Source organism: Pogoniulus pusillus, chromosome 31 (genome assembly GCF_015220805.1).
Source record: "Pogoniulus pusillus isolate bPogPus1 chromosome 31, bPogPus1.pri, whole genome shotgun sequence".
Taxonomy (NCBI): domain Eukaryota; kingdom Metazoa; phylum Chordata; class Aves; order Piciformes; family Lybiidae; genus Pogoniulus; species Pogoniulus pusillus.
This window is the reverse complement of record NC_087294.1, coordinates 14,024,166-14,095,210: the sequence shown is the minus strand read 5'-3', so window position 1 is coordinate 14,095,210 and position 71,045 is coordinate 14,024,166. Positions and strand designations below refer to the sequence as shown.

The following is a 71,045-nucleotide window of genomic DNA, read 5'->3' as shown; positions in this document are numbered from 1 at the left end:
TGCCAGAGAGAGCACTGAAGGACAGATGGGGAATTTCCAGGAACAGCAGGGACACAAACTTCCACAGGGGACACAGATCCTTACCATTCCTGCAGAGAGAGCAGGAACTCAGCATGTCAGGTGGGGAGCCAGTGGGCAGCTGGTGGGATTTTGTGTGGCATCTCAGCACTGTTAGCTGCTGGCAATGCTTTGCCCTTCCTTCCTTGGACTTCACCTTCCTGTTGTTAGACTTGGTTCCTTTCCTGGAGCCTGCCTGCTGCCCAAAACCTCTCTCTCTGCCCCTTCTCCTTTCCCTGTGTTTCTAACAGCAGGGCACAGCAGCTGTGGGCAGGATCTGAGTGGTCTGTGCTGTGAAGTGCCCGTGTGGAGCTGCAGTGAGCTCCTAGGTGGGCAGAGGTGTTGCAGCCACTTGAGCTGCTCTCACAGCTGGCTGTAGCACAGGCTGCCCAGAGACAAGCCTGGCAAGCCAACAGCTTGGAAAGAGCTTGCAGCTGCTTGCTCTTGTGCCCAGGCTCAGGGCAGCCCCAGAGTGCTTGTGCAGTGGGGGGCTCTATTTGGAAGCCTTCTCCTTTGCTCTCCTGCCTGGGCACCATCTCCCCCACGGTTCTTCTGCTCAGCCAGCCAGAGGGAGAGCAGCCTGCCTGGACTCACAGCCAGTCCCACTGCGCTGCCAGGGCTGGCACTGGTGGACAGAGCCACAGCACTCCTTGACAGTGCCTGTCCATGAAGGCTGAGGGACAGAGCTAGGAGCAGCAGAGAGGCAGAGCTTCCTCAGGGTTACAAACACACAGCTCTCAACTCTGCCTTCAGGCTCCGTGGGATGTGGCCTTTCAATTCAGCCACAAAGTGCAGAATGACTTCTTTGTGACTTGGTGAGTCCAGCTGCTAATGACCAGAGCCAGCAGCAGCATCAGCACAGCTCCTCAGGTGTGTGCTTTAGCCCAAACTCAATGTCTGTGGGAACAGGGCCAGAGGAGGAGTTGTGCTGTGTCCTGAGCTAACAACTGTGCTGTGCAAGGCTGAAGAGTGTGCAGCTGAGTGGCACAGACAGCACTTGGGGTGAGCCAGAGCAGCCCTGGCTCTGATTCAGCCACTGAGGCAGAGGTTGCTCACGGGGCGAGGGAGTTGTGATGCTCTTGGAAAGGAGCAGCTCCTGGCAGAGCATTTTCTGCGGCAGGACTCTGCTGCTCGGCAGAATGTCTTTGTTCTCCGTGCTTGGGCCAGGGAACGCTTGTGCAGGGCACAGCTCGGCGCAGGCTCAGCGGCAGCAGCTCTGCCAGAGGCTCAGCACAGCCGCAGCGGGCAAGGGCAGCGCTGGTGCAGGAGAGAGCCTCTGCTTCTGCTGCCCTGCACAGAGTGGCCTCCTGCTCCCCGTGGGCAAGAACTGTTGCCATAGCAATGTCTGCAGCACTGCTTGGGAGCAAGAGCACAGCAGAGGGGCTGCAGGTTCCTCTGCTCTTCGCAGAGCTCTTCCAGCCCTCTGGCTCTGTGCAAAGAAAGCAACGAGAGATGAGCACAAACAGCTTGGGCAGAGTCAGGGCTCTGGTGGGCAAGTGCAGCTCTGCCAGGAGAGCAGGCTGGCATTTGCCTGTTCTGAGTGCTGAACTGGGCCCTTGTAGCCCCAGCCAACACCTCACCAGATGCTGGAACCTCCTGAAGCTGCAGGACAGAAGTGGCTGCACTTGTTGCTGCAGCTCCAGATGCAGTTCCCTTCCCACGTTGGGGATTTCTCTGTTGCTCTAAGGTCCGTGGATGCTGTGTAGCTCCCTGACATTGGCACAGTGGAGGATCAGGCTGGTTAGGAGCTACTAACTCTGGGCTGAGAAGGAACTGGCAGCCTCTCCTATCTCTTGTCTGCAGAGTGTACCTGGCCACGGTGTCCATGTGGCTGAGCTGCTCATCCCCCAGAGCACAGTGCCAAGTGGAATCCTTTCGTTTCCATGGCTGGGAAGTGGTGTCCTTTAGCAGAGTGAGTGTGCCTGCCCCTCCCTCAGTGTGTGCCACTCCTGCTGGGTGCAGCGTGGCTGTGAGCACAGTTGTTGTGTGAGGAGAGGCTCGGGTTGAAGAGGAAGCATTGCCATGCCCTAGTGCTTGGGGAATTTAACAGGAGAAGCCGAGGTGGGAAGTGTTCTGCTTCCCACACTGCCACGGCAGCAGGCAAGGAGGGGATGATTTGCTGTCAGTGTCTTCTGCCTCTTTGTAGCAGCACCAAAGTCTGCTCAGACTTCTGCATGGGACAGCGACTCCTGCACTCCAGGGCTCCACAGCTAAACCTGCCATTCCCGAGCTGCTGTGCCTGCTCCATTGCAGCTCCCACCGCAAAGCGCAGTCTTTAGCTGCAGACACTGCCCAAGGCTCCTCCAGCTACTGCAGTGCCTCACCTCTGATGGCAACAGGAACATGCTACCTCCTGCAATTAGCTGGGGCAGGTTTTAAATAGCAGCTACTATTTCCTTGCCTGCTGGAAACATCTCCAAATCACAAGTGGCTTCTGCGGGCACAGCAGCAATCAGCAGCAGAGACACAACTTGCTGAGCTTCATTAGAGGGCCCCCCCAATTCCTGGGCTGCTGTCTGCATGCAGATAGCACTTCCCAGCAGAGAGAGCTCAGCACTTCTTTGCTCTGCTCTGACAGCTCTCAGGAGACCTACTGGTTCATGCCTATCTATTCATTCCCTGCCTTGCTTCCACCTCAGGGGTGACCTCATTGCTGTCTGCAACTACCTGAAGGGAAACTGTAGCCAACTGAGGTTGGTCTCTTCTGCCAGGCATCCAGCAACAGAACAAGGGGACAGAGTCTCAAGTTGTGCCAGGGCAGGCTCAGGCTGGATGTTAGGAGGAAGTTGTTGTCAGAGAGAGTGATTGGCATTGGAATGGGCTGCCCAGAGAGGTGGTGGAGTCGCTGTCACTGGAGGTGTTGAAGCCAAGCCTGGCTGGGGCACTTAGTGCCATGGTCTGGTTGATTGGACAGGGCTGGGTAATAAGTTGAACTAGAAGAGCTTGAGGCTTCCCCTCAATACGAGGAAACACTTCTCTACTTTGAGGGTGGCAGAGCACTGGAACAGGCTGCCCAGACAGGTTGTGAAGTCTCCTCTGGAGCCCTCCAAACCCATCTGGATGCACTCCTGTGAGGTCTGTCCTAGATGATCCTGCTTTGGTAGGGGGAGGCTTGGACTTGATGGTCTCTGGAGGTCCCTTCCAACCCCTAACATTCTATGATTCTAAGTCACCAACAGAGCTAAAAATGAACAGTGCAGCTGGTAAGGGGCAAACAAGTTTGCTTTTGTCTCATTCTTCCTCTTCTTCCTAGCACTCTGATGCTTTACACATGAACAGCAGTGGTGAGATTCAGCAACACCGTCTGCACGCCTGTCCCCCAAAGCTACTACTTGAAAATATGTAGTGTGAGACTTTTCTGCTTCAGATTGTGAGGTGTAGGAGGTGGAAGGAAGGGAAGACGTCTTGCAAAAGGGCAGGTGAAACCTCACAGGAGTTTTGTCTGTGAGTATTGGCCATGTGGCACAACTTAGTGTGAGCTGATTTTGAATTGATGCCTGTAGGAGTTCCATGTGTGCTTGAAGGAGTCCAAGGGAGGGCTACAAAGATGACGAAGGGGCTGCAGTGCTGCCCTGTGAGGAGAGGCTGAGGGGCCTGAGGCTGTTTGCTTTGCTGAAAAGAAGACTTAGAGGGGGTCTAAGCAATGTTTATAAATATCTGAGAGATGAGGGTCAAGAGGGAGGGGACAAACTCTGCTCAGTTGCACACAGTGGATGGAAACTACAACATAGGGAGTTCCACCTCAACATGAGGAAGAGCAGCACCAACCTTTCCACAACCTCTTTTCAGGTAGCTATAGGGAAGGTCTGTGCTGAAACAGCTCTTTGAGTGGGCCAGAGGCAGCTGCAACACGGGGCTGAGGGATGGGGTGTATTTACACCCATTTGCTCCCTTCAGTTGTCCCCCAGCCCTCTGGACAAATCCAGAAGGGGCTACCAGCAGCCTCCCTTCCCCATCCTTCCCTTCTCGGTGCCTTAAGGACACAATACACCAGCAAAGAGGTAAAGGGGCAATCACAGAGTGTCAGGGGCTTGAATGGACCTTGAAAGCTCATCCAGTCCAACCCCCCCTGCCAAAGCAGCATCACCTAGAGCAGATCACACAGGGACACATCCAGGCAGCTCACCAAGGTGCAGACCTCTTTGTATCTGCCTCTCCCTTTTGCTTTCAGGACCATTCTGACCTGTGGGTTCTCTTTGTCCTTTACAGAAAGAGAAATAACACAAGGGAAGGGGGGGGGAAATGAAGTTTTCTCTCTTCATCACAAATTCCTGGGATCTCTGCAAGGAAAATTCAGTCTTTTAATAGCTGTCACTTACTAAGCCACTCTCCTGCGACACTGAAGGCTGTGGTTCTACACTCCTGCCTGTGGCACCGGTTGGTGTCTTGTGAAGGCTTGGGAGCTGCAAGGTGGTAGTTTATTCATCTTTGCTAATAATAGTCCTGTGAGAAGAAGAGGACTCTGCAAAGGAGGAATGCAAGAGCAGGGAATGATGCTCATTAGGATGCTGCGTGAAAGGTGTTAGCCTACTGAGATCTCAGCTGCGCTATGAGCTCCATGCTCCTCATGAGCAGGAGGGGGAGTGGAGGTGCAGGTCTAGTGGCCTATCTGTGGAGAACGTGGAGGCAAAGAGTGTTTCTCTGTCTCTGGGGCCTTGCTAGACTACATCTCTCTTCTGTTCCCTTCCTGATGACTTCAGTGCCACAGCTGCCTTGGGAGGGAAAAGACACAATTGTGTAGTCAGCTCACATATCTGTGCAGAAGCACAGAGTGTCAGGGGCTGCAGGGGACTGCAAAAGCTCAGCCAGTCCAACCCTCCTGCCACAGCAGCAGCACCCAAAGCAGATCACACAGGAACACAGCCAGGCAGCTCTTGAAGATCTCCAGAGAGGGAGGCTCCACAAGCCACCTGGGCAGCCTCTTCCAGGCTTCTGTCACCCTCACAGGGAAAAAATTCCTCCTCATGTTTCCAAGGAACTTCCTCTGCCTCAACCTCCACCCAGTGCCCCTTGTCCTGGCATTGGCATCACCCAGCAGAGCCTGGCTCCAGCCTCCTGCCACTCACCTTTATATATTGATAACCATCCATGAGGTCCCCCCTCAGGCTCCTCCTGTCCAAGCAGCACAGCCCCAGCTCCTCCAGGCTCTCCTCCTGAGGAAGATCTTCCACTGCCTTCAGCATCTTTGTGGCTCTGTATTAAAAAGAGGGAAAAGAAACTACTTGGTACCTGTTAAGAAGGGCCAATACAACATCTCTTCATAACAGAGCTGTTCCATTCCCTTCATCATCTTTGTGGCTCTGTGCTGGACTCTCCAAGCAGTTCTATGTCCCTCTTGAACTGGGGGGCCCAGATGTCAACACAGCATAGAATCATAGAATCATGGAGGTTGGAAGAGACCTCCAAGCTCATCCAGTCCAACCTAGCACCCAGCCCTGTCCAATCAACCAGACCATGGCACTAAGTGCCTCATGCAAGCTTTGCTTGAACACCTCCAGGAACAGCTACTCCACCACCTCCCTGGGCAGCCCATGCCAATTCCACTCCCTCCAACAGTTCCATGCCCTTCTAAATGCCTTTCAGGACACATTCTGACTGTGCCAACATTCTCACTGCCTAACTGGAGCTGTTGCCTGGACTTCAGCAGCTCGGACAGGGGCTTAAGGTTGAATCAGTCTTTGCTATTGTGAAGCACCTCTGTGGGAATCTGCTTCTCTTTCTGCTTGCTGCTTGCATTTTAAGCACGTGTGTTTATTTGGAAGGCATCCCCTCTGTATTATCAGGTTGTCTCTTGGGCAATTCTGGTTCTTGACTGTTGGAAGGATTCATTGCCTGGGAGGAAAACTCCAGTAGATAAGCTGTGAATAACATGAAACTTGCTTTTCTCTTCAGCAGGCTCCTGTTACTGCTTGTAAACAGATGTATCCTTAGAGCTCCAAATTCACATCTTTGCCACGAGGAGAACAAGACATCAACAAAGTTTCATAACAAAGAGAATTTTCATTAACCTCTGAGCCCTACAACTGTGTGGAATTCTAAACAGACACAACCCAGCCTCAAGTGAAGTGCCTCAAGCTCAAAGTAGATAGCTCTACACTGTATGGCCCTCCCCCTTGTACTCAGATTGACTGCTCTCAGCCAGCTCACCTTTAACAGCATCACAGAACTAAGCAGGTTGGAAAAGACCTCTAGGATCATCCAGCCCAACCTAGCACCTAACACCATCTAAACCATGGCACTAAGTGCCCCAGCCAGGCTTGGCTTCAACACCTCCTGGGGTGGTGACTCCAGCACCTCCCTGGGCAGCCCATTCCAATGCCAATCACTCTCTCTGCCAACAACTTCCTCCTAACATCCAGCCTAGACCTCCCCTGGCACAGCTTGAGGCTGTGTCCCCTTCTTCTGTCCCTGGCTGCCTGGCAGCAGAGCCCAACCCCACCTGGCTACAGCCTCCCTTCAGGCAGCAATGAGCTCTGCCCTGAGCCTCCTCTGCTGCAGGCTGCACACCCCCAGCTCCCTCAGCCTCTCCTCACAGGGCTCTGCTCCAGGCCCCTCCCCAGCCTTGCTGCCCTTCTCTCAACACCTTCCAGCACCTCAACATCTCTCTTGACTTGAGGAGTCCAGAACTGGACACAGCACTCCAGGTGTGGCCTAAGCAGTGCTGAGCACAGGGGCAGAAGGACTTCCCTTGTCCTGCTGCCCACACTGCTTCTGAGCCAGCCCAGGATGCCATTGGCTCTCCTGGCCACCTGGGCACACTGCTGGCTCATGTTCTGTACCAGCCCTGTGTCTTGCAGCAAGGCCAAGAGAATCCTGTAGATGGACTGGTTTAAGACTATCAGATTGAAAATTCTTCAATGCAGGAGAGCAAAACTCAAGTTAATGATGGAAGAGTTGCTTAGATACTGCAGTGATGGTATTGGCACAGGACCTTATATAGAAGTAGAAGTGCAATAGAAATAGAAATGGTTTTCCTGCAGTCACTCTGCTACACAGAATTCCTACCAGTGTGAATATAAATTTTGCATGGCAGTTAGCAACAAAATGCTTTTAGAAACTGGGTGAAACTGAAAGAGAAATTAGAGTTGTCTGGAGTGAAATTGGCAAAGCCAAAGGGATCTCAGGAGGTGATTTGGTAGGTCACAGGTTTGCTTGGCTGTGGCTGAGCAGAAAAGGTCAATTCCATTTCAGAATAAGGTGGCTGGGGTTAGTTTTCAGCCCTTTCTTTCATTCACTGTCAAAAATCAGGTGGATGATGTTCAGGGAATCACAGAATCAAGCAGGTTGGAAGAGAGCTCCAAGCTCATCCAGCCCAACCTAGCACCCAGCCCTGTCCAACCAACCAGACCATGGCACTAAGTGCCTCATCCAGCCCAACCTGTCACCCAGCCCTATCCAATCAATTAGAGCATGGCACTAAGTGCCTTATCCAGGCTTTGCTTGAACACCTCCATGGCCCTTGTTGAATTTCATTCAATGTCTCCCTGCCCAGTTCTCAGCCAGTCTCAGTCTGGCTGAATGGCAGCACGACCCTCTGCTGTGTGTCAGCCACTCCACCCAGCTCTGTGCCATCAGCAATCCTGCTGACAGTGCACTCTGTGCCCTCATTCAGGTCATTGATACAAGGTCCTGCATCAGGGTCAGAGCAATCCCAAGCACAAATCCAGGCTGGGCAGGAAATGGCTTGAGAGCAGCCCTGAGGAGAGGGATTTGGGGCTGCTGGTGGATGAGAAGCTCAGCATGAGCCAGCAGTGTGCACTTGCAGCCCAGAGAGCAACCAGAGCCTGGGCTGCAGCAGGAGCAGTGTGGGCAGCAGGGTGAGGGAGGTGATCCTGTCCCTTTACTCCAAACTTGTGAGACCCCACCTGGAGTAATGCATCCAGTTCTGCAGCCTCTATTATAAGAGGGATGTGGAGATACTTAAAGGCATCCAGAGAAGGGCCAGGAGGATGCTCAGAGGGCTGGAGCTGCTCTGCTGCGAGGAGAGACTGAGGGAGTTGGGGCTGTGCAGTCTGGAGAAGAGGAGGTTCCCAGGTGATCTTATTGTGGCCTTCCAGTATCTGCAGTGGGCTATATATAAGAAAGCTGGAGAAGGACTTTTTAGGCTGTCAGATAGTGACAGAACTGGGGGGAATGGAGCAAAGTCTGGGTAGATTCAGACTAGATGTTAGGAAGAAGTTTTTCAGCATGAGATAGAGTCTGGCACAGGTTGCTCAGGAAGGTGTTGGAAGCCTCATCCCTGGAGGTGTTTAAGGCCAGGCTGGATGAGGCTGTGGACAGCCTGATCTAGTGTGAGGTGTCCCTGGGCATGGCAGAGTGGTTGGAACTGGCTGATCCTTGTGGTCCCTTCCAATGCTGACTGATTCTATGATTCCATATGGAATATACATTCCCTGCTTCTTTTCCTTCTGGGTGAAGAGTGCAAGATTTCTCAGTGATTCTTCATTCTGGAATCATAGCATAGCTCTCTGCATCCTTGCTGTCCACCTTTAACCTTCCCCCATTCTGTGACTACCTTGTTGATGAAGGTACTTTATCTCTGTGTAAATAAACATTGTCTGATGCAAAGAAAGAAACACCCCAAAAAACCCAGAGCTGCTGGCAGGTGGAAAAGTGGCCTGCAGACTGATTAAAATGCTGGATAGATTTTATGACTAAGATTTTTCTCAGGAGTGCAGCAAAAGCTGTGAAAAGAAGGCAGATATTGAGCACTCCATGGCAGGGAATGCTTCTCAGCAAAGAATATTGCAAAGCAGTTGCAGAATAAATAGGCTGGAGGCAGTAACTCATCCTTGTCAAAGAGTTCCCCTTCTCCTCAGATCCTCTGCTGGTGCAGATGTTCTAACTGCACCATCTGCACACCCCTAAATAAGCATCATCATGCTTTGCAGAGACACAGCCTTTTGTTTGCTGCTTGGTGAAGTGGTCATTTACTCCTACTTTTTTTTTTGCAAGCAAAACATCATAGTCAAAGATTCTCTGCACTAAATTCCACCACAGGGGCTTTTCTGCCCCCTTTTGTTGTGAAGAAAAGGAAAGGTAGGGAGTAGCTGAACATGAGCCAGCAGTGTGCCCAGGTGGGCAAGAGGGCCAATGGCTTCCTGGACTGCATCAGGAACAGTGTGGCCAGTAGGGCAAGGGAAGGAGAGGAGAGGAGATTCAAGGAGAGGAGATTCAAGGAGAGGAAAGGAGAGGAAAGGAGAGGAAAGGAGAGGAAAGGAGAGGAAAGGAGAGGAAAGGAGAGGAAAGGAGAGGAAAGGAGAGGAAAGGAAAGGAAAGGAAAGGAAAGGAAAGGAAAGGAAAGGAAAGGAAAGGAAAGGAAAGGAAAGGAAAGGAAAGGAAAGGAAAGGAAAGGAAAGGAAAGGAGAGGAGATTCGAGGAGAAGAGATTCAAAGAGATTCAAAGAGATTCAAAGAGAAGAGAAGAGATTCAAAGAGATTCAAAGAGATTCAAAGAGATTCAAAGAGATTCAAAGAGATTCAAAGAGATTCAAAGAGAAGAGAAGAGAAGAGAAGAGAAGAAGAGAAGAGAAGAGAAGAGAAGAGAAGAGAAGAGAAGAGAAGAGAAGAGAAGAGAAGAGAAGAGAAGAGAAGAGAAGAGAAGAGAAGAGAAGAGAAGAGAAGCGAAAGAGGAAAAGAGGGGAGGAGATTCAAGGAGAGGAGATTTGAGGAAAGGAAGGGAAAGGAAAAGAAAGGAAAGGAAGGGAGAGGGGAGGAGAGGAAAGGTGCTGGTAAAGAATGGATCTACTGCTCTGTGACTGGTGAGATTGTGCAGCTGTCACAGGGAGAAAGCAAGTAAATAATCTAATGGATGATTTTGTGCAAGCTACAACTAAAGGTAAATCAAATGTGCAGCATTTAATGTGGGGTTTAGAAACAGAGCTCTGTGGTCTCCAATTGTTTGTCTGTGAAGTGTAGAGATGGATTTTTCCGTGGCTGAGCACGAGCAGAAGCTGAGCATCTACTTCATTATGACAATCTGATTTTATTAGGCTGATGTTGTTCACTTTTTTTACTTAGCTGCATAGGAAAACTTCTGACTTAGAACTGGGTGGGAGTGCTCAGCCTGGACCAAAAAGCAAATCATTCCAGTGAATTTCAGCAGGAAATGGTGTCTGGGGGCTGGGAGAAGATAACTGGAGGAAAAATTTGCATGACTGAAGCAATTAAACCTCAAATCCAGCAGGGCTGCCTACAGATAATTGATTATCCAAAATGATTTAACCTACATGTGGTTTGCTATCTCTCTTCAGGTTCTTGTCACCAGAAAGCAAACTGGGCAAAAGGGAGAAGAGTTGTGACAATTACATCTTCATTTTGGACTCTAAGCCTTTTCCCAAAGAGAGCATAGAGTCACAGAAACATCCAGGCTGGAAAAGCCCCTCAGGATCACCTGGAGGTGCTCAAGAAAGGTCTGGATGAGGCACTTAGTGCCATGGTCTGGTTGATTGGATAGGGCTGGGTGCTAGGTTGGGCTGGGTGAGCTTGGAGCTCTCTTCCAACCTGCTTGATTCTATGATTAATAAAATAATAATGTTTTATTATAGAAGGCTTCCATAGAATCTGATTCTATGGATCATAGAATTGTCAGACCTGGAAGGGAGTTCAAAGATCATTCATTTCCAAGCCCCTGCCATGGGCAGGGACACCTCACACTAGAGCAGGTTGCTCAGAGCCACATCCAACCTGGTCTTAAAAACCTCCAGGGATGAGGCTTCCACCACCTCCCTGGGCAAACCTGTGTCAGTCTCTCCCCACCCTCATGCTGAAGAACTTCCTTCTAACATCCAATCTCAATCTACCCACTTCTAGTTTTGCTCCATTCCTCCCATCCTATCACTACCTGACAGCCTGAAAAGTCCTTCTCCAGCTTTCTTGCAACTCCCTTCAGATACTGGAAGGCCACAATGAGGTCTCCTGGGAACCTTCTCTTCTCCAGAATGAACAACCCCAACTCTCTCAGCCTGTCCTCATGGGAGAGCAGCTCCAGCCCAGCAGTCTATGTGCCTCCAAAGCTATATAACACAAGGTCCTGATCCTTACTGAGGGTATCAGATGCTAGCACTAGCTAGGAAGTATACAGCAGCATGAAGTTGTGCAGATGAAGCAGTTACTATTTTGGGGACAAGGCTATGTGTTATGTATGCATGACTTACTAGGCCTGGAATAATGGCAAATTGCTAATTAAGATCCCTGGATATTTGTAATGAGCCAATTTTCTACTCTTTCTTTCTTTCTTTCTTTCTTTCTTTCTTTCTTTCTTTCTTTCTTTCTTTCTTTCTTTCTTTCTTTCTTTCTTTCTTTCTTTCTTTTCATCTTCCTTCCTTTGTCTCTTTCCCCTTCCCTCTCCTACTCCCTTCTTTTCCCTTCTTTCCCCTGTTCTGCCACTCCTGCACTCTCCTGTCCCTCCCTCCTTTCAAAAAGCATTGACTTTGGGTAAAAAGAGGCAGCATTTGAAACCCAAATTGGCATCCCAGCACAATGTCCTGCCACATCATCCTCTGTTCTGAGGATCCCAGGTTTTTGAAAGCACACAATCGTCTCAGAAGTTTGGGTCAGCTCCCATTGATAGCAGTGAAAAGTGAGGTCATGATGACTAAAACTGCTCAGTTACAATCATCTCAAAGTAATAATCAAAGTCTAACTCTTTCCTTTGAAAACCTGAGCTCCTGGGCTGTGTTTTGAGACCCTGCATGCCTCTGGCTGCTGGCAGAGCGTGGGCGTTGATGGAAGGAGCAGAGCACAGCCGGCAGGAACCAGGCAGCAGCTAACACTCCTGTGGGGGTCTGCAACACCACCTGGCTGCTGCCTTTGGGCCCAGTGATGGACTTCACTCAATCCCAAACGATGGGACTCGAAGAAAGCAAGCCCTAGAGCTTTCCCCTGAGATTCCAGAACTCGTGGAGGTGAAAACTTCTTCTTAATAAATCTTGAGTCCAAGCTATTTCCCACTACTGAAGAAGCTATTGGAAGGTTGTGCTGAGCCTCTGTGGCTGAGAAAACTCCAGCTGCAGAAGAGAAGAGGAGAGCAGGGCTACTGCTAGCTTGTGTCTGAACACATTTTGGTGCCTGTTCCAAGACCACTTTGATCAGAGTCATAGAATCATAGAATCAACCAGGTTGGAAGAGACCTCCAAGATCTTCAGGTCCAACATAGCACCCAGCCCTGGCCAGTCAACCAGACCATGGCACTAAGTGCCTCATCCAGGCTTTGCTTGGACACCTCCAGGGACAGTGACTCAGGGTCTGGCCAGCTGAGGGGCTGCATTCCCTACAAGTGGCTTTAGAATCCCCTTTGCCTGGATTACCACTAACTCACACCCTCTTTCCTTCCATGTGCTGCTTTGAGAGCTGAGCTTTGCTGCAGCAGGCCATTGGTGCCCTCCCTCCTTGGGCTCTTCACCCCACTCCAGAGTCACAGAATTAATCAGGTTGGAAAGACCTCTAGGATCATCAAGTCCAACCTATCACCTAACCCTTCTCATTAACTGAACCATTCTCATTAACTAAACCACAGGTCCCTTCCAACCTAAACCATTCTATGACTCCATGACCAGCAGTGGGGATTCTTACACCTCCTGTGAACTCCAGCTCTGAAATTCTTGGCTCACTTCTGTCTCTCTCTGTGTCAGGGCAGTTCACAGTGGCATTTCTTAACTTCCTAGCAGGTCAGTCTACATAGCCACAGCAAGAAGAATGATGCCAATAGAGTCACATGGCAGGAAATATCATGTTGACCTGCTCCTGGCTGTGCTTTTTATGTTTAACAAGAGAAAATCAGGAAATAAGAAGAGTGTTGGATTTAATTTGGAATTTCCTGGCTCTTTGCTGGTTGTTGTCTTGCAGCTAACACCACCAAAACATACAGGGGCTTCAAAATTTAATTTCCTTTCTCTATTTCCTAGTTCCTACTGCTCAAGCTTGCAGGCTTCTGTTCTGACTCCTCTAAAGCAGAGACTTTTTATCATTCTGAGTGTGTTTTCTGATTCACACTGCATTTGCATTCCTCTTGTTCCTTTCCACTTCTCTCCTGAGCAAAAACTCTCCAGTCCTGCTCAAGGAGTTTCCAGCCTGTGGCAGCAGAGGCAAAGGCAAACGAAGGAGGATTTGTTGATACTGCCAGGCCAGGTGTATTTTCCTTTTCATCCATCATTCAGATCACTGTTGTCCAACAGGGCATCTCAGAAGACCTTAGGGCATGTTTGATCTCAGACTCCAATATGCTTTGCAACAGCAAGAAATCTGCCTTCTAGAAGTCAAAACTAAACCTTGCCTTCCCACTACACCTTAAAATCAACAGGCACAAGCATAGATGCTTCCCTGTGGTGTGACAGAGCTCACAATGTAATTTAGAATCACAGAACCTTAGAGGTTGGAAGGGACCCCCAGAGATCATCCAGGCCAACCTCTAGTTCAGGAACAGGGAATGAAGCTTGCATCCACCAGAAAGAGAGAGAGTTGTAAAGGTGGGACTCTGCAAAGGATTTGAGGATGTAAGGATAGCAAGCAGCTGGACACAGGCATCAGGGTCATGGGGCAGAAATGGTTGCAAAGACAAGGATGAAAAATTAGAAGCTGTAAAGCAGAGTTAGAAAAAGTACCCCAAAATAAGAGAGAAAAGCTTTTGAGAGGGCTTTCAAGAAGCTTAGTCATGAAAGAAGGCTGGAAAGTGATTGATTAGTGTGTGGTGGTGAACAAAACCTTTTCCATGATGCAGTAAGACACTGCTGGTCCTTGCAGAACCAAAACCCAGTGGCTGAAAGATGAATCACAGCATCATAGAACCTTAGGGAATGGAAGGGACCTCCAGGGATCATCCAGTCCAACCTCCCTGCCAAAAGCAGCATCACTCAGGGTAGTCTGCTCAGGAATGCATCCAAGTGGGATTTGAAAGTCTGCAGAGGACAGTTTGCCCATAACCTCTCTGGGCAGCCTGCTCCAGGGCTCTGCCACCCTCACTCCAAACAAGTTTCTCCTCCTCCTGAGCTGAAACCTTCTCTGATCCACTTTGCATCCATTGCTCCTTGGCTTCTTGCTGTGCAGCACCCAACAGAGCTTGGCCCCCTCCCCTTGACCCCCACCCCTCAGCTGTTTGCACACATTGCTCAGATCCCCTCTCAGCCTTCTCTGCTCCAGACTCATCAGCCCCAGGGCTCTCAGGCTCTCTTTGCAGGGGAGATGCTCAAGTTCTCCAATCATCCTGGTGCTCTAGAAAAACAACCAAGCTGATGAAGGACCTCAAACAGAAGTCTTACAAGGAATGGATGAGAAAATTTGATGTGCTTAGCCTTCAGAAGAGGAGGTTGAGGGGAGACCTCATCATCCTTTACTACTACCTGGAATGAAGTTGGGACAAGGTGTGGGTTGGTCTTTCTTGCATGCAAGTGACAGGGCAAGAGGAAACAACCTTAAGTTGTGCCAGGGGAGATTCAGATTGGATATTAAGACAAATTTCTTTGCAGAGTGGCCAGGAGGACAAGAGAGGTTATTCTGCCCCTGTGCTCAGCACTGCTCAGGCCACACCTGCAGTGCTGTGTCCAGTTCTGGGCTCCTGAATTGCAGAGAGATGTTGAGGTGCTGGAAGGTGTTTGGAGAAGGGCAGCAAGGCTGGGGAGGGGCCTGGAGCACAGCCCTGTGAGGAGAGGCTGAGGGAGCTGGGGGTGTGCAGCCTGCAGCAGAGGAGGCTCAGGGCAGAGCTCATTGCTGTCTGCAGCTGCCTGAAGGAAGGCTGTAGCCAGTTGGGGTTGGGCTCTTCTGCCAGGCAACCAGCAACAGAACAAGGGGACACAGTCTCAAGTTGTGCCAGGGGAGGTCTAGGCTGAATGTTGTTAGGAAGTTGTTGGCAGAGAGAGTGATTGGCATTGGAATGGGCTGCCCAGGGAGGTGGTGGAGTCGCTGTGCCTGGAGGTGTTGAAGCCAAACCTGTCTGGGGCACTTAGTGCCATGGTCTGGTTGACTGGCTAGGGCTGGGTGCTAGGTTAGACTGGCTGAGCTTGGAGCTCTCTTCCAGCCTGGTTGATTTTCTGTGATTCTATGATTTAAACCTGCACAGTGACTCCCACTGTGAGATTATTTTTTTCCACATGAGCCATTCTTTTTATCAGTGCTAAAAGGGCTTCACCTCTTCTTTCAGCATGACCTGACAAGCAGCACTCTGCAGAGAAGGAAATAAAGCAACATTTTCTTTAACAGAGGACTTTTTTGCTAGTCTTAGCCAGGCACACTACTTCCCAGTTCAAACCTAAAATGAAAGCAAACGGCTTGGTATCTGTGGAAATAATTTTCTAATAGTGGGGAGGTAGTCTTGTTTATTATTTATGTGCATATAGATCCAGTAGCAATTAGCATCTTAATGAAATCTTTGTAGAGAATAATTCTTTCCTAAATGAAAACGCCCTCCTGGATGTGTTTTGCAGCTCCCAGCAAATCAAGCATCATTAGATCCGGTTTAATAACGTGCAAAATCATTAACACATGAAGAATGTACTCTGAAAACATTCCTGTGATGACACAGGACCAGCAGAAGAAGCTGAACTTGCTTTTCCCAAGGTCCTGCAGCACAGATGAGGCCACATCGCTGTCTCAGTTGCCTTACAGCGATGCCATTGGTGCGACACTCGGGCGTTTGTTTTCAGACAGCCTCTGCCCTGTGAACCTTTATTTACCTTTCCTCACCAGAGGATTTTACCCCTTGAGCACGAGATGAAACCTCTTTCAAGAGCATATTTCAGGAAATTCAAAACTCAATGTGAAATTAAGGTCTTGTTTGGCTTGGGGATTTTGCCATATTAGATGCGCCGGCGAGAGCTGCTGATGGGACTTTGTCAGCATTGTCCCCAAGTGCAGGCAGGCAAAGCTGCTATTTGCACTAGTGGAGATTAGCTGGCCCCCCAAACAGCAGAAAATTGCACAAATGTGTCCCTGCCCATGGCCAGATGATCTTTAAGGTCGCTTCCAACCCAAAGCATTCGGTGATTCCGTGACTTGCATAAAGAGTTTTTCTGGTCTCAAATCATCGGCTCTGCAGGGGCAGCGTTTTGCTAAGGCACACGTTTGGGTGTAGAATTGCACAGAGCAGAGCAACACAGCACACCTAAAGCAGAGCAGTGTAACACAGCACACCTAGAGCAGAACAGCATAAAGTAGCACACCTAAAGCAGAGCAGTGTAACACAGCACACCTAAAGCAGAGCAGTGTAACGCAGCACACCTAAAGCAGAGCAGTGTAACGCAGCACACCTAAAGCAGAGCAGTGTAACGCAGCACACCTAAAGCAGAGCAGGGTAACGCAGCACACCTAAAGCAGAGCAGTGTAACGCAGCACACCTAAAGCAGAGCAGGGTAACACAGCACACCTAAAGCAGAGCAGTGTAACGCAGCACACCTAAAGCAGAGCAGTGTAACGCAGCACACCTAAAGCAGAGCAGTGTAACGCAGCACACCTAAAGCAGAGCAGGGTAACACAGCACACCTAAAGCAGAGCAGGGTAACACAGCACACCTAAAGCAGAGCAGGGTAACACAGCACACCTAAAGCAGAGCAGTGTAACGCAGCACACCTAAAGCAGAGCAGTGTAATGCAGCACACCTAAAGCAGAGCAGTGTAACGCAGCACACCTAAAGCAGAGCAGGGTAACACAGCACACCTAAAGCAGAGCAGGGTAACACAGCACACCTAAAGCAGAGCAGTGTAATGCAGCACACCTAAAGCAGAGCAGTGAAACACAGCACACCTAAAGCAGAGCAGTGTAACGCAGCACACCTAAAGCAGAGCAGTGTAACGCAGCACACCTAAAGCAGAGCAGTGTAATGCAGCACACCTAAAGCAGAGCAGGGTAACACAGCACACCTAAAGCAGAGCAGTGTAACGTAGCATTTTTGTGGCCCTGTGCTGGAATCTCTCAAGCAATTTCCTCAGGTCCTTCTTGAACTGAGGGGCCCAGAACTGGACACAATACTCCAGATATGGTCTCATCCGGGCAGAGTAGAGGGGCATGAGAACCTCTCCCTACCTACTAACCACAGCCTTTCTAGCCCACACCAGAATGGCCTTGGCCTTCTTGGCCACCAGAGCACACTGCTGGCTCATGCTCAACCTCCCATCCACTAAAGAGCCCCAGCTCCCTCAGGATCTCCTCTCAATATCATCTTGTTCCACTCAAACTCACACCAGGCAGACCAGGAGAGGACTGAAGATTGAATCCTTTCTCAATCCCATAGGAGCTTACAGGCCATTAGCGGCACATTAGCAGACCTTGGCCAAGCTTACATCCAGATGGATTTTCCTCTTGTTGAGATATGTTTTGCCATGGCCTCACAATTATTTACACATCAGGACTCACGTTTTCCAGTGTGCCTGACTACAGCCATTTTTCCACACCTAATTAAGCCCAGAAATGCATCTTCAGTGCATCCCAAGTGATTACAGAACCACCTAATAATCTTCAGCTCTTGTGTACGCATGAAATGGTGCAGAGAACATCAAAGCTGTGTACACACAGGAAATCATTCATCCTTGCAAACCACTGCTTGAGGCCAGGGTGGGGAGAGCCACTAGCTAAAGAGCTCAGCCTGGCAGCAAGTCAGTGGCACAATGAGGGTTAAGGGCTGCAAGGGTTTGGTGCTGAGCTTTGTGCTTCCATCCATTAGCTTTCACTTCGCTTTGGTGGAGGTATGCAGCAGCTCATATGTTATTTGGAACATTTCTTACTCTGAGACATTCTCCTGTGGGAAGCAGCTATGAGTCTACATGAACAAAATATTGCACAAAAAATGAGCTAGTGATCCCCCCAGGCTGGAGGAACTGCTGCTGAGGGCAGGCAGTGCTGCACAGATCAGTGATGTTACAGAATCCTAGCATCGTAGAATGGGCTGGGTTGGAGGGGACCTCCAAAGGTCATCCAACAACCCCCGCTGCAGTCAGCAGGGACATGCTCAACTAGAGCAGGTTGTCTACAGCCCTGTCCAGCCTCACCTTGAGTATCTCCAGGGATGGGCCCACAATCACCACAAACAACCTCTTCTGGTGTTCCACTACCTTCATGGTGCGGAACCTGCTCCTAACATCCAATCTCAATCTGCTCTGCTCTAGTTTGAAGCCATTGCCCTCGTCCTGTCCCTGCAGCCCTTTGCAAACAGTCTCTCTGCAGCCCTCTTGTAGCCCCCTTCAGGCACTGGCAGGCTGCCAGGAGATCTGCCCAGAGCCTCCTCTTCTCCAGGCTGCACATCCCCAGCTCCCTCAGCCTGGCTTTGTAGCAGAGCTGCTCCAAGCCCCTGAGCATTTTCATGGCCTTCCTCTGGCCCTGCTCCATCAGCTCCATGTCCTTCTTATACTGAGGGCTTCAGAGCTGGACACAGTACTGCAGGTGAGGTCTAGAGCAGAGCAGAGCAAAGTGGCAGAATCCCCTCTTGAGTTGCTCACGATTCTGACACCCACAAATACATTATGATGATGATGAGCAGAGGCACTTAGGTGCAGGAGCACTGAGGAGTACGGTGCAGAGCAGGGCTGCAGTGGGCAGCAGTGCAAAACCCATGCAAGGTAAGCATGGCAGCCATGGCCCCAGCTTCTGCTCTGCAGTGCTTACCACCGAAGAGCACAGCCCTATCCTGGTTGCCTGCCTACTCACTGCCATGATCAAATTACACAGAACCACACAGCAACACAGAATGTCAGGGGCTGGAAGGGACCTCAAAAGCTCACCCAGTCCAAACCCCCTGCCACAGCATCACCTAGAGCAGATCACACAGGAATGCTTCTGGGCAGGTCTTGAATATCTCCAGAGAGGGAGACTCCTCAACACCCCATGGCAGCCTCTTCCAGGATTCTGTCACCCTCACGGGGTAAAAAATCCCTCCTCATGTTTCCATGCAGCTTTCTCTGCCTCAAGTTCCACCCATTGGCCCTTGTCCCGTCATTGGGCATCACCCAGCAGAGCCTGGCTCCAGCCTCTTGCCGCTCACCCTGCACATCATTATAACTGTTGATGAGGTCACCTCTCAGGCTCCTCTTCTCCAAGCTAAAGGTAAATCCTATCAGCTGTCTCCAAAACCTGTGTAAAAAGTGGCCCTAAAATCCCTTTCAAACCACGAGGGGTTTGAGGGCAGTGTGGGGGCTCCCTTCCCTCTCCCCCAGCCTTCAGCCCAAGAGAGGCAGTGCTGGCAAAGCGAATCTCTCTGCAGCCATCCTGTCGCTTTCTGATCGTGATGCATCCTCCTCGCCTGAGCTTATTTGCACGGTTCAGCTCTGTGTCACACACACACACTGGCTTTTGTCTGTCTCTTCCCCCGAGTGGTGAGGTGCACCACACCTCGGAACAGAAACCCAGCAGCAGAAGGCAGCTCTCCCAGGCGGGCTCAGGCAGTCTCCAATGCTCTGGGAAGCAGCCAGCTCGGATGCAGTAATAAATGGGTGTTTCGCTGCCTGAGGATGGTAACTTTTGCTCTGCTGCTGGCAATTTGCAGGGATCAGCCTCTCCACGTCGTGCAATCCTGACAGGCATGGCTGTTTGGTGGTGGGTTTTTTGCTTTCCAAGGAGCCTTTGGACTCCAGGCACTATAAATGTGTTGCTGGTTTATTTTCATCCAAGCTGCCATGTGGTGCGGTTCTCTTTCTGCTCGATGCAAGCTGGCTGGTGAAGTTTATATTGCCCCTTTGGGCTGTTAGCATTGAGCCCCCATATTCTTTCCAAAAGCCATTTTCTCCTCAAAGAAAATCACCCTAAAACTCCTGTTAGATTTGCACAATGTACATGAGGCTATGGAGAGGCCACATCTGGAGTACTGTGTTCAGTTCTAGGCCACCCCAGTTCAAGAAGGACATAGAACTGCTTGACTGGGTCCAGTGCAGGGGCACAAAGATGATGAAGGGAATAGAACATCTCTGTTACAAGGAGAGCCTGAGGGAGCTGGGGCTCATTGGTGGATGGGAGGTTGACCATGAGCCAGCAATGTGCTCTGGTGGCCAAGAAGGCCAAGGCCATTCTGACGTGAGCTAGAAAGGCTGTGGTTAGTAGGTAGGGAGAGGTTTTCATTCCCCTTTACTCTGTCCTGGTGAGGCCACATCTGGAGTACTATGTCCAGTTCTGAGCCCCTCAGTTCAAGAGGGACCTGAGGAAATTGCAGAGGGCCACAAAAATGCTGAAGGGACTGGAAGATCTTCCTTAGGAGGAGAGCCTGAGGGAGCTGGGGCTGTGCTGCTGGGAGAGGAGGAGCCTCATGCATGGTTATAAAGCTGTGCAGGGTGAGTGCCAGGAGGCTGGAGCCAGGCTCTGCTGGGTGATGCCCAGTGCCAGGAGAAGGGACACTAGGTGAGAGATGAGGCATAGGAAGTTCCATGGAAACATGAGGAAACTATTTTCCCTGAGAGGGTGACAGAAGCCTGGAAGAGGCTGCCCAGGGGGGTTGTGGAATCTCCCTCTCTGGAGATATTCCAAACCTCCCTGGACATATCCCTGTGTGATCTGTTCTGGGCAATGCTGCTCTGGCAGAGGGGTTGGACTGGATGAGCTTTGGAGGTCCCTTCCAGCCCCTGACATTCTGTGATTCTGTGACAGCCTTAGGTAACAGGGACCATTTTCTCCCTAGATGTGTTTGGACATTCCTTCATAGAGCATGTGGAAATATATTCCATTTTCAAATAGATACACCCTCCTCCTGTAACATGAGTCAAGAGGAGAAAGCCCACACAGTTGTTTTGGTTACTTAGGAACTTCCATGCCTGATTAATCAGTTTCTCTCCTCTGCTTCGAGGAACCTAATTGAACTTGTCATTTTATTCCACTGAAATGTACTCATAGAATTAAAATCATCATAATAATAAATTCTGGCATTTCTAATATTTCTTTTCCACACTGCACTTGCCAGATGTGCCTCCCTGAGGGATAATATGGATTGGCTTCCATATTCCCTCAAATCACCCTCTACATCTTGTGGCCCTTGTTACAACGTGTGGAGCATCTCCTCTCCTTTGGGGCAGTTTGGCTTCCATATTAGCTCACAGCATCCTCTGCATCTTGTGGTCCTTGCTTACAGGGCATGGAGCAGCTCCTCTCCTTTGGTGCAGTTTGGCTACCATATCAGCTTAGATCATCCTTTACATCTTGTGATTCTTGTTACAAGTGATGGAGCATCTCCTCTCCTTTGGTGCAATTTGGCTTCCATAATTAGCTCAGATCATCCTAGAATCATAGAATCAAGCAGGTTGGAAGAGACCTCCAAGCTCAGCCAGTCCAACCTAGCACCCAGCCCTGGCCAATCAACCAGACCATGGCACTAAGTGCCTCATTCAGTCTCTGCTTCAACACCTCCAGGCACGGCCATGCCACCACCTCCCTGGGCAGCCCATTCCAATGCCAATCACTCTCTCTGCCAACAACTTCCTCCTAACATCCAGCCTAGACCTCCCCTGGCACAACTTCAGACTCTATCCCCTTGTTCTGTTGCTCCTTGCCTCTACATCTCGTGGTCCTTGCTTACAAGGTGGGGATCATCTCCTCTCCTTTGGTGCAGTTTGTCAGGAATTGAGCCCATTCCTATACCCTGAGGGTCTTCCATATTAGCAGGGCACCTCTTTCTTTTGCTCCCACCATATCTTCTCCCTCCAGCATCTTCCAATTACAGTATTCCTTCCATTACCATTAAATTTAATATAATCCATCAAGTGGTCCCAGAGGGGATATCTTTCACTTTGGATTTATCTGCTAATAGACACATGGTAGCAGATGATGTCTCTCTCTCTCTCTTTTCTGGGAGATTATTAATTACTGATGCAATTTTATCTCCAAAACCTGACAGTCTCCAAATGCAGCCTCATATCTTCCTGTTTCATTTGAATTTCTCCAGTGCAAAGGGCTCTTTTCTGCAGTCCTAATTCCTGTTGGTGCCCAATGCATTCCAGCACAATCCATTAAGGCAAAAAAAACCCAACCCAATCAAACCCACACCATAAATAAATGACTGTCTGGGTGTGCTTCCTCATCCTTAGCTCCCCATCCATCGTTGGGTTCTCTTCTCTTCAGTGCATTTATACACTCATTTTTCACAGGTTTCTAAATGGGAGAGTGGGAGCCTTGGATCAGATTCTCAGCTATAGGCAGAGGGCTCCCATCTAGATGAATAGCTTCTTAGGTTTAAGGCCAGAGAGAAACCTTAGATCATCTGTTCTGGCTTCCCATGTAGCACAGGCCATTACATTTCAAACAATTATCCATGGATTAAACCTAATAGTTTCTTTGGCTAAGAGTACATCTTCTAGGAAAGCATCCAGCAGCCATGATTTGAAGCTCTCCAGAGAGATGAATTCACAGCCTCCCTTGGGGATCTGTTCCAGTGGTTAATTATCCCAGCTCTTAAAAAAAAAAACATGCCTGATTTCCCATTTTAATTTGTCTGGATTCAGCTACCAGCCACTGGCTCTTGTTCTGCATTTTTCTGCTGGTTAAAGAACCTTTTAGTTCCCCTGGAAACACTTCACATGCTACAGGAAAAGGCACAGGATCATAGGATGTCAGGAGTTGGAAGGGACCTCTGAAGATCTTTGAGTCCAATCCCCCTGCCAGAGCAGGATCAGCGAATGTAGCTCAGGTCACACAGGACCACATCCAGACAGGGCTGGAAAGGCTCCACAGAAGGAGACTCCACAGCCTCTCTGGGCAGCCTGTGGGACCCTTAGAGTAAAGAAGTTCTTCCTTGTGTTATCACTTGCATGCCATGTAAACCTAAGCACTCTCTCATATTGAGGTGGAACTTCCTGTGCTGTAGTTTCCATCACTTTCCCCTTGTCCTATCCCAGGGTGCAACTGAGAAGAGTTTGTCCCCTCCCTCTTGACCCCCAGCCCTCAGATACCTGTAAGCATTGACAAGCAGGGACTGGAAGCACTTTGCATCAGGCTCAGGCTGGCTCAGTTCCACCTGTGTTCAGTTAAATCCTGGCCAGCTTGTGATGCCCAGCACCATGCCTGATGCTGAAGCCCTGTGAGGAGAGGCTGAGGGAGCTGGGGGTGTGCAGCCTGGAAAAGAAGAGGCTCAGGGCAGACCTCATTGTTGTCTGCAGATACCTGAAGGGAGGTCGTGGCCAGGTGGGGTTGGTCCCTTCTCCCAGGCATTCAGTGACAGAACAAGAGGACCCAGCCTCAAGGTGCACCAGGGCAGCATCAGGTTGGAAGAGAGCTTCAAGCTCAGCCAGTCCAACCTAGCACCCAGCCCTGGCCAATCAACCAGACCATGGCACTAAGTGCCTCATCCAGGCTTGGCTTCAACACCTCCAGGGATGGTGACTCCACCACCTCCCTGGGCAGCCCATTCCAATGCCAATCACTCTCTCTGCCAACAACTTCCTCCTAACATCCAGCCTAGACCTCTGGCACAACTTGAGACTGTGTCCCCTTCTTCTGTTGCTGGTTGCCTGGCAGCAGAGCCCAACCCCACCTGGCTCCAGCCTCCCTGCAGGTCTTTGCAGAAGGCAGCCAGGAAGGAAGAGGCTGTGCTGAGGGTTCTGCAAGCATCAGCCTCAAGATTTGGTTTCGACCTCGGAGTTCCATCAGAGGAGTTGAGATGTGGTTTGCTGTGTCACTCTCCAACCTCCCCCAGCTCCCTGAGCTCATGGATGCCTCAGTCAGAAAACATCTGTGCTAATGGATAGTCCTTAAATCCTCCTGTCCTACAGACCTGGTGGCCATGTCGCAAGGTCCTCCCTTTGGGTGTGCAGAGAGGGATAGATGAGGCAAGGAAGAAGCTCTCTTTGATATTGCAATATTTTATTTTTCAAGAAGTGTGTGTGTGTGGGGGGGGAGATAGCAATTTATTTACTTGTGATGGACCCAGGGCAAACCATTTGTTTGATGGATTAGGCAGTTAGTTTTAATTTGTCAGGTTGCCTAGGGTACAGGACAGGCAGGTTAGCTGGAGCAATTGTCTCTATACAAATGGAAAGAGTAATGTCCTGCAAAGACAGCATTAAGGGGACTGCTCTCTCCTCTGCAGACCTTTCCAGAATACTTACCCTTTAAATCCCTGCCAAGCCTCTTGAGGAGACCTGAGTTAGCAGCGAGCAGTAAAGGCTCCTGTGGCCTTTTTAGCTGCAGCCTAAATACCACTCCAATAATGCAGCCTTTGGCATATGTGGTGCTGGCTTGTGTGGGGGGGAGTCAATTCCCTCATTGGAATGGTTTGATAAAAGCTGTTTAATTTGTGTGTGTGTTATTGCTACTAACTCAAACCTCTACTATCATGAGTTGCCACGAGGTGTAACAGCAGTGTTTATGTGTTAAACAGCAACGTTTAGGTGTTTAACAGCAATACATAGGTGTTTAACAGCAGTACATGTGTTTAACAGCAATATTTAGGTGTTTAACTGCAAAACTGCTATGCTTAGGTGTTTAACAGCAATGTTTGGGTGTTTAAGAGCAATGTATAGGTGTTTAACAGCAATGTTTGGGTGTTTAAGAGCAATGTATAGGTGTCTAACAGCAATGTTTGGGTGTTTAAGAGCAATGTATAGGTGTCTAACAGCAATGTTTGGGTGTTTAAGAGCAATGTATAGGTGTTTAACAGCAATGTTTATGTGCTTAACAGCAGTATGTAGGTGTTTAAGAGCAATATATATGTGTTTAACAGCAATGTTTAGGTGTTTAAGAGCAATATACAGGTGTTTAACTGCAAAACTGCAATATTTAGGTGTCTAACAGCAATGTTTAGGTGGTTAACAGCAGTATATAGGTGTTTAACAGCAATGTTTAGGTGCTTAACAGCAGTATGTAGGTGTCTAACAGCAATGTTTAGGTGGTTAACAGCAGTATATAGGTGTTTAACAGCAGTATATGTGTTTAACAGCAATGTTTAGGTGTTTAAGAGCAATACATAGGTGTTCAACAGCAATGTTTGGGTGTTTAAGAGCAATATATAGGTGTTTAACAGCAATGTATAGGTCTTTAAGAGCAATATACAGGTGTTTAACTGCAAAACTGCAATATTTAGCTGTCTAACAGCAATGTTTAGGTGTTTAACAGCAGTATATAGGTGTTTAACAGCAGTATATGTGTTTAACAGCAATATTTAGGTGTTTAAGAGCAATATATAGATGTTTAACAGCAATGTTTAGGTGTTTAAGAGCAATATATAGGTGTTCAATAGCAATGTTTGGGTGTTTAAGAGCAATATACAGGTGTTCAACTGCAAAATTGCAATATTTAGGTGTCTAACAGCAATGTTTAGGTGGTTAAGAGCAATATACAGGTGTTCAACTGCAAAACTGCAATATTTAGGTGTCTAACAGCAATGTTTAGGTGGTTAAGAGCAATATACAGGTGTTTAACTGCAAAACTGCAATATTTAGGTGTCTAACAGCAATGTTTAGGTGGTTAACAGTAGTATATAGGTGTTTAACAGCAATGTTTAGGTGTTTAAGAGCAATATACAGGTGTTCAACTGCAAAACTGCAATATTTAGCTGTTTAACAGCAATATATAGGTGTCTAACAGCAATATTTAGATGTTAAACTGGCATAGGCTGCCATACCATAGTATCAGGGGGATAATAAGAGATGGGGAAAGCAAGCTTGATACAAGCCAATCCAAATCCAAATCCAGTCCGAATCCAAATCTGTTTATTGCACCCCAATAGAGAGAAGTCAACACTTACAGAAATAATCAATGGATTGAAGGTGGAAGAGGGTAGAAGATTTAAACTGGAAGTGAGGAAGTTGTTTGCAGTGAGGGTGGTGAGACACTGGCACAGGTTGCCCAGGGAGGTGTTCAAGGTCAGCGTGGATGAAGCCTTGAGCAACCTGGGCTAGAGTGAGGTGTCCCTGCCCACGGCAGGGGAGTTGGCCCTAGATGATCTCAAAGGTCCTTTCCAGCCCAAACCATTCTATGATTCTATGATAGTCCCTCCCTCTGCCAGAGCTTTCAGGATTTGCTAGGGCTATAATAAGAGCAAATAACCCCCCTCAAATAAATAGGCAAAGATAAAGAGGCAGGTAATGCAATTCTGATGACTGATAGCATTGCTCCATTTAGACATTAACATTCCAGCTGAAGCTTTAAACCTTGGGTATCACTGAGCATGCCCATTGCTAATTTTGCCTGCTCAGGCTGCAGTGGTAGCAAGGCAGGTGTAATAATTTAGAAGTGGCTTTGAATTAGGTCACAAGTTAAGCATTGTAGAGACAATTACTGTATTTCCCTCCCCCACTCCTAACCTCAGGCTGCTGCTGAAAGGCCTTCAGGATTTATTATTACCTTTATGAAGTTTGGGAGCAGTGTTCACTGGATGGATCCATAGCCTGCATAATTCCTCACACTCCTCTGTTAAAATGATACCCTTAGTCCCTGTTCCACAACTAAGAAATGACACCTAGCAGCTCTCCACCTCTGAATCATCACCTTGCTGCATCTTAAATCCTTTCTTTTCAGAGTTCCAAGCAGATGTGACTATTCTTCACCCCTCTTGATGAGGTCTCTGCTCAGGTTACAGCAACCACCAAGCCCTGCCGTGTAGACAGGGATACTGTGAGGGGATTCCCAAGAGAACCAGAGAATCACAGAACCTTAGAGGTTGGAAGTGACCTCCACAGATCATTCAATTCATGGTAGCATCACCTAGGGCAGGGTGCACAGGAATGCAATCAGGTGAGATTTGAAAGTCTCTGGAGAAGGAAACTCCACAACCTCTCTGGGCAGCCTGTGCCAGAGCTCTGTCGCCCTTACTAAAAAGGAGTTTTTCCTCCTGTTGAGCTGAAACCTTCTCTGATCCAGTTTGGATCCACTGCTGCTTGGCTTCTTGCTGAGCACCACCCAACAGAGCTTGGCCCCCTCCCCTTGACTCCCACCCCTCAGCTGTTTGCACACATTGCTCAGATCCCCTCTCAGCCTTCTCTGCTCCAGACTCAACAGCCCCAGGGCTCTCAGGCTCTATCCATAGGAAACTAAAGGACTGGGGGGGAATGGAGCAAAGCTGGAGGTGAGGAGAGTCAGGCTGGAGGTGAGGAGGAAGTTGTTGAGCAGGAGAGTGGTGAGAGCCAGGAATGGGGTGCCCAGGGAGGTAGTTGAGGCCCCATCCCTGGAGGTGTTTCAGGCCAGGCTGGATGAGGCTCTGGTCAGCCTGCTCTAGGGTAGGGTGTCACTGGGCATGGCAGGGGGGTTGGAACTGGATGATCTTTGTGGTCCCTTCCAACTCTAAATGATTCTATGAGTCTATGATTCCACAGGGGAGATGCTCAAGTCTCCAAATCATCTTCAAATCATCCTCATGGCTCGTTGGAGCCATTGCTGTCCCTGGAGGTGTTCAAGCAAAGCCTGGATGAGGCACTTACTGCCATGGTCTTGTTGACTGGCCAGGGCTGGGTGCTAGGTTGGATTGGATGATCTTGGAGGTCTCTTCCAATCTGTTTGATTCTATGATTCCATGAACTGATGGGGGGGGGGGGGGGGGGGGGGAAGGGATGACAGGGCTTGACCCATTTAGGCTATATGGCACAAGTGCTCTCCCTTTGGTGATGTCAGTGGCACCTCAATACAAGAGAGATGTGGAGGTGCTGGAGGCAGTCCAGAGTAGGGCAAAGGAAGCTGAGCAAGGGCCTGGGAAATAATTCTGATGAGGAGGAACTGAGGAAGCTGGGGCTGGTTAGTTTGAAACAGAGGAGGCTGAGGGCAGAGCTCATGGCTGGCTGCAGCTACCTGAAGGGACATTGTGGGGAGGTTGGTGCTGGTCTCTGCTCACAGGGAATTGCAGACAGAACAAGGGGGAATGGCCTCAAACTGAGACTGGGAAGGTTTAGATTGGACATTAGGAAAACATTTTTCACAGAGTGGTCAGAGAGTGGAATCAGCTGCCCAGGGAGGTGGTGGATTCATCAGCTCTGGATGTGTTTAAGGGTAGTTTGGGTGTGGTGCTTGGGGCTATGGTTTAAGGTGAATCTTGTAGAGTTGGGTTCTGGGTTGGACTTGGTGATCCTGAGGGACTTTCCACCCTGGATGTTTCTGTGAGTCTGTGAATACTCTGAGGCAAGGTTTTTGGCTCTGTGTGTGCCTGTTTTCACCATGCAGACGCATGTAGATAGGTGAAGAGAGGGAGAGAAAGCAGAGCCAGATCAGCACCAGTGCAAACGGTGCAGAAGCAGCTCTGTCAGCAGTACCGCGAGAGCAGCTTTGTCCATGGTGTTCTCTACCCCATCTGCACACCTACACATAAATAAATTGCTTCTCTCCCATGACAAATCCACTGAACTCCTGCCAGACTTTATGATTCTGCATTGACCCACCAGAATTCAAAAGAGATTACCTTGGAGCTCAAGGAAAGGGAGAAAAAGCCACACCAACCCCCAAAGCCAGTGAAGATGGAGGCAGTGATTTGTTCTGTCTCGCCTTCAATTTAGTGCCAGCAGAACTGCAAAACACAATGGCACAGAAAACTGCACCTTCCAAAGGCAAGCTCATCAGTTGAAAATCTGGGGCAAGCTATCATCTCTGCTGAAGTCCATTAAAAATTGAGTGGCTTTGTTGACACAGGATCCCACGCCTCAGCCTATGCTTTAATGGTGAGCTGAGTGCTGCTCTGAATAGCCAAGGTGATTTATTGGAAAGCAATACCAGGGCATGTCATACCTCGGAGTTAGGATTACCTTGGGCTGATTATCAGTCTTTCTTCTAATTGAATTTCAAAGATTAGTATTAGATGATATTAAGGAGCCCTGTTAAAGGCAATCCTGTGCTTCATACATCACACTGCTATTTAAGGAACACTCTGTTGATACTCTTTATATCCATTACCTAAAAAGAACAATGGGCAAAGGTAGAGCAGAGGAAGAAATACATTTTAAACTGCCAAATAACCTCCACACATCTCTATGATGTCTTAAACAAAGATAAAATCATAGAATCACAGAATGTCAGGGGCTGGAAGGGACCTCCAAAGCTCATCCAGTCCAACCCCACTGCAGAGCAGGATCGCCTAGAGCAGAGCACACAAGAATGCATCTCAAGTTGTGCCAGGGGAGATATAGGAAGGATATTAGGAGGAAGCTCTTCACAGAGAGAGTGATTGGCATTGGAATGGGCTGCCCAGGGAGGAGGTGGAGTCACCATCCTTGGAGGTGTTGAAGAAAAACCTGGATGAGGCACTTAGTGCCATGGTCTGGTTGACTGGCCAGGGCTGGGTGCTAGGTTGGACTGGATGAGCTTGGAGGACTCTTCCAACCTGGTTGATTCTATTCTATTCCTGTCTAGTCTAGTCTGTTCTATTCCAGCATCCAGGCAGGTTTTGAATATTTCCAGAGAGGGAGTCTCCACACCTGTCCTGGGAAGCCTCTTCCAGGCTTCTGTCACCATCACAGTGAACAAAAAAAGTGCTCCTCATGTTTGCATGGAACTTCCTATGCCTCAAAATAAAACGATGGGTTGTTTTTTTCCCCCTCTTCTTTTGTAATCTGCTCCCAGGTATCATGATTTTATTTTTTAAGCAAGTCAAAGCTGCATTTTCAGGGAAGATAAAAAGGTATCTTTTTTTTTTAAAGCCAAGAAAAGTCTCCATGTTTTATTGATGATGTGCATGCATGCATGAGGATATTGTGACTTCTTAGAACAACTGTCAGAAGAAGGGAAATAATAAGGATGTTAATGTGAAATGTTGACAGTGCATTTGCCTGCAGACTTCCTGAGCTGTAACAGCATAGCAAAGGAGTTGCTTTGAAAGTTGTCCTTAATTCCTCTCGTGTTGTTTAGAGCAGACTTAGGTGTTACCATCAAGAGGAACTGTTGGTTTGTGGCAGCAGAGCTTTGATTTTCTAGTGAGAATGCAAATACAGTGACAATGGTCTGCTGACTGCTTCGGAAGCTGACAGCTTTCAGCAGAAATACTCAGACTTCTGTGTTTAAATCATAGAATCAACAAGGTTGAAAGAGACCTCCAAGCTCAGCCAGTCCAACCTAGCACCCAGCCCTGGACAATCAACCAGACCATGGCACTAAGTGCCCCAGCCAGGCTTTGCTTGAGCACCTCCAGGGATGGTGACTCCACCACCTCCCTGGGCAGCCCATTCCAATGCCAATCACTCTCTCTGACAACAACTTCCTACTAATATCCAGCCCAGACCTCTCCTGGCACAACTTGAGACTATGTCCCCTCCTTCTGTTGCTGGGTGCCTGGCAGAAGAGCCCAACCCCACCTGGCTACAGCCTCCCTCAGGGAGCTGTAGACAGCAAAGAGGTTTGCCCTGAGCTTCCTCTTCTGCAGGCTGCACACCCCCAGCTCCCTCAGCCTCTCCTCACAGGGCTGTGCTCCAGGCCCCTCAGCAGCTTTGCTGCCCTTCTCTGGACACCTTCCAGTATCTGAACATCTCTCTTGAATTGAGGAGCCCAGAACTGGATACAGGACTCAAGGTGTTGCCTGACCAGTGTTGAGTACAAGGGAAGAATAACCTCCCTTGCCCTACATATGATTTTATGTAGGCAGCACTTCCTTTAGTTTGCATTCCTCCTCCTGCTCTTTTGTGTTTTGCTGTTCTGAAGACAGGCAGGTTTGTTTTAATGTGACATCTCTGTGCAAACATATGCATCCCAGGCAAGCAAAAGAGATCTCTTGCACGCTGGCTAATAAAGAGGGAAGGGGAAACTGCCTACAAAATCAATCAGGAGGCTGAGTTTTAACCGCATCTTTCCTCTCTCATCTCCACAGCACTGACTATACAGACACAAACCAAATCAACTCCCTCCTCCTCCAACCATCAGAACACACAATTAAAACCCCCAAAGCTTGACAACCTGTCGTCAAGTCGTTTGAGCAGTCGTTTCAGAGTCTTGACAGACAAACTCATCCACAAACCCTAGGGAGCCAGCTTGTGGGATGAGGCAGCATCGTCAGGCGGCCTCCTCGCTCAGCCCAAAATTCAGACAACAAAACAAAACATAACAAAAGTAGAGGAATTCTTTTTTTCTTTTTCTTTTTTTTTTTTCCTTGAATAAATAACAGTTTAATTACATTATAGAAATAAAATATGGCATGGTAGGGAATACACTGGAAATCTTACAGAAATACCATTCTGCTCGTGGTAGGTAAATGGTCCAAGCTACTTTTCATGACAATCTGAACAGTACTTTTGTGTACAAACTATTATACAGGTCGCTAATGAAAAATATTGCAGCAGTTGCAAAGGATGTTACCAGCTCAAACAAACATCTAATGATACAATAGTCTTCTTAAGAGGAAGTAATAATGTTAGATTTACAGACAATAAAGAGTTATGATCTCCACTTTGAAACACTGGAAATAAAAAGCTCAGGTAATCCGATTTCTTTACCTCATATGATCCCTTTTGCTATGAAACAGCATCCCAAGAGACCCTGTAAACAGTTTATTCAAAGGTAGTATTTGAGAGGTCACAGCAACTTCAACGATTGTTCTAGTCTACAACCACAGACTTTTTTAGGCCACTGCTCCTCCAGATGGTTTTAATTCTTGTCATCACTTGTCTCTTATTTACATACATTCAGCCCCAGAGCAGCAGGTAAAACGCGCTGCCTATCTCGCAACGGACACACCAGGGTTTTCAGTCGAAAGGCCAGTGCAAGAAGATGTGAACAGTTAATTGCACAGCATGGAGGAGATTCTATTATACAAATATACAATCAGACTACGGAGAACCTAACTCTGCACACGGGACACGGATGGTCTCCTTGGTAGATACACGACACTTGGGAGTTGGGATGTATACGCAACCACAACGACCACGGTTGAAGACGCCAACAGCGCGAGGTGGTCACGGAACACAGGATTATCGTTTGGCTGTGCTATCGTCACTAAGTGAAGGGAGGCAACTGCAAATGAGGAGGAGCAAAGCTGCAGTTTGAGCATCGCTTCTCTTGGAAGGGCAGCAGAGTTTTGTAACGGAAAGAGCAGCTCTGCTTAGTGCGCAAGGCGGAGGCAAATTGCCACCACCTCTTTAAGGAACGGTTCTAAGCGAACCGGCACAGTCCCCAGAGCTTTAGGGAAAGAACTCGTTATGCAAATGAAGGTACAGACAACAGACAGTAACGTTTCACAGGATGCTATTTCTTATTATATCAGTAAGCACCAAGTTAAGTGCCAAGACAGCCCCATTGTCCCATGATTTGTCAGGTAAAACTCAGAACGTGAATGAACGAGGAGAAGTCCACGCAGTTTGCATTTCATTCACAAGAAGACACTTTCAAAAATGGCTCTTAAAAGAAAAAAAAAAAAGCCTTCACATTTCAAATGGGCTTCCTCCCCCCCCTCCTCCAAGAGGACTGGCTTAGGATGGACCAGACCTAGGTAAGTGAAAGATCTTTCAGCAGGAGAGGTTGCACCTACTCTGGTAATCTGCAATCTGCCAGTTTCTGTTGAAGGCCACAACCCACTCTAGAGCACGGTGCCCTGCTCTACTACTCAGGTAAGCTGTAAGGGGGAGGCTGAAGGAAGAAAGGATGCCTGTGTCTTTCAGCTGATGCTCAGCACCTTGCCTGGTGAGATCTTTAAAATGTGCCACCCCTCACCAATCCTGAACTTGGAGTCACATCCCTGCAGAGCCAGTGGCTGAGACCAGCTGGGCTGTTTGCGCTGCTGACTGCTCTGGCCTGCACAGAGGCATCAGAAACACCAGAGGGACATCACACTGGCCAGAGACGTAGGGCTGCTGCCTCCTCTACCCTACATAATCCTGAGGATGGGCGGCAGGGCAGCCCAGATTCACCCTTCTGCAGCAAGCACCAGGCAGTTGAAGAGGCTAAGCCAAGCCACCCTTGCAGCTATTTTGGCAGAAACTGGCCATAAGAAGGGTGAGGAAGCAGCTCCAAAAAGCAAGGCAGTGAAGAAGACCCCAGACCTTCTGACTCAGAATGCAACCACAGAATATCCATGCCTCAAAGACTAAGCAGTAACACACTTCTTGTGGAAGCCCTGGGCTTTAGAAACAATCCTACCAGAGAAGAGTCACCATTTTCCTTCAACAATTTCTTCCTCACAGCTGTCAGTGTCAGACCTTGTCTAGCTGTATCCTGGTCCCACTGCAAGAATCGCTTAGTTTCAAGCAATTCAATTTGGATCCTGACAGCCTTCAAAGAACTTATCCTTTCTTTCTGGCTTTCTCAATGTTGAGGACTATCCACAGCCACTGCAGCTATCAGCAGGGGGGGAGGGTCATGCAATGCTCTGCCACTTGTTTCCTCTCCAGCACAGCTTAAAGGTTGCTTCCTCTAGCGCATGGACACGCCTCTCAAGAGCGGATGGAGATGTTCTTAGTAGGGTACTTTTGTCAGTAATCAGTTGGAAGAACTCAGTTTCAGAAACAGAACTTGTGTGCAAAGCGTGCAACGAGAAATACAGTTTACATTTGGTCAGTGTCCTATCTTAGTTACGCTACCATGACTCACACCGATTAGTATACTTACACACACACACACACACACACACACACGTGTAGATATTTATTTATGTACACACTCACACGATAAGAAAATGCCTAAGTCTGACAATATTTCCTCCTCTTTAAGCGAAGACACGAGTCTGGCATCTCGGGCTCTGGATCCGCTTAAACCCGGGATGCAGGAAAGCGACACACTTCAAGTATACATCGACTGCACAGTGATAACATCGTTACATTGAGTCTGACACATGCTGTCTTCAGTGGCACAGCACCAGCACGTGGCTTAAAACCAGCTGCCCGTGAAAAGGAACCAAGAGTTGGCACCTTTGCTTTTCAGCGTTCGTTATTCGCCCAGCACCCAAGAGCAGGGCCACAGTCTGCGCAACCATCGATGTCACAGAATCACAGAATCAACCAGGCTGGAAGAGACCTCCAAGATCATCCAGTCCAACCTATCACCCAGGCCTATCCAGTCATCTAGACTATGGCACTAAATGCCTCATCCAGTCTTTTCTTGATGTCCTTCTGTATCAACGCAGTGGTATTTAAAAGTCTGAACCAGTGCACTCCTCTCTTTACATTCCTCCTCTACTCCTCTGTTGCTGTTACTCTCGTATGCATATGAAAGTAAAAGGTAGTGGGGAAATAACTTCAGTAGAAGAACACAAAGCCTCTCCTCTAAGTCCACAGAAGACCACTAAAAAGTGTTAAAAATTCCAAAATAGCTCGTAGGAATTCTTCAAACACAGCTAAGTGTTTTCAACAGGGGGTGAGGGGGTGGGGGGGTTTACATATCACATTTCACATTATTTCCACAGTTAAGTTCTACCTTATCACTTTTTGTTTGTTTGTTTGTTTAATCAGACAAATATCAACAACACAGAATAAGAACAGCATACAACTCACGGGACACGACACACGCGTTACAGAAACCTCTAAAACTCAGCACTGCCGCTTTGGGAAGAAACCAAAAGCTCCAATTACTTACAGACAGGAAATACACTTCACATTGAGATGAACAGCGTGATGACAAGGCTTTGCTTCGTCTTATTCCAGAGTATTAGTTTTGAGGATGAGTTAAGTTTTCAGGTAGGTTTCACAATTTTTCTTTGTCACACCCCTCCCTCTCCCCCCCCCAAAAAAAAAAAATCCTTGCTAACCTGGTTAATTTTCTCTGTGCTCTTTCACTTATTATTCAGTAAACACTTTTTGAGGGGGAAAAAAACCAAACAAACTCACAACAAAACAACCAAACTAAAATTCTGAACATTTCACTTGAATCTCTTGATTCAACTGAATTCTCTACTTGTATTGTAGAACCTGAAGAACTCGCTGATGGTAATGCTCTTAATACAATCATTGCTCTGCTTACAATGACAAACCTTCAAGTGAATTCTCTACTTGAATTCTCTACTTGAATTGTAGAACCTGAAGAACTCACTGATGGTAATGCTCTTAATACAATCATTGCTCTGCTTACAATGACAAACCTTCAAGTGAATTCTCTACTTGAATTGTAGAACCTGAAGAACTTGCTGATGGTAATGCTCTTAATACAATCATTGCTCCGCTCACAATGACAAACCTCAAGTGAAATCTCTACTTGAATTCACTACTTGAATTGTAGAACCTGAAGAACTTGCTGATGGTAATGCTCTTAATACAATCATTGCTCCGCTCACAATGACAAACCTCAAGTGAAATCTCTACTTGAATTCACTACTTGAATTGTAGAACCTGAAGAACTCGCTGATGGTAATGCTCTTAATACAATCATTGCTCTGCTTACAATGACAAACCTTCAAGTGAATTCTCTACTTGAATTTTCTACTTGAATTGTAGAACCTGAAGAACTCGCTGATGGTAATGCTCTTAATACAATCATTGCTCCACTTACAATGACAAACCAAAACAACAACAACAACAGCAACAACAACAAAAATATTACGGGAAGGTACAAACACGTTAAGCCACGGGTTTGGTTTTCTCTGTGGTGGATTTTTTTTTGTTGTTGTTGTTTTGATTTTTTTTTATTATTATTATTATTATTATTATTTCTTTATTTTTTAATTTTTAACCTAACTCTTTTTTTCTCCCGACACTGAGAAGTCTCTGCCTTTACAACGCTTCAGCAGTCGTGTCCGTGGAGACGGACATGGTAACTTTGGCAATCTTAACTGTGCTCTTAATGCAGCTCTCGGCAGCCCTGTGCACGTTGCCCGCGTTGTTGGCGTGCTTGTGCTGGCAGTCAGACTCCATGCTGTTATCCAGGGGCTGCGCCGTGCCTTCGCAGGTGGGGAACATGCTGCGGAAGGCGTGTCGCAAGTCCTTGCTCCTCAGAGCGTAGATGATGGGATTCACTGTTGAATTCAGCAAACAGAGCATGCTACAGAAGGCAAAGATAGTCTTGATGAGCTTGTTCATTTTCCCAAAGACATCGTACACCATGATGGCGAGGAGAGGGCCCCAGCATATGATTAAAACAACTAGGATAAGGACCAAGGTTTTGGCTAACCTGATGTCCATACGAGTTTGATCGGGCCTAGTGATCTGCACCTTACCGTCCTCCGTCGACTGAATGATGATGCTTTTCTGCGTGCCCCGCTGGATCATGCGCACAGCGTGGCTGTGAGCCTTCCACAGGATGTACATGTAAGCATAGACAATGAACAGTAAGAGGACGCTGGTGACCCCGATCCAGAACATCAGGTAGGTCTCGTCGATGAGAGGGAATATGTCTGAACAAACGGAGTTGAGCTTTTTGCAGTTCCAGCCGAGCAGCGGCAGCACGGCTATGACGATAGCGATGGTCCACATCACACAGAACGCCACCACAGCCTTCGGTCGGGTAACAATCCTTTTGTAAGCCAGCGGCCTGTGTATGGATATGTAGCGGTCTATGGCCGTCAGGAAAAGGCTACCTACGGAGGCGGTGAAGGAGGCTGTAACTCCACCCAGTTTGAACAAGAAGACGTTGGGGCTGTCCTTCCGGTGGAAAACATGGAAATCCACAAAGCTGTAGACGAAGATCACGCTGCCCAGCAGGTCAGCCACAGCCAGGCTGCCGATGAAATGGTAGGAGGGTCGACACCGGAGGCTTCGGGAGTGGAGGATGACGCACAGGACGAGGAGGTTCTCTAGGACCGTGAAGGTGCCCAGAGTGAGCGAGAGCACGGCGATGGCCAGCTGCTGGCTGGGGTTCAGGATCATAAAGCACTCCATATCCATGAAGTTCTCTCCACATTGTATGTTCTCCTCGCTATCCTTAAATGTGGACAGGGATTTGTTGTAAAACTCTGTGATGTTGACCTGATCTGAAGGAATGATGCTCAACAGGGGATCATCTCCTGCAGTCATTTTTTCTTGGAAAGGATCACCCCTGAAGGAAGAGAGAGGGAACTTCTGGGGGTAGTATCCCAGCTTGGATGCCATGTCACCCTTCATGTCTTCGTAGTGGATATCGTTGGAGCCCACGTAGAGAAGATCTGTTGTGATTGTTCGGAAAGTTGTATCTGCGAGGCCATCTAGGACTGACTTCATAACCCCAGTCTTGCTGGCTTCAGAGAGGCTTGGGGGAGGAAAAAATGCATCAGAGGAATTCCTAGAAAGGAAAAAAGAAAAAAGATGAGAATTCATTAAAAGAAACAGGCAGACAAACTTCACAAACAACTCAGCTGAATGGTGTCAAACAAAATCAACCTTTCATTGTATTGATACAGGTCTGGCCTTTGCCACCTGCAGGAAGCAGTGAGTGGAAGTTCACTAGAACTGGACCTCACTAGAGCTGATTTACACTGAGAAGTGATGTGGAAAACAGAAGAGCAAGGAATTAAGTATTCCACAGGGAAGTAATTTTCCTTTTCTCATCAAAACCTTCCAAGCCGCTCCAGCAGAAAGGTGCTTTTGTCTACATCTCAACTTGGCTTCTGATTGCAAAGCACCTTGCAGACCAATATTCCTTGGGCTTGCTTCATTTAGGTAATACCAGGTGCCACTGCAAGAGCAGCAGCACCATCACTGCTTTGCTTTCCAAAGGCACTGAGGGTTGGGAAAATGTGACAACAGAGAGGAAAGGGGGAAAAGCCACAGTTTCACAGACCGCCCAATACCCCTCTCTGTTACCTTAGCACAGCAACCTGAGGTACACTGACATCCTGGATTTGTTATTGTAAAGTTATTGGCAAGGTATTTAACCTGCAAACACAGGGATCTGGACGAGGGTTCATTAGTCTACTCCTTTCTGCTAAGCAAGCTAAGGTAACTGGGATGGTTTGGGGTATATGGGGAAAGGAGGTTGTTACCTAGCCCTGTCCAGTCTCAGGAAAGGTGAGCAGCGCTGCTAAGCCAATGAGTGCAGCAGTGATCAGCTCTATGTAGATCAGAAGCCTCAGTCAGGGCAGTTCACACTGGCATAGCACTGAGTTTGAGTCAGTGCACCAGCACCGGGCCAGCGGTGTGCCCAGGTGGCCAAGAAGGCCAATGGCAGCTTGGGCTGGCTCAGGAACAGTGTGGCCAAAAGGACCAGGGAAATCCTTCTGCACCTGTACTCAGCACTGCTCAGGCCACACCTTGAGTGCTGTATCCAGTTCTGGGCTCCTCAGTTTAAGAAAGATGCTGAGGTGCTTGAACATGTCCAGAGAAGGGCAGCAAGGCTCGGGAGGGCCCTGGAGCAGAGCCCTGTGAGGAGAGGCTGAGGGAGCTGGGGGTGTGCAGCCTGCAGCAGAGGAGGCTCAGGGCAGAGCTCTTTGCTGTCTACAACTACCTGAAGGGAGGCTGTAGCCAGGTGGGGTTGGGCTCTTTTCCTACGCACCCAGTGACAGAATAAGAGGACACAGCCAATCACTCTGTGAAGAACTTCTTCCTTAAACCTGCCCTGGTGCAGTTTGAGACTGTGTCCTCTTGTTCTGTCAACAAGTCCAACCCCCCTGCCAGAGCAGGACCATAGAATGTAGCACAGGTCACAGAGGAACACATCCAGACAGGGCTGGAAAGGCTCCAGAGAAGGAGACTCCACAGCCTCTCTGGGCAGCCTGTGCCAGGGCTCTGGGACTGTTGCAATAAAGAAGTTCTTCCTCATCTTGAGGTGCTGTAGTTTTGATCCATTACCCCTTGTCCTATCACAGAGTACAACTGAGAAAAGTCTGTCCCCTCCCAGTGTATTTAAAAACATTGATTAGATCCCCTCTCAGTCTTCTCTTCACCAGACCAAACAGCCCCAGGTCCCTCAGCCTCTCCTCATCAGGCAGTGCTCCAGCCCCTTCACCATCTTCATGGCCCTCCCTTGGACTCTTTCGAGTAAATCCCTATCCCTCCTGAACTGGGGGAGCCCAAAACCGAACACAACATTGCAGGTGAGGTCTCACCAGGGCAGAGTTATCTTTTTGAAAACAAAACAAAACCAAAAGAGTAGAAGTACAGTAAAAGTACAGTAAAAGTACAGTAAAGCAGTGCTAGAAACACATAAGGATGGCCATGGCAGTCTCTGTCATTCCAGCTCACTTCTGAGAGAAGAAACACAACCATGCAAATGATCAAAGCCACAGCCCCGCGTGGAGAAGATTAACTTTGAGCAGAGCTTCAAAAACTGAATGCTTCTGCCAGACAGAGAAACAAATTGTTCTGAGGTAGCTGGTCCCTGCTGGAGTCATGTTAAGTACAGACTCCTTCAGAACAAGGTGCAAGCTGCTGCTCGACCCCTACCTTTGTTTGAAACACAAATGAACACCTGAATTCCTGCCTGCTCTTTTGAAGGTGGCAGTGAGTTAGGTGACAACATCACTATGCATGCATATGCTCTGCTAACACCACGCTTAATGGGATCAGGAGAGCCAAGTCTCACTCTGAATTCCAATTATACTTTTCCTTCCCCCCCCCTATATTTTAACATTATTACAGTAATTTCCACCTTATTGTCTCTGCAAAGAGAGTTTTCTTGGTGAGTACTTGGGAGTTCATTAGGGCTGTAGTTCAGGCTTTGAGGGGATGCAGCTGACATTCATTTTGGTTTTGTCTGCTGCTGGGAATATCATCATTGGAAATTTCTAGCAGTATGGCTCTGCATGCACCTATCTCAGGAAAGCTGGGGAGGGACTACTGACAAGGTCTTGTAATAACAGGACAAGGAATAATGGGTTTAAACTGGGAAGCTTAAAATTAGATGTTAGGAAAGGGTTCTTTCCAGTGAGGGTGGTGAGACACTGGCACAGGTTGCCCAGGGAGGTTGTGGAGCACAGAAGCACAGAATGGCATCTTTGATCACATTCAGTGCTTCTGTGCTCCACAACCTCCCTGGAGGTGTTCAAGGCCAGGCTGGATGAGGCCTTGAGCAACCTGTTCTAGTGGGAGGTGTCCCTGCCTATGGCAGAGGGTTGGAACTGATGATCCTTGAAGTCCCTTCCAACCTAAACCATTCTAAGTTTTGAGGTCTCTTCCAGACCCTGACATGCTGTGATTCTGTGAACTTCTGTGTCTTGTCACAGTCTACCCAGAAGACAAGGGTCCCCTGCAGAGATCTCCCCCTCTCTGGATAGGGCTGAGGTGACAGGCAAGGGCTGCAGCAAGGTCCCCTGACAGGCAAGGCAGTCTCTGTGCCATGCTGTAATCCACTCCTTCTGCAGAAACCTGTTCCAGTGCCTTGCCACCCTCATGGTGAAGAACTTCTTCCTAATGTCTAATCTGCATCTACCTTTCCTCTAGCTTGGAACCATTCCCCCCAGTCCTATCACTACCTGGCACCCTAAAAAGTCCCTCCCCAGCTTTCATGTAGGCTCCCTTCAGATAGTGGAAGGCCAAAAGAAGGTCTTCCTTAAAGGAGTTCCATTATCTCACTCATTCTAAAGCAGTTAGATGTTCATTAAAGATGAAGAAGGGCTCACACTGATGCCAGCACTCAAAAGTACCCATGGCACCGGCTGCCCAGGGAGGTGGTGGAAGCTTCATCCCTGGAGGTCTTTAAGGCCAGGCTCAGGATGTGGCTCTGAGCAATCTGATCTAGTGTGAGCTGTCGCTGCCCAGGGTAGGGGGGGGTGGAACTGCATGATCCTTGAGGCCCCTTCCAGCCCTGACACTTGTATGAATCTCTGATGATTTTCACGACCGCACGCAGCACTTCAGAGCAAGTAAAGAAATGATGACTAGAGATGAGGATTAAAGCAGAAGGATCATTCCTCTTGAAGGCCAGGCTCAGAGAACCGAAGCTGAACATCATTTGATAGACTTGCAGATGGCTGTGGATGGGCACTGCCAGCCCAGCTGTGCAAAGTGACTGCCACTAGATGGAGTGGCTTTTACAAACACTCGCTCGACAGTCTGCAGAGACCTGGATTTAGCTTTCTCTAGCCCTTTTCTTTTTTTCCAGCCTGCTTTACACCCGGTTCAAACATAAGAGGTGTTAAACATCAGCTGAAGGTCACTCACACTTTGCAAAGCTTTACCCTCAAAGCAGAAGAGTTAATGAAGAACTACCTGAAGGGAGGCTGTAGCCAGGTGGGGTTGGTCTCTTCTGCCAGGTAAGCACCAACAGAACAAGGGGACACAGTCTCAAATTGTGCCAGGGGAGGTCTAGGCTGGATGTTAGGAGGAAGCTCTTCCCAGACAGAGTGAATGGCATTGGAATGGGCTGCCATAAAATCACAGAATCGCAGAATGTCAGAGGCTGGAAGGGACCTTGAAAGCTTTAACCCCACTGCAGAGCAGGATCAGCTAGAGCAGAGCGCACAGGAATGCATCTCAAGTTGTGCCAGGGGAGGGATATTAGGAGGAAGCTCTCCACAGTGATTTGCCATTGGAATGGGCTGCCCAGGGAGGTGGTGGAGTTGTCATCCCCGGAAGTATTGAAGCCAAGCCTGGATGGGGCACTCAGTGCCATGGTCTGGTTGATTGGCCGGGGCTGGGTGCTAGGTTGGACTGGATAAGCTTGGAGGTCTCTTCCAACCTGGTTGGAAGAGAATCTTAGAATCTTATGATTCTAAGAGTTGGGGGTGCAAGTCTTACTGCTGCCATCCACCGTGTGGTTATGTAGCCTTAAAAGATGCTTGGATGCTATCAGAATATTAACACCCCCTAAGTAAAATACAAAATACATAATATGTAAGAGGCTGATAACTCATCTCAAACAACAGGAAGAATTATACCTCCCCTGGACTTCTTGTTGGTCCATGGGACCAGTTTGCTTAGGTAACAAGAAGACTTTGTTAAAAGCTATTACCTATCTTCTCCTGCTGTCCTAGGGAAGAAAGAGGACTAGAAAATCTTTAACACTGTCTCAAAAAAAGGAAAAAATAAAGGGTTGATTTTCTTATCACTTTAAAATCAGGATGACTGATAGAGTAATTTTAACAGCCTGAAGAGAAACAATGAGTATTTGCCTTCTTCCTCAGCAAGAAATTATCAGCAACGCAACCATGCGACTGATAACTCGCAAAGATGTTGACGTGGCTAGAAAAGGAATCAAAACAAGAAAGAGAAATCCACAATGAAACCTTCTAGCTTCTACTCCAGAAAATATTTTGATCTCTAATGTCTATATATTTGTTCTATGATACAGCTAATTAAGAACAGGCTAAAGGACAGGAAGGTATAATTAAGACATATAAGCTTATAATTAAGACATAACCTTACATGTTATAAGGTTGGCAAGTCCTTCAGAGAAAGGTTTCATCTTCTATTGCAGAGAGACTGTTTGCAAAGGGCTACAGGGACAGGATGAGGGCAATGATTCAAACTAGAGCAGAGCAGATTGAGATTGGATGTTAGGAACAGGTTCTGCACCATGGGGGTGGTGGAACACTGGAACAGGTTGCCCAGGGAGGTGATTGTGGCCCTGTGCCTGGAGGTATTCAAGGTGAGGCTGCAGAGGGCTGTTGATGATGTCCCTGCTGAGTGCAGAGGGACTTGGACTGGATGACCTTTGGAGGTCTCATCCAACCCCAGACCATTCTGTGATTCTATGAAGTCTATACAGCACAGGCTCACAGGATGCAAGGGGTTGGAAGGGACCCAAGGAGATCATCCAGTCCAACCCCCCTGCCAGAGCAGGACAATCCTATCTAACACAGAGGAACACATCCAGACAGGCCTGGAAAGGCTCCACAAAAGGAGACTCCACAACCTCTCTGGGCAGCCTGTGCCAGGGCTCTGGGACCCTCACAGGAAAGAAGTTCCCCCTTGTGTTGAGGCAGAACCTCTTTTGCTGCAGCTTCCATCCATTGCTCCTTGTCCTATCCCAGGGAGCAGTGAGCAGAGCCTGTCCCCCCCCTCCTGGCAGCCCTCAGATACTGATAAACATTTATCCAATCCCCTCTCAGGCTTCTCTTCTCCAGACTAAGCAGCCCCAGGGCCCTCAGCCTCTCCTCATCAGCCATGCCCTCCAGTCCCCTCATCATCCTCCTAGCCCTCCACTGGACCCTCTGCAGCAGATTCCTGTCCCTCTTCAACTGGGGAGCCCAAAACTGAACACAGTATTCCAGATGAGGTCTCAGCAGGGCAGAGCAGAGGGGGAGGAGAACCTGCCTTGTTCTGCTGGACACACTCCTCCTGATACACCCCAGGATCCCATTGGCCTTCTTGGCCAGCAGGGCACATTGCTGTGCCATGGGTATCTGTTAGCCACCATCACCCCCATGTCCCTCTGCACAGGGCTGCTCTCCAGCAGTCACCTCCCAGCCTATGCTGGTGCAGTTCATTATCCCTCCCCAGATGCAGGACTCTGCACTTGTCCTTGTTGAACTTCACCTGGTTCCTCTGTGCCCAGCTCTCAGCCTGTCCCTCTGGACAGCCACACAGCCTGCAGCTGTCTCAGCCAAGCCTCCCAGCAGATCCCTGTCCCTCTTAAACTGGGGAGCCCAAAACTGAACACAGCATTCAAAATGAGGTCCCACCAGGACAGAGCACCCACCACACTGGGTCCACAAGGCACTAGCACAGGAGGATGAGCAGTAATTTCTCCTGGTGTACAGTCAGCTGGAAAAGTCTGAGAGAAATGAGATGTGCCACAGTAACTGTTGGCCTCCAGGAACTAAGAACTGCCCTATCAGACAAAAATTTATACAGCTAATAATTACTTTATCCCATATGGCAACAAACACTCCTGCTTCAAGGACAGAAAGAGGTTTCTGAGCCTTGGGAAAGAAATGTGCAGCCTGAGAATTGGCACTCTCAGGCTCAGCAACACCAAGCAAAGGGAAAAAAACACAGGGTGGCAACGTGAAAGCAAGCTCACCCCTCTGCTGTTTACTGTGCCGCTGCTCTAGCTCCAGCACCGTGCTACTCCTGGGCTATAAATGGCAAATATGCTGTCACTCCTCATTCAGGAAAACTTCCACTCACTCCAGGGGGAATTTCCTCTGCTTGAGGGATGGGGAGGGAGCACAGACATCAGGAGAAGAGCATAGGAGTGATGCTCCTAGTTACAGCAAGGCACCATCGGCCATGGGGTAAAGTGGGGCATGCAAGGACTGAACCCAATTCTGTTCTTATCTAAGATGATGGTATCTCTGCTAAGCTGAACCTTGATTAGCAAGAAACCACAGCTACCTGGTTAATTATGTTAATTAACATACCGTTTGCACACTAGCAGGGTAGGGGTTGGATTGTTCTAACCTGGGGGTTGCCCCTCTGTGACTCCCCCCAGCATCCAGCAGCTGAAAATCTGAACGACAGAAACAGAACAAGGAGGGGAAAAGAGAGCATTAGTTGGTGAGTGAAAGAAACACTAAGAGAAGCACAATCTTCTCCCTACAAAGGCTTGTTGCTGAGATAGAACTGTAGAATCAAGCAGGTTGGAAGAGACCTCCAAGATCGTCCAGCCCAACCTAGCACCCAGCCCTGGCCAATCAACCAGACCATGGCACTGAGTGTCCCATGCAGGCTTTGCTTCAACACCTCCAGGCACAGAGACTCCAGGTGAGCACATGGGCAGCTTCTAAGCGTTCTGCTGCCCATCTCTAAATGGCTCAGATTGCTCCACCTTGGAGAGAGTTAAACACCCAAAGCGAAGGCATGACTGAGAAACTGGGGCTGTTTTGTCAGGAGAAGACCTGAGAGGAGATCTGATCAATATGTACAAGTATCTGAGAGGTGGGTGTCAAGTGCCTGAGGCCAAGCTCTTTTTGCTGGTCAGCAGCAAGAAGCCAAGGAGCAGTGGATACAAACTGGAACAGAGAAGGTTTCAGCTCAACACGAGGAGAAGCTTCCTTAGAGTGAGGGTGACAGAGCCCTGGAACAGGCTACCAGGGGGGTTATGGAGTCTCCTTCACTGGAGACTTTAAAAACCCACCTGGATGCATTCCACCCTGGGTGATGCTGCTTTGGCAGGCGAGTTGGAGAGTGGTGAGAGGCTGGAATGGGTTGCCCAGGGAGGTGGTTGAGGCCCCATGGCTGGAGGTGTTTAAGGCCAGGCTGGCTGAGGCTCTGAGCAGACTGATCTAGGGTAGGGTGGCCCTGCCCATAGCAGGGGGTTGGAACTGGCTGATCCTTGTGGTCCCTTCCAACCCTGACTGGTTCTGTGATTCTATGACCTAGGGTGAGATGTCCCTGCCCATGCCAGAGGGGTTGGAACTAGATGATCCTTGTGGTCCCTTCCAACCCTGACTGATTCTGATTCTACCCTGGAGGTCCCTTGCAACTTGTAAGATTCTGTGACTGTGTAATTGTGTGAAGTGATATAGCAGCAGGCAGGGTGCACACCTGGTATGCAAGAAGCTTAGCCTGAAGCCCTTCCTCTGAGTTAAGCAAAGCAAGGATATGTCTCTCACATCCCACCCAGCCACAGGGGTGGGAAGAGCAGGGACAGCTGCTCTGTCTGCCTGCAAAAAAGCCCTCTGAGTTCCTGAGTTCATCCAAACCCCCTCAGCTCTTGAAATATAACCCCCTACACACACATTTCCTACCAAGTCAGAGACTACTGAAGTCACAAAGTGCCAAGGGGTCTGCCAGGGTGGCATTAAAAGAAAACTACAGCCAAGTTTGCCAGGCTTTTGGGAGAAAGGAGGGGAGGCAGAGGTGGCTATATTAAAACAATGTGAAATTTGAAGACCTGTCACAGTTCATGTATCTTAATTTCATTTAAAGATGAAGTGGTTTGCTGAAGTATGAAAGGCTCAGAAGAAAGGGAAACTCTGCCCTGGCAGTGGCTTCAAATCAGCTCTGCTTTAAGGACTCATTTCCCTACAAAGCAGAATAAATGAGGGATTCACAAAGTTTGATACAGGGCTGTGGGATTTACATTTTAAAGCAAATGGAAGCAAGCTCATTAAGCTGGGCCATTTTGAACTCTCAACCTCATCCTTTTTCACAAAAGGCATTTTTTTTTCTGGGGGGGATTTCAATATTCCAACAGAAGTTGCTTCATTTCCAGCCTCTTTTCTAGCCATTCTCTAGTACAAGGCATGAACATTAAATGAAGACAGAGAAGTCCAGCCAGGTACAAAAGAGATGGGGGTTGGACACTCAGTCTCCTGAAGCACCTAGAAGAGACAGATGCTTAGCACACAAACTGTAGTTGAAGTGAGATGTGATTTGAAGGAGCACAGCAGGACAGAAAAGATGCAGGCTCCACTGGATGCTAGCAGATAAAGGTCGCTAGAAGAATGTGTAAGGTCCAGAGGATGAAAATGACTGAAACTCACATTTATTAGGAACAAAAACCCCTAAAACACCCAGAACAAACCCCAACAAAATAAAGACATGACTGCTTCAAGAAAACAGCTGCCTGAGAAGAGCAAAAAAGGTCAAGAATTTGTTGCAGCAGATAATAGTAGTGAGCTTTATTAAGAGTAAGGATTAGGGACAGAAAGGTGGCAAAACCATTAGGCTCCAGGGATAACACATAAACTGCATGCCTCTCTCCTCCTCCCACAACAAACTGTGGCTCTAACAGTTCCCAATGAAAGACTTTGGGAGGCAGCAGGAAGATGCTGAGAGCAAGGGGAATGCAGGTTAAGCGGCTGGTGTGGAGAGGGCTGGCAGAGGAAAGGAGAGAAAACTCCTCTCCTCATATGGGAAACAGTATGGCTCCAGCTGAGAGGGCAGCAAACTGGGAAAGGTAAGAGAGGAAAACCCAAGTGGAAGGAGCTCCTGGGAGGCAGGGATGCAGATTCTAGGGAAAAGAATAGAATTGCCTTTGTGATTGGCTTGGGGAAAGCAGATCAGGTGAAGGAGAAACCTCTCCTCTTTTGAGCTGCACAAACTTTTGAGACACCTCTATAAGCCGAAGGCTAGAGCTAGTGGGATTTTCAGATCTCATCACAGAGAAAGAACAGAGCCACAGCTCTGCAGGCAATGGACTCACTCTTTTCAAAGTCCATTTCTGATCTGTACTCAAAACGCCGGAGGAAGATGCAAAGGGCTCTGAGAAGCCATCCCTGGTAAGGTCACAGCAAAGGGCAGTGCTGCACACACTGACATGTGGGATCGAGCTGGGGACAAGCAGGAGAGCTCAGCTGAGTAAATCTGGCCAGGCACATTAGTGAAAATCAAACTCTTTAAAGAAAATTAAGTACAGGACACCGACCTCAGAGGTGGGAAAGGAAAGAGAAGGCTCCAGTGGAGTCACAGAATCACAGGATCAGTCAGGGCTGGAAGGGACCACAAGGATCAGCCAGTTCCAACCCCCTGCTATGGGCAGGGATACCCTAGCTTAGATCAGCCTGCCCACAGCCTCATCCAGCCTGGCCTTAAACACCTCCGGCCATGGGGCCTCAACCACCTCCCTGGGCAACCCATTCCAGCCTCTCACCACTCTCCAACTCCCCTGCCAAGGCAGCATCACCCAGGGTAGTCCACACAGGAATGCATCCAGGTGGAGATCATCCAGTCCAACCCCCCTGCCAGAGCAGGACAATCCTATCTAGCACAGATCACAGAGGAACACATCCAGACAGGCCTTGAAAGTCTCCAGAGAAGGAGACTCCACAACCTCTCTGGGCAGCCTGTTCCAGGGCTCTGTCACCCTCACTCTAAGGAAGCTTCTCCTTGTGTTGAGCTGAAACCTCCTCTGTTCCAGTTTGTATCCATTGCTCCTTGGTTTATTGCTGTTGACCAGCAAAATGAGCTTGCCCCCCCCACTTGACACCCACCCCTCAGCTAATTGTACACATTGATCAGATCTCCTCCGCTTGACACCCACCACAACCCACCCCACAGAGCAGATAAACACACCAAAAGGCAAGAGAGGGTTTACAGGTAAGGACAGAAACACAGCAACACACTGCACAGCAACATCCTCTCTACCTCAGCCCTCAGGAGTCTGCTTCTCCTCAAAGCTGTTATTAGGCCACCAAGTATTGGCAGCGCTTAGAAGAGCAAAAACAAAAGGAAAGGCTTTTGGCAAACGTGATGTCCCATGCCATCAACATTAAGTGAAGGATGAAAACGTGCACTCCAATTAAAACATGGGAAACATCCTTTCAGGGCTGGAGCTGTCTGGCCTTTCAAAAAGAAAAAAACCCAACAAACCACCAAAAAAAACCAACCCCACACCAAAAACCAAACCAACAGCAAAAACCCCACTGAAATAAGCTCAGATGACTCTCTTCATAACTACCCTCAGAAGATGATGGTATTCAAATATACTGCCTTCACACACACAAACAACTTGTGAAATTATTTGCCAGCATATTAAGCTACTACACCAGATTGCTTGGCAATGGTGCATGTCTTCTAAATATGCAGATGCTTTAAGAGAGAGAGAGAGAAAAGGAGAAGTGAGAAAAGAATTACAGTAGAATCTGATATCCAAATTGCAGGGAGAGACTCCAAGCAATATTACAGCAGATTTGGAGAAACAGTTCAAAGATACTGAGGGATGAGCCATGACTTTGTGGTTTTGTGCAAAGATTTCTAGGCATAAAATTACAGGCATACATAGAATCACAGAATTAAGCAGGTTGGAAAAGACCTCGGAGATCATCGAGTCCAACCTATCACCTAACCCTTCTAATTAACTAAACCACAGCACTAAGTGCCTCATCCAGCCTACACCAACACATGCCTGGAGGAACAACTAAAGCCTCACAAACGCTGCAATAGCTTCTCATGTGTAAATTCCTGGTGCTAGAGGACAAGCAAACAAGCTAGAAGTGTAGGTAGTAAAAAACATATACAGGCAAGATGACTGCTGAGCATCTTCACAGAGCGAGTGGTCAGGCACTGGGATGAGCTGCCCAGGGAGGTGGTGGCGTCACCCACCCTGGATGTGTTTAAGGGTCATCTGGATGTGGTGCTTAGGGCCATGGTTTAAGGTGAATCTTGTTGAGTAGGGCTATAGGCTGGACTTGGTGATCCTGAGGGGCTTTTCCATCCTAGATGCTTCTGTGTTTTGTGACCCTGGATGTGTTTAAAGGTCACTTGGATGTGGTGCTTAGGGCTATGGTCTAAGGTGAATCTTGTAGAGTAGGGTTATAGGTTGGACTTGGTGATTTTGAGGGGCTTTGCCAACCTGGATGTTTCTCTGATTCCTGAATTCCCTTCCACACAGCCTAATTTTCCAGGCACATGCACAGTCCATACTCCAGCACTGCATTGCTTAAAACAGAAGCAGAGCTGACTAATAAGCACTGATTTCTGAGAGTATGCTTCATACATAGATCACAACAGAGGGCTGGAGCCCCTCAAGCCCCTAAGCACAAACTTTGAAAGCTTTCCAGCAAAAAAAAAACCCAGTAGAAATATGAAGCAAGAGCTTAAAAAGGCAACTGACAGCATTCCCTACAGATCTGCTCCTGCTCAGGACTTTGTAGTGAGCAAACAACGCCTTTCTGAAGAGCATACAACTGTCATAAAGCAGGTCAGCACAGGACGAGGTACTATTTGATGCCATCTAGCCTCAATCTATACAACCAAGGCAACATTTGAAAGGTATAAAACATCCAGTTCTGCCACTGGCCCTGCCCGAGTGACACTACACCAACACACCCAATAGCGAAACATCTGTTTCGTCTGTAATTTAGATGTGAGTTGCTTGAGCAAAAAGGAAAAAGGATGTTGCTACTGTTCCATCAGCATAATGCCCCTGCATGAGGCACAAATGGCAGAATAAAATGTGGTCCAACCTTATGTTGCAAACCAAATCATTTTTCATCAGCAACAATGGCACCTTTGGGAAAAAGAAGAGGGGAAAAAAGAGAGAGAGAGAGAGAGAGAGAGAGAGAGAGAGAGAGAGAAAGAAAAGTTCTTTCTAACGAGAAATTGATTTATAAGTCATTATGATCATTTCAAAAGGACAGGCCGTGGCTGGTTTCAGTGAGCATTAACAAAGCCAAGCACTGAGCTCTGGGATGGGGGGGTGGTGGTGTAAGGAAATTCTTATCCCACAGACGTGCGCTTCTCGCAGCTGTACAGCGTCAGTCCAGAAATGGAGACGCAAAAGCAGCACTGAGAAGACAGGTTGTCACATATTTAACTTTGCATTAATAACATGCTGTTGCTGTCTATTCTGGCACATTTGCAAGCCTCCTTTTAAGTACAAGTGGCTGGCATGCATTTCCACTATAGATAGGAAAACAAGAGCAGCCTTGTTATGATTAAAAGGGTCTATTTCCTTCTGTCTTCTGCGTCCATCTGCACAGCTGCTTTGAACTTGGCCAAATCTCACTGTTAGGGTGGTCTGCAGTACCTATTTTAAATCAGGAGCAGACTGTTAGCAAAGGGGGGGGGGGGGGGAAAGCCTTCCAAATTCTCACTTAAACGTCCATCAGTGGCTTTGTAGAGCATTCATCATTTTACACAGCTTAAACTTTGGGAATCACAGCGAAAGGTACCTACGATCATTTACTGTTTGAGGAGAAGACCTGGGTGAAGCTGGTACTGAATGTCTGCACAGAAATCAAGAGCAATCACTGTCAAGAAATTAATTCTATGCATGTGGTAGCCAACATCACGAGCAGAAAGAGATCACAAAGTTTCCACTGGAGAAGTCACAGTCATTTCTTATAAAACTTGCAGAAGCAGAGGGAGTAGGTCAGTGGCAGACAGTGCCTGAGACCTGCAGAACCAGGAACGGGAATGTACTTGTGAAACCATTGGGAAACACTTAGTCAATATATGGGTTTGAGGTCTCCCTTGCCTCAGTCTCCTCATCTACCCCCACTCAACAGAAAGCAAAGACATCCTAGCTCTCCATCTCTAGCGCGTAACACTTTCAGCACCAAAGATTCCCAGTGAGATGACAGCCTGCAAGCATTTTGGGATGGCCACGTTAAAAGGCTGAAAGTTAGAAATCACTTAAAAAAACCCCAAACACACACACACCACACACAAATCCCAAAGTAATTTAATTTCTAAACTTCCACTGCCCAACTGGAAACCTGCGAAGGGAGAAAAAGCAACGCATGCGGTGGCTAAGACCTGCCATTCCTTCAGCAGAGCACAAAAGCCCTTTAATGGGGTCCTTTATGCAACTGAGCTAACATAATTCACCAAAGAAATACAGCCAGGATCAAAGGCGCCCTCCTCACAGTACCAGAACCTGCTTCCACCTTCACCTTGAGTTTTATAGGTATTTCGACTTCATTACTGAGGCTTTAGGTCTTACCCAACAGTCGAGCAGGCAAATTTGCAGCAAACAGTCGATTTCTTTACCTAGCCAACTTTTTCCCCCGCCCCTACCCCCGGCAATAGATGCCTGCTGGCTCAGTCAAACAATTATTGCTTTTATCAGTTGTGCTTTAAAACGTTGTGTTATTTTTTTTTCATTCAAATGGTTCTGCCACTCATTCCAAAGACCATCAGACAACAAAGCAAAGCTGTTCCTAGTTGCCACAAAACTAATTCCAACCGCAAGCCAACCAGGAATTTCATGTTCCATCTTCTAAACTGTTTAAAGATGTTGGATTCATTTCTTTTACGGCTGATTTAATAAACTCTGTCTGAATAACACAGATACCTGCTAAAGCCACAGGGATTTTTGGGTTTGGGGTTTTTTTTTCTGTTCCCTTTCTTGAGAAGGGAAAAACCCAATGCTGGCAGTTGCTACGAGGTGTAATCCGAAAAGAATTAAGCACAGCCAAGTCTTTTTTTTTCGCAACGCTGCCCGTTTTGCTGCTAAATATCTTATTTCATATCAGCCTGATCCTTTGCATAATCTTGGAACATGTGAACAGCAATGCCACCCCCAGCAGGGAATGCTATATTCCTTTAAGAAAAGGTGAACAATGAAAACAACACCATACATCCAAAGAGGAGGGGGGGGGGGGGGGGAACCCACCCCACAAACAATATCACTACACCTTTAACAGGTTAAAAAAAAAAGCCACATTTGGCTTTTCTTTCCCTTTTCCTTCCTTTTTTTTTTCTTCTTTTTTTTTTCCTTCCTTTTTTTCCCCCTTCTTTTTTCCCCTTCCTTTTTTCCCCTTCCTTTCTTTTTTTCCCTTCCTTCCCCCCCCCTTAAATTTTTTTTTTTTAAACCAAAAGAACTTGTAGATGCCTACGGAGTATTTTGCTATCTGGCTCTAATGTTACAATGTCCCTTTATCTCCCGAAAGAAGAAAACATGCCGAAACTGTTAATGTGATCGTTTGCTGCCAGGCAGAAAATAACACTGGATGGTTAATTTTTTTTTTTAGAGAAAGAAGGAAAATGACGGAGTTCATCTTTTTTGACACCATTTTCCCAAACCGAAGTGAAATCACGGTAAGGAGCCCTCTCCTACCAACCTAACCCTCTCCTACCAAAGGCTTGGTACATACCTCATCCAGGGGTGCTCTCAATGGAGATTTGCAGGCGTCTTTGAGACAAAAAGATGCCCATTTAAAACATGCCCATCTGGTTACTCAGAATCATTTCTCAACAGCTGATGATTTCACATGACAAGCACTGCGTGAAGTTTAAAAAGCTCACTCTTTTTCGCCTGTTCCCCCCCTCCCCTCCCGAGACCTCCGAATTTCAGACAAAAACAAACCAACCAACCAGGAACCCTACTGGGATATTCCTGAAGATGCTGGATGCCTAACTGACATCTTTCAGCGGCACATCACTGCGCACAAAATCGCGAACTGCCTTTTATTTGCGGTTACAGCCTCAACGGCAGAGTTTTGGTAGGGAAAGTACACAAGAATGCAGCCTCGCCGTAAATTATCGGGGGCTGTGCAGGAGGAACCTCCGATGTCACATAAGGTCCTGTGGGAACCTGGGAGGCTGCGGGCTCCGCGCAGGGAAGAATAGCCGCGTGTTAACCGGAACGCCACCAGCCTCCCGCACCCCCATCCCCCGGGCTCCCCCCGCGTCCACCGCCCGGGCTCACGAAAGCAAACCACGCACCTCGGCCCACGGACTCTTCCCGGGTGGCTCCCGGGCACCTTCCAACTCTCCGCAGAAGCTCGAGGCGGCGGCGCGGAGCCGCGATCGGGGCAGGGGCGAGATCCGCTCTCTCCCGGTCCCCTTCGCAGACGTGGGTCGCAGATCCCGGGGAAGGATGCGCCCGCAGGCGGCCGCCTCCCCTACGCTGGCTTCGCCGTCGGGGCAGGTGGTGTCACCTCCCGGACCTCTCCGCCAACAAACTTTGAGGGGGACGACGGCTACCTGGCCCCCCGCCGCGGGGGCATCCGCTGCCCACTCCCGCCCCGCGTCATCCTTACCCTCTGCACGGCACCGGCCGCGTCCCCCGCCTGCTCCGGCCGCGCCGACCCCCGGCAGGGAGCGGGAGCACCGCCCCGCCCGGGCACCCCGGCACTGGGGAGCGCCGAGGAGGCGGTGCCGGCAAGGGGAAGGAGGAGGTGGGAGACTTCTCCCCCTGGCTGCCTCCCCTTCTTTCCTTCCCTCCCCTCAGCGCCTCCTCTCCGACCACCGCCGCCCTCGCTCGCCCGGCTCAGGCGGCGTGCCGGGCTCCGCCACCCTGCCGCCGCCACCGCCGCTCCATGTGCCGCCCGCCCCCACCAGGCCACCGCCCCCGGCCCTCCTCCGCCGCCTCCGCCCGTCGCCCGCCGCCTGCCTCGGCGAGGGGAGGCAACGCGGGAGCCGGCGGGCGCCCGGCGCGGCTCCGGCACACGCCGCCGCCGCGTCCCCCCCCGCTTTCCGCCCCTCTCCGGTGCCATTTATGAAGCCCGGGTCCCATCACGTGTCAGTGTGCCTTTTGTCCCGGCCCTGGCAGCGGCGGGGGCAGCGCCGGGGGAGACGCGCGGCGGCGGCGGCCAAACTTCGCTCCGGGGGAGGGACGCGGGGACACCGGGGACAACGGGGGTGGGAGGGGCGGGCGGGCGGCGGCACCGAGCGGGCCCTGGCCGTCCCGTCCGCTTCGGGCCGTGCCCCGCGCCCCCGGCCGGCCGCCGTTCGCCCCGCGGAGGGTCGGTGGGTGATTAATAGCAGTTAACCGCACCGTGCCGGCGTTAACCGCCGGGCGCCGGGGAGCCGGGCCGGCGGAGGCGGTGCGCGGGGCCTCCAGCCAATGTGGAAGGCAGCGCCTCCTCCGGCCTAAAGGGGTGGCAGCGCTGACCCGCCGCGGGGCCCGGTCCGCCCGCCAGCACCCTCCGCCCCGCCGCTGGCAGAGGTGGGCGTCTCCGACACCCCCGGCGCCGGGGCGTGGGAAGCGCGGAGGCAGTCCCCGCACTCGCCCCGGGGCCTCGGGGTTGGTGCGCTGGGTGGGGTTGGCAACCTTCGGGCCATGGCAGCGCTCGCAGGGCATCCCTCGCGGCCGATCCTTTTCCTCCTACCACTATTTCCCGTGAAGCGCCAGAGTTTTGCCATTGTTTCTATCTCGTCCCCACCCCTCAGTTCCACCTTGGGTACAACCTGGAAGGAGCTGGTAGCGAGGTGGGTGTTGGTCTCTTCTCCCCTAGTAACAAGTGATAGGATGAGAGGAAATGGCCTCAAAGTGCACCGAGAGAGGTTTAGGTTGGTAGAAATTTCTTCACTCAGAGGGTTCTCAAAACACTGAAATAGGCTCTCCAGAGAGGTGGTTGAATCACCATCCCTGGATGCCTCTGACAGATGCAGAGATGCAGTGCTAAGAGACATGGTTTAGCACCAGACTTTGCTTAAGAGTCAGAATCACAGAATAGAGTCATAGAATCAGCCAGGTTGGAAGACACCTCCCAAGCTCATCCGGTCCAGCCTAGCACCCAGCCCTGTCCAATCACAGAATCAACCAGGTTGGAAGAGGACCTCCAGGATCATCCAGTCCAACCTAGCATCCAGCCCTATCCAATCATAGAATCAACCAGGTTGGAAGAGGACCTCGAGGATCATCCAGTCCGACCTAGCATCCAGCCCTATCCAATCATAGAATCAACCAGGTTGGAAGAGGACCTCCAAGATCATCCAGTCCAACCTACCACCGAGTCCTGTCCAATCATAGAATCATCATAGAATCAACCAGGTTGGAAGAGGACCTCCAAGATCATCCAGTCCAACCTAGCACCCAGCCCTATCCAATCAACCAGATCATGGCACTAAGTGCCTCATCCAGGCTTTGCTTCAACACCTCCAGGGATGGCAACTCCACCACCTCCTTGGGCAGCCCATTCCAATGGTAAATCACTGTGAAGAGCTTCCTCCTAATCTCCAGCCTATACCTCCCCTGGCACAACTTGAGATGCATTCCTGTGTGCTCTGCTCTAGCTGATCCTGCTCTGCAGTGGGGTTGGACTGGATGAGCTTTGGAGGTCCCTTCCAGCCTCTGCCACTCTGCGGTTGTGTGACTTTTATCTTCGTTTCAGAAAGCATAGAGGTGTGTGGAGGTCATTTGGCAGTTTACAATATATTTCTTCCTTTGCTCTGCCTTTGCCCATTTTTCCAACCAAAACGATCCTGTGACTTGGGGAGGGGTTTCCAGAAGAGACCTCTTGCTGGGGAATCCCTCATCTCCGAGGGAGAAAACAGCTCCAAAGGCAGATGGGCGATGGGCAAAACTGGAAAGCTGGGATTTATTCAACAGCCAGTTTCTAAAGACTGTAATATCCAGCTGGCTTGGCGCTGCATGCTTCTGCCTCTGCAGTGTCATAAATATGTATTCCCCCTTCACACATATTAATACAAGAAACATAATAAATATTTATCATTTGACATAGTGTCTAAAGACATTAACTGGTCCATCCACCGCAGCCGCTCGTGGGGGCGGAATATGCCATAGATGCTTGGGTGGGGGGGGGAAAAAAGCAGGCTTCATGAGTGAAGGTGAGAGATTTTGGGTGGATATAGCTTTCAGAGGTGCCTGACATCCCACAAGTGAGTCTTTCTCTTCAAGGTTTCTCAAGCTGGGCCTCTAAGGCCTGAGACACTCCAAAGCTCAGGGTTCCATCCATCTGCTGAGCAGCACAAACTCGTTCTCACCATCCAGCGTTTCCCTCGCGTCTAATGCCACAGTGAGTCTGAGAGCAGAGATATTTTTTCCACCTCTGTCTCATTCTGATGGTATGTGTTAAAAGTAACAAGAAAGGAGATGATTTCAAAGGGCATTCCAGTAAGAAAAGTGGAAAAGGGAATACAGCTAACTCGTTTGTGCCCAGCTTGAGTTTCTGATCCTCGTGTAGGAAGAACTTTACAGTGTGATAAATCAGAGCAGGCTTCTCTGGGGCTGTGTGTTGCAGAAAGTGTTGACTGCAACAAAGAGGGATAAGACTTTTGCTAAGTTCTTTGGACAAGCTGGATGGGTACTTTTAGTTGTAATGTGAACCTACCAGGTTAAGATCTGTTGTGCATTTCATAGAATCAAGCAGGTTGGAAGAGACCTCCAAGCTCATCCAGCCCAACCTATCACCCAGCCCTGGACAATCAACCAGACCATGGCACTAAGTGCCCCAGCCAGGCTTGGCTTCAACACCTCCAGCCACGGTGACTCCACCACCTCCCTGGGCAGCCCATTCCAATGCCAATCACTTTCTCTGGTAACAGCTTCCTCCTTACATCCAGCCTGGACCTCCCCTGGTACAACTTGAGACTGTGTCCCTTTGTTCTGTTGCTGGTTGCCTGTCAGAAGAGCCCAACCACACCTGTCTACAGCCTCCCTTCAGGTAGTTGTAGAGAGCAATGAGGTCTGAGGTTGTGGAGTCTCCTTCTCTGGAGACTTTCAAGGCCTGTCTGTATGTGTTCCTTTATGACCTGTGCTAGATTGTGTGGTCCTGCTCTGGCAGGGGGATTGGACTCGATGATCTATCTCTTTGGGTCCCTTCCAACTCTTGACAACCTCTGAGCCTATGAGCAATGAGCTCTGCCCTGAGCCTCCTCTTTTCCAGGCTGCACACCCCCAGCTCCTGCAGCCTCTTCTCACAGGGCTGTGTTCCAGGCCCCTCACCAGCTTTGTTGCTCCTCTTTGGACACCTTCCAGTATCTCCAGTATTTGTGGAGGGACATAACCCCTTGGCAAGAGCAAGTCACATTCAGTGGACATCACCAGACCAAAATCAGCCCACAGGGAGGATTTAAGGGCACCCTTGACAACAGCAAGTCACATCCAGTGGACATCGCCAGACCAAAATCAGCCCACAGGGAGGATTTAAGGGCATGTGTGATTGTTCATCCCACCTCCACATTCCTGGCTTGCTAAAGATCCCCATCCTGAACTGGGAATTACTCCAACCTCAGGGTAATCCTGTGGTTTTTTTTCTGTCACTTCTAAACTGGGATGGTACAGAGGGAAATTGCAATGCTGAGCATGTAGCCATGCCCACACACTGAGGCTTTTTTTTTCCTCCCCCCACCTCAAATTCCCCACAGTTGCTACTGCCAGATCAGCCCACAGGTGTAGCACTTCTGCAGGAGACAAGATTTAAGAAAGATGTTGAGGTGCTTAAATGTGTCCAGAGAAGGGCAGCAAGGCTGGGGAGGGGCCTGGAGCACAGCCCTGTGAGGAGAGACTGAGGGAGCTGGGAGTGTGCAGCCTGCAGAAGAGGAGGCTCAGGGCAGAGCTCATTGCTCTCTACAACTACCTGAAGGGAGGTCATGGCCAGGTGGGGCTGGCCTCTTCTACCAGGCACCCAGGGACAGAACAAGTGGACACAGCCTCAAGCTGTGCCAGAGCAGGTTCAGTCTTGATGTTAGGAAGAAGTTCTACATGGAAAGAGTGATTGGCATTGGAATGGGCTGCCCAGGGAGGTGGTGGAGTTGCCATCCTTGGAGGTGTTCAAGAGAAGACTGGATGAGGCACTTAGTGCCATGGTGTGGTTGAATTGACAAGACTGGATTGGACTGGATGATCTTGCAAGTCTCTTCCAACCCAGTTAATCCTGTGAAGAAGAATGGGTAGCCAGAGGTGATTCAAGCACCAAGTCCTCAACCTTCTTCACAGAGGAGCATCCTTTGATCCTGCCTCATGCCTTGCACACTCCAGCCACTTTTCCAGGATTACTCTTTTAATTGAGGAGCTTGGCAAAGGGAAGGTTGTTGCAATCCTGGTGACACCTGTTCCTGGCAGAGCTGGTTGGAACACCTCAGGAAGAACAGCTTTCCACTGGAAAATGCAACCCTGTCAAAACCGAAGCGCGCTGCAAACGTGTGTCGCTTGCGCTGAAAATGTCACTTAAAAAAGAGTGAGTGGTGGAGGGATGTTCCAACAGTGTGGGAACATCTCATTTTGACATTTCCAAGCTAAATTTCTTCCTTCAAAACGACTTCTGGTTGCAAAATACTTCCTTTTACATTGTAGATATGATGCAATGACGGCAAATCGGAAACACTGAATCACGTATTTGTGTCGATACGAAATCAACCTTCCCCACAACTTGCTCAAGATAAAGAGTTCTTAGAATCACAGAATTGTCAGGGTTGGAAGGCACCTCAAGGATCATCTGGTTCCAACACCCCCACGCCATGGGCAGGGTACAATTTCCACTGGGTTGCACAGAGCCACATCCAGCCTGGTCTTAAAAACATCCAGGGATGAGGTTTCCACCACTTCCCTGGGCACCCTGTGCCAGTCTCTCACCACCCTCATGTTGAAGAACCTTTTCCTAATGTCTAATCTAACTCTCTCCTCCTCTAGCTTGGATCCATTCCCCCCACTCCTATTGCTACCTGACACCCTAAAAGGTCCCTCCCCAGCTTTCTTGTATCTTCTGCATGTTAGGAGGAAGTTCTTTACAGAGAGAGTGATTGGCATTGGAATGGGCTGCCCAGGGAGGTGGTAGAGTTGCTGTGCCTGGAGGTGTTCAAGCAAAGCCTGGATGAGGCATTTAGTGCCATGGTCTGGTTGACTGGATAGGGCTGGGTGCTAGGTTGGCCTGGATGATCTTGGAGGTCTCTTCCAACCTGGTTGATTCTATGATTCAATGATTCAGATACTGGAAGACCACAATAAGGTCTCCTTGGAGCCTTCTCTTCTCCAAACCGAACAACTCCAACTCTCTCAGCCTGTCCTCGCAGCAGAGCAGCTGCAGCCCTCTGATCATCCTCGTGGCCCTTCTCTGGACACATTCCAGTATGCCCAGATCTTTCCTGTAATAGTGGCTCCAGAACTGGGCACACTACTCCAGGTGGAGTCTCACCAGATCTCCAAAGAGGCACTTGGAAGCACATAAGCCTCAAACAGTGCTACCCTATGTCCTGCCTACGTGCAAATGGGTTTCACAAGGTTTATGTGGCAGTTTCTTAAATCACCTTTGCATGAAAGATAAGATTTGGCCTTTATGTCCAGTTCCTAATTTAGAAAACTGGCTGCTTGTCCCAGAGGCTCATCCTTCTCTGCTCAGTTTAGGAGACTTTACTACTAAGGAAGCAATGAGCACCGTGGGTGCACAGAAGCTTCTCCATTTCACAGGCTCAGAATCCCTGGGAAAAGTTGAAATACAGTTCTGCCCCTGCATGTCTTGAGGCCATGACAGAAAGTCCCTTGGAGAAGGAAGAAGACAAGGTTGAAAAAGAAGACCTCAGACCTTGGCTGTTTCCTGTGCAAGCCTTCTCTTCCTAAAGCACAAAGGCTGAGGAGCTGCAATGTGCCACTGCAGCACAGAGAGCTACTCCTAAGGCAGCAAGATTTTCCAGCTTTTGTCTGCAGGCTATCAAACAAGCAAGGCTGAGCTGGGACCCACCAAATCCCCTGATCATGCACCTCACTTGTTATGTGATGTTGGCCCCCTTTTTTCAGCTGAAGACAAGCAATTTTCAGCGGGTTCAGCAAGAGCTCTGTGAGCTCAGCGCCTCAGGATGCCTTGCTGTTCACCTCTCTGTGCAGCTGCTGCCCAGCTGCAGAATGAAGCTCACAGCATCTCCTTTCCCTCCCCACTCTCAGGCTCCCCCTCTCTTCCTAGTCGCTTGTGAGCACCTATCATAACAAAGCCATAAGCCTGTCTGTGACCCGCGGGCACTAACACTTTGCAAATAATAACAATAAAAACCCAATCAGAGCTGTTATTGCCCAGGAGGAGCTTTACTGCCAGCCAGCAGATGAAAACACAGCCCAGGGAAGGACAGAGCCCCTGAAAGCGAGCGGGTTACCTAGGGGGCTTTGTTCATTATCCAGTTTGGTGTTTAGTCAAACCTTGGTCTCTTGTGAGAGGGTCGAGCTGCCAGCAGGCAGGCAGTGTTTGTGTCACTGCTGAGGCATGGCAGTGTCCTTGTCTTGGGCTGTCCCCACAGTAACCTTCATGCTCAGGCAATCTGGTAGCCCTGCTCCTTCCCCAGGCCCAACCTTGGCTTTTGGGCTCTGCCAGCTGTTGAGAGTGGGAACAGATTGAGGACACCAACTCCTCTTGTGCAGAAAAAGGAGCAGCTCTCATACAGTAATGGCTTTGGATCCCTACTGCCCCTGAACCAAATTAAACCCAGTAATGCAAGCATCCAAGTCTCTCTGCCCTGCCATTAACTATCCTCTGTAGCTATCCAGTTCCCCAAATGTTGTTCTCTCCATCTTCTTGCTTTGTCCTTTTAAATTAGAGTTGAGCAACAATGAACCAACTTAGCCAGTGCCCTGTGTAATTTGGGTTATGAGCTCCATGAAGAGGAGGGGAATGGTCACAGACTTCAGAATGCACAGTTGTAAAAAACCCTCAGTTTACTACTGAGGGATTTTAGTAGCCAGGCCAGACAGAATGCATTTGAGCTCAATCTTCTGCTATATTGATTCTTTTAATGTTTTGCCTATTCTGTTGTGGGTGGCACTGCAGGAGACTAACAAGGCTTTTTCTTTGGCTCTGATGGCAGTGATGCTGTGCTGTATCACACTCCTTCCTCTGATTCCTGGCAAAGATGATGGAAAAGAAGAGCAATAAGGTGATTCTTCCCTATACTCTGCTCTCCCCAGTCCACAACTGGAGTCCTGTGTGCAGTTCTGGAGCCCCCAACACAAGAAGGACATGGAACTGTTTGAGCCAGTGCAGAGGAGGCCACCAAGATGCTGAGAGGGCTGCAGCAGCTCTGCTATGAGGACAGGCTACAAGAGTTGGGGCTCTGCAGCCTGGAGAAGAGAAGGCTTCCAGTAGACCTTGGAGTGGCCTTCCAGGATCTGAAGGGGGCTACAGGAGGGCTGGGGAGGGACTATTAATAAGGTCTTGTAATGACAGAACAAAGAGGAATGGGTTTAAGCTGGCAGTGGGGAGATTGAAACTGGATGTTAGGAAGAAGTTGTCTGCAGTGAGGGTGGTGAGACACTGGCACAGGTTGCCCAGGGAGGTTGTGGAGCACAGAATCACCCAATGTGATCTTTGATCCCATTCTGTGCTTCTGTGCTCCACAACCTCCCTGGAGGTGTTCAGGGCCAGGTTAGATGAGTCCTTGAGTGACCTGTTCTAGTGGGAGGTGTCCCTACCTATGGCAGGGGGTTGGAACTAGATGATATTTGAGGTCCCTTCCAACCTAAATCATTCCATGATTGGCGAGCACTTGTAGGAGAAATCCCTCCTCCCTCCTTTCTGAGTCTCCCTCTGATGCTGAGGTCTTAGCTGTGGCAGCCTGGCAAGAAGCTGCTGTGTTCAGTGTGAGGCCATGACACGGTGGTGCCTGTCGGAGCAGAGCGTTCTGGCTTCAGTAGCTCTAATTGGCTCTGTCCTTTGAACGATTCGGCTCGGCGCGCTCTGCTCAGCGTGGCTTGGTGTTGACTCACCCCTCATCCTGAGTCTCTGGAGCAAGTAACAGTCATCTGGTGAGTTTAAAGATCATGATTTTGGAGGCTTGTTTTTTTTTCCCTGCAGAGTGTCAACCTGTGGCTTCAGCTCTAGGTGAGGGTTTGTGAAGGTGCATGCACCTCCATTAAGGGTGCACGCAGCCTCGAGCACCTGCTGTGGCACAATCACAGAATTGTCAGGGTTGGAAGGGACCTCAAGGATCATCCAGTTCCAACCCTCCCATGACACCTCACACTAGATCAGGTTGCCAAGAGCCACATGCAGCCTGGCCTTAAAAACCTCCAGGAATGAGGCTTCCACCACCAATTTAGCAACCTGTGCCAGTCTCTCGCCACCCTCATGCTCAACAACTTCTTCCTAATGTCTAATCTGAATCTCCCCTCCTCCAGCTTGGATCCATTCCCCCCAGTCCTATCACTACCTGACAGCCTAAAAAGTCCCTTTCCAGCTTTCCTGTAGGCCTCCTTCAGATACTGGAAGGCCACAATAAGATCTCCTTGGAGTCCTCTCTTCTCCAAACTGAACAACCCCAAATCTCTCAGCCTGTCCTCACAGAAGAGCAGCTCCAGCCCTCTGATCACCTTTGTGGCCCTAGTTCCTTAGTACCCTCAGAGCTAAAGCTGGATGAGGCACATGAGTTTCTTTTCTCTCCCCACTCTGAAAATCACAAAATCCTGGTCTAGGTGGAAAAGGGAGGCTGTTGGGGAGTGTGCTGTGCTGGAGAGGATAGGCCTCTCTGACCTTGGGGATGCTGCTTTTGAACCTTATTTTTTGTACTTGTCTAACACAAAGGAAATCACTGCTGCTCCTAAGTGATCTTTCAATGCAGAGCAACACCCTCATTAGGGTTTTTTTTTTCACCTTCTCACCTTCTTTCATTAAACCGTACTCTTTACAGTCCCAGTTGAATAGCAGGGAACATTATGAGCTGGCTGAAAAGCATTTTCCTTTGTTAAGGTCTGTTTTCATCATTGAGCAATGGAGCAGTAATGAGGACACAGATCAGCTTTTCGTTATAAATATGCATAGCAAAGTATTGAAAGGAAGGAGGAAAAGAAAAAAGAGAAGAAAAAGAGGGCTCCTAAAATAATTAAATAAACAGAACAACTGTCTGGTGAAGGGAAGGAACTGAGAAAAACAAGATGACAAAGCTTTTTTTTTTCCCCCTGCTGCTCTACCTTTGCTAGTGGACACTGAAGCCAGGAAGGTCTCCGAGCGCGGCGCTGGGCGCTCCGAATGCTGCGTCGGATGGAAACAGGCATAGGATTGTGCCTGCGCCTTCCGTGGGATGCAAATCGATATGATCCATCAGTATGGCAAGAGCAAGTGACAAAATAAACAAACAAACCACAACTGAAAACACAGCCTAGGATGACTCTAAAATGGATTGGTTCTGTCGTGGAAATATACAGATTTGTTTTCTCTCCTGACTTTTGTTCGCCTTTTCCTTGTTCCTGCTAGCGATGAAAACAACCCACCCCTGTCAGCTTTCAAACAGGGCCAGGCCGTACCAGCCTGCGTGGCTTACATGTGCAGCTCCAGAAAAGAGAAACAGGAGTTGGGAGAAGAGCTGCTCCACATTTGCTAGCTCAGGTTTGCTGGGAGCTGGTGGCTGTGCGGAGGAGGAACTGTTTCTGTCTGTGTGTTTTGTGCGGCGCTTAATAAAATGAGGCTGTGATGGGAGAGTGAGGAAAGAGCTCGACTGCTATCACAGTGACTTTAGAACCCAGCTGTGAGGAACCATGCTGAAAGCAGCAGTGCCTAAGTGCTAGGGAGAGGTGCACTGCTCTGTCACAGCTACAGGAAGAAAAGAGACTTGAGAGTTCATAATCTACCCTCCAGCCCCATGCACCCGCTGCAGAGGACTGGTTGTGGTCAGCAGGTCAAGGGAGGTGATTCTTCCCCTCTGCTCTGTCCTGGTCAGACCCCACGTGGACTACCATGTCCATCTCAGGAGTCCTCAGCACAAGAAAGACATGGAGAAGGTCCAGAGGAGGGCCACAAAATTGACCAAAGGGGATGGAACACCTTTCCTGTGGGGAAAGGCTGAGAAAGTTGGAGTTGTTCAGCCTGGAGTAGGCTCCAGGAAGACCTTATTTTAGGTTGGACTGGATGATCTTGGAGGTCTCTTCCAACCTGGCTGCTTCTATGATTCTATGATAACACAGTGGCCATGCCCATGGCTTATTGTGGCCTTAAAAAGTGTCCATAAGGAAAATGGAGCCAATCTTTTTAGCTGGGCCTGTTGCAACAGGACAAGGGGAAATGGTTTTCAACCAGACTAGCTGTAAGGAAGAACATTTTTACAATGAGGGTAATGAGTGCTGTGTCCAGTTCTGGGCCCCTCAATTCAAGAGAGATGTTGAGGTGCTAGAGGGTGTCCAGAGAAGGGCAGCAAGGCTGGGGAGGGGCCTGGAGCACAGCCCTGTGAGGAGAGGCTGAGGGAGCTGGGGGTGTGCAGCCTGCAGCAGAGGAGGCTCAGGGCAGAGCTCATTGCTGTCTACAACTGCCTGAAAGGAGAGGAGGTTGTGCCCAGGTGGGGTTGGTCTCTTCTGCCAGGCGCCCAGGGACAGAACAAGAGGACACAGCCTCAAGCTGTGCCAGGGCAGGTTCCGTCTGGATGTTAGGAAGTTCTTGACATCAAGAGTGATTGGCATTGGAATGGGCTGCTCAGGAAGGTGGTGGAGTCACCACCCCTGGAGGTGTTTAAAAGGAGGCTGCATGAGGCACTTGGTGCCATGGCTTAGTTAATTAGAAGGGTTAGGTGGTAGGTTGTATTCAATGATCCCAGAGGTCTTTTCCATCCCGGTTCATTCTGTGATTCTGTGTATTTCAGGAGAAACATTCAGTGACTCCAAAGGAGAAGGCAACACAAACTTCCTTCCCTTCTGTTGTGCCAGCCCTCAGGCTGTATCACAGCCTGGTTCTCAAGGGACAGACAGTCTGGCTACTGCTTTTTCCTCTGCTAGCTTTTTCTGTGCCTTTCCCACAAGTATTACAATTGCTGTGGCCACATTTGTCTGTATGGTAAAAGATTGCTAATGCTATCCCTTCCTGCCCCACAAATTATTCATTGTAGTGTCATATAGTACTCAGCATCAAGTGTACCCTTGCCTGCTTGTTTTCATTTAATAGTACACTTTGCTCACAGAAGCACTGTCAGCTCAGGGTTTGCTGTTCCAGAATATTCACCTCAAAGCTTGTGGCAGCTCTGTGATGGAGAGGGCATCTAGGATTTCCAGCTCAGTAAAGCAGAGGAGGGGTGGGAGTGTGTGTGTGCCTGTGCTTTCCAACTGCAGGATTAAACAAAACCCTAAACATAGAACCACAGAATCACAGAGTCATAGATTCATAGGATCACAGAATCATAGATTCATAGGATCACAGAATCATAGAATCACAGGATCAGAGAATTATAGAGTCACAGAATCAGAGTCACAGAATCACAGAGTCACAGAATCACAGAGTCATAGACTCATAGAGTCACAGAATCAGAGTCATAGAATCACAGAATCATAGATTCATAGAATCACAGAATCACAGAGTCATAGAACCATAGAATCAACCAGGTTGGAAGAGAGCTCCAAGCTCATCCAGCCCAGCCCAGCACCCAGCCCTGGCCAATCAACCAGACCATGGCACTGAGTGCCCCATCCAGGCTTTGCTTCAACACCTCCAAGGATGGTGACTCCACAGCCTCCCTGGGCAGACCATCACAAAGCTACAGAAGCCTACTCAATATTTTCTCTGCTAGGGTAAGGGGGAACTGGATGCTGTCAGCTGATCACAGCCCCTTGGATCCTTCATCCCAGGATGCCCTGGATCTCCTGAAGCCCAATGGATCCAGGGATCCATTGGAAAATAAACCCACTGTGGGGGATTAGGAAGCAGAAGGATTAGTCACACAGATGGCAGGTTAGGTTAGAGAGGAATTCATGCAGCCTCAGAGACAGACTCTGTTATCTATATTTATGTTCTTGTTCTTACCCATCTCAGCAAGCCTATGAGTGAAGTAACCATCACCACTGCTTCCTTTTCACAGCCTATCATCTAATTCCTCTCACCAAAATATCCCAGCTAGGCTCAAACTAGCACATCCACCTTAATGGCAGTGAAGTTTTGGACACAGAGCAGCTTGGGATCAGCCCACACGACTCACCTATGCAGCATTAACTTAAAGAAGAGAGAAAGACAAACATCTGGAGGGACAGGGGTTCATCAGAGGAAGCCCTCCTGTGATTGTGTTTTGGCACTACCCCATCCTGAAGCCCTGTTGAGTAGAATCAGATTTCCTTGCATCATTTTGTGGTTGGAAAGCAGGGTTTGATGGTTTGGGTGGTTAGTTTTTGGCTTCCAGAATCAATTTACTTTATGAAGAAAACACTCAATAAATAAGGGCCAGAAGATGTGTTTTGTCTCAACACTCAGCACTGGTGACCACACCTCGAGCACTGTCTCCAGTGTTGGTCACCACAGTACAGGAGGGACACTGAGGTGCTGGAGTGGGTGCAGAGAAGGGTGATGAGGCTGGGGAGAGGTCTGGCAAACATGAGCTATGAGCAGCAGCTGAGGGAGCTGGGGTTGTGTAGTCTGGAGAAGAGGAGGCTGAGAGGGGACCTTATTGCCCTCTACAACTACCTAAAAGGAGGCTGTAGTGAGGCTGGAACTGGTCTCCTCTCCTGAATTACTGATGATAGGACAAGAGGAAATGGCCTCAAGTTGCACCAGGGGAGGTTTAGGTTGGCTGTTGGGAGGAAGTTCTTTCCTGAGCAGGTGGTCAGGCACTGGAACAGGCTGCCCAGGGAGGTGGTGGAGTCACCATCCCTGGAGGTGTTTAGAAGGAGAGTGGATGTGGTGCTTAAGGCTATGGTCTAGTGATGAAGGATGCTGGGGTGAAGGTTGGACTGGATGATGCTGGTGGTCTTTTCTGGACAGGGAGGATGGGGAGAGATGGGCACAGACTGCCCTGGGAGGCTGTGGATGTCCCCTGCCTGGAAGTGTCCATGGCCAGGCTGGATGAGGCCTTGAGGAAGCTGCGCTGCTGGGAAGTGTCCTTGCCCATGGCAGGGTTTGGCACTGGATGAGCTTTCAGGTCCCCTCTAATCAAGCCCATTCTGTGATTCTGTGCCCTGCAGCACAGCAGGCAGGTGCCAGTGCTTGAGACCAGCAAGGGGTGACTGGAGAGCTGGCCTGGCTCTCCACTCCATCCCTCTCCCAGTCCCTTGCCTGGGCAGCAGCAGATACTGATCCAAAGCTCAGATCTCTTTCCACAGGCTGGAAGATGGACTAGATTATTTTCAATGTTGCAACACTCTCCTGTTCCTGAGCTTTGAGCTTATCTTGTTGCTCATCTCTGTTTGCTCTGGCTCAAAGGGTCATATTACCAGCTGAGTCAAGAGCAGAGGGTGTTTTTTTTTCACCAGCACCAGAAGCCACCTTGGCCAACTGGAATTGCAGAGAGATTCTTCAAATCCCCCCCCTCCCTCAGTCATTTATAAAAGCTATTTTTATTAAAACCATCTTGGGTGCTTCTCCTGCTGCAGCTGGGAGCCCATGTGATGAGCATTTTCTATCAGGCCACAGAAGAAAGAGGCAGAAGTGCTTTGTTTACTTCAGCGTTGGCTTTCCTTTGTCTCTGCAATCCTCATTTTCTTTAGGGTGACCAAGAGTACTAGAAGGCAGCAGAAGAGCCCTGGCAGATGCTGCAGCAGCAGAATTTCTCTCTTCAGAGAGTATTTTTAGATGAAAAGGTATAAGACAACTTCAGCCTGTTTGTCAGGAAATTGTTGTTTTGTTAACTCTTTTGGCAGAGCCACCAACTATCCTGGTGTAGGGTAGGGTGTCCCTGCCCATGGCAAGGGGGTTGAAACTGGGTGGTCCTTGTGGTCCCTTCCAACCCTGACTGGTTCTATGATTCTATGATTCTATGATCTAGGGTAGCGTGTCCCTGCCCATGGCAAGGGGGTTGGAGATAGATGATCCTTGTGATCCCTTCCAACCCTGACGGGTTCTATGACTCTATAATCTAGGGTAGGGTGTCCCTGCCTATGGCAAGGGGTTTGCAACTAGATGATCCTTGTGGTCCCTTCCAACCCTGACTGGTTCTATGATTCTATGATTTTATGATCCTATGATTCTATGATCTAGGGTAGGGTGTCCCTGCCCATGGCAAGGGGGTTGAAACTGGGTGGTCCTTGTGGTCCCTTCCAACCCTGACTGATTCTATGATTCTATGATTCTATGATTCTATGATTCTATGATTCTATGATTCTATGATTCTATGATCTAGGGTAGGGTGTCCCTGCCCATGGCAGGAGGGTTGGAACTGAATGATTCTTGTGGTCCCTTCCATCCTTGACTAGTTCTATGATTCTATGGTTTTATGATTCTATGATTCTGTGATCTAGGGTAGGGTGTCCCTTCCCATGGCAAAGAGGTTGGAACTAGATGATCCTTGTGGTCCCTTCCAACCCTGACTGGTTCTATGATTCTATGGTTTTATGATCCTATGATTCTATGGTTTTATGATTCTATGGTTCTATGATTCTATGATTCTATTTGGAGCCCATCAGCTTATGGAGGAGGCTTAGCCTGCTGGACCGCGCTTGCCTATTGTACCAAGAGATGAAACAGCAGGGCAAGGTGCCCTGTTCTTGTCACCACAAAGTAGAGATGTCTCCTCTCATTAACAGTGGGGCAGTTGTGCTTAAGTTGTGCGAGGCAGGAGGGTGACAGAAGGCATAAAAGCTTTCCCCTGTGTTTACACTGTGAGAACATGAAGGGGTCTCAGCCTGCACGCTTGCCTATGGCACTTTTCTGCTGGGTTCAGCCCGAGAGGATGACCTCAGAAGTGGAATTTCTATAGCAAGGATCAGAGAATCCAATTCTGTTGTGCCTGATTTTTGTCCTTTGTGGGAGTCTGTGTAAATGTACCTCCCACTTGCTTTGTCCTCTTCCCCCCCCACCCCCCCCAAACACACACACACCTTCACCCCTTTGGAACGGGTATTACTATGGAAACAATTGTGTCCTTGCTATTGTTAAGGGCAGCTGAGTGACATCCAGAAATCCCATATACCCACAGAAAATTGTAATAGTAAATCATCTGACCAGCTATTCTTAGCCATTCTCTTTCTCCTGGAAGAGAAGGATGATATATAAAAGGGAGATTATATGAAGGAGCCTTTTTTTTTTTGGCTCATAGAAATTTCTGTCTGCTCAGCTGAAGCGAAAAGAGTAAAGGTAAAAAGCCCAAAGCAGCACAGCTAAGGAAGCCTGGATCCCTATGGATCTCTATCCCACAGCTGGATTCTCTGATGGCTAATATAATCCTAGCCATCTGATCACATCTTTCAGCTGGGATATTCAGAATGCTTTTGTTCCACATGGATCTTGGGGTGTAGTAAAAGGGCTGTGGTTAGTAGGTCAAGAGAGGTTTTCCTTCCCCTCTGCTCCACTCTGGTGAGGCTGCATCTGGGATACAGTGTCCAGTTCTGGCCTTCCCAAGTTCAAGGACATAGAAATGCTTGTGAGAGTCCAGCACAGAGCCACACAGCAACACATCCAGGCAGCTCTTGAATATCTCCAGAGAGGGAGACTCCACAACTCCCCTGGGCAGCCTCTTCCAGGCTTCTGTCACCCTGATAGGGAAGAAATTCCTCCTCATGTTTCTATGGAACTTCCTCTGCCTCAACTCTCACCCATTGCCCTTTGTTCTGCCATTGGGCATCACCCAGCAGAGCCTGGCTCCAGCCTCCTGGCTCTCACCTAATGACTCCTCTTTACAACCATCCATGAGGTCACTCCTCAGGCTCCTCCTCTGCCAGCAGCACAGCCCCAGCTCCCTCATGCTCTCCTCCTAAGGAAGATCTTCCACTGCCTTCAGCATCATTGTGGCTCTGTGCTGGACTCTCTCAAGCAGTTCTTGAGCTGGGTGGCCCAGAACTGGACATAGTACTCCAGATGCAGCCTCAGCAGGGCAGAGTACAGATCCCTCCCACAGTTTCTGTGCTTCTCTATTGCTTGTTACTTTAACTTTCCTGTCTGTAGCCCTCTGTTACCCAGGGGAAAAAACACAGTCAAGGTCAAACTCTTCAGGAAGGTGATGTTCTGCTGAACGCTGTGTGCAAACTGGCAGGAGCAAACCCTTCATGGAAGCGTTCAGGCTTTTACTGTCTGAGACAAAACAGAGCTTTTCTATGGAGTCTTTTCTGAGCTTCCTGCTTGTTCTGTTTAAACTGGGTGCAAAGTCACCGTGAAACTTCATCTCCTATGAAAAGAACTTCAGCTTTTTGTCACCTTCCTCTTTACAAACAGAGAACGCAGCGCAGGCAGCAAGACCACTGGAGCCAGTTGTCTGTTACAGATAACAGATGCTATGCAAATCCACTGCCTTCCTCGCATAATTTTTGGGTGATAGGCTCTGGAAAACTTGGCTGAAGTGGGAGAAGAAGAACAACAAAAGAGGGAAGCATTGTTTCCATGAGGCACAGCGTTTTGTAATGCCCTTACCTGCTCCAAGTGCAATCAGCGCAGCGGTTCAGCTGGCAGCGCTGAGCAGCACATCAAAGGCTCGACAGATCTGAAGACTTCAAATGTTGCAGAGCTCCATATTTGGGCTGTATGGACACAGTCAATTAAAAAGAAATGGCACACAAAGCCATAGTTGGTTGGTGGGGTTTTTTTTTCCCTCCCTCCCTCCGCACCAGTGCGGTGATTGAAGGTGAAATTGTGCATTAGTAGTGAGTCAACCAGGCACAGGAGTACAGGATGTTAGGATGGAAGGGACCCAAAGAGATCATCGAGGCCAACTCCCCAGCCAGAGCAGGGCCATACAATCCAGCTAAGGTCACACAGGAACATATCCAAATGGATCTTGAAGGTATCCACAGAAGGAGACTCCACAACCTCTCTGGGCAGCCTGTGCCAGGGCTCTGGGACCCTTGCAGTCAAGAAGTTTCCCCTTGTGTTGAGCTGGAACCTCCTGTTCTGCAGCTTCCACCCATTGCTGCTTGTCCTATCCCAGGGAGCAGTGAGCAGAGCTTGTCCCACCCCCCCTCCCAAGCCCCAGCTCTCAAATACTTATAAACACTGATTAAATCCCCTCCCAGTCTTCTCTTCTCCAGGCTAAACAGCCCCAGGTCCCTCAGCCTCTCCTCACCAGGCAGTGCTCCAGACCCCTAACCATCCTCATAGCCCTCTGCTGGACTCTCTCCAGCAGATCCTGTCCCTCTTAAACAGAGGAGACCAAAACTGGAGGCAGCACTCAAGATAAGGTCTCAGCAGGGCAGAGTGGAGGCGGAGGAGAACCTCCTTGGATCTGCTGGACACACTCTTCTTAGTGCCCTATAGGATCCCATTGGTCCTCTTGGCCACAAGGGCACATTGCTGTGCCATGGACAGCTCTTTTTAGCACCCCCCTAGGATCCCATTGGCCCCCTTGGCCACAAGGGCACATTGCTGTGCCATGGACAACTAACAAAACATGTCCAATGCCAAACCTTTTCATTGTGGTTCCAGCTTTGCTTAGCTGTAAACCTTTTCACCCACTCCTGTGGCCCTCTTCCTAAGATGATTGGGTGCTTAGTTCCTGATTTATTACCTTGTAGCACCAAACTGGGGGCCCAGGGCTGGCG

At 49.0% G+C, this 71,045-nt stretch overlaps 1 protein-coding gene across 3 annotated transcripts; it reads right to left on the bottom strand.

Annotated features, from left to right (window-relative positions):
* Positions 1–34,562: 34,562 nt before the first annotated feature.
* CNR1 (cannabinoid receptor 1) lies at positions 34,563–53,221 on the bottom strand. 3 transcript variants are annotated; one of them, XM_064169148.1, is made up of 2 exons: positions 52,999–53,221; positions 34,563–37,028 (listed from the first exon to the last, which is right to left on the bottom strand). In XM_064169148.1, the coding sequence occupies exon 2, from the start codon at positions 36,965–36,967 to the stop codon at positions 35,546–35,548; it is 1,422 nt and encodes a 473-aa protein (XP_064025218.1). In that variant the 5' UTR covers positions 36,968–37,028; positions 52,999–53,221; the 3' UTR covers positions 34,563–35,545. The 3 variants fall into 3 exon arrangements, with proteins under 3 accessions (XP_064025218.1, XP_064025219.1, XP_064025217.1); XM_064169149.1 differs by lacking the exon at positions 52,999–53,221 and adding an exon at positions 52,682–52,855; XM_064169147.1 differs by lacking the exon at positions 52,999–53,221 and adding an exon at positions 52,111–52,261.
* Between the last annotated feature and the right edge of the window lie 17,824 nt (positions 53,222–71,045).